Raw genomic sequence first — 72,089 nt, forward strand, 5'->3', positions numbered from 1 at the left:
GTAATAGAGATATCAGGTTGGTAACTGCTATTGGCTGGTGGAAATATAATTAATTCTGTTTTGGATATATTAAGTTTGAGGTGGCGAGATGACGTCCAAGATGAAATGGCAGAGAGACATTCAGTGACACGGACCAGCACAGATGGTGACAAATCTGGGGAGGATAGGTAAATTTGAGTATCTTCTGCGTACAGATGATACTGATTACCAAAAGAGCTGATTAGATTGCCAAGAGAGGTGGTATATATTGAGAAAAGCAGAGGACCTAATACTGAACCTTGTGGTACTCCAACTGATAGAGGTAGTGAAGTGGAGGTAGAATCAGAAAAGCGAACAATGAAGGAGTGATTAGATAGGTAGGTCTTGAAGACCTATGGATTGTAGTGTTTGTATGAGAAGAGAGTGGTCAACAGTGTCAGGGGCAGCAGAGAGATCTAGAAGAATTAGAAGTGAATAATGGCAGCAGAGAGATCTAGAAGAAGTAGAAGTGAATGGCCTTTAGCCTTGACAGTGACCAGATCATTTACTACCTTAGTCAGTGCTGTCTCAGTGGAGTGTTGGGAACAAAAGCCTGACTGAAGTGGATCCAATAAGTTGTGGGTGTTAAGAAAGTGTGTGAGGCGAGTGTAGGCATGTCTCTCCAGTAGCTTGGAGAGGCAAGGTAGCTGGGAGATAGGACGGTAATTTGAGAGTTAGAGTCAGAATTTTTTTTTTTCAAAATGGGAGTGATCACTGCATGCTTGAACAGTGATGGAAAGATACCAGTAGAGAAAGAGAGATTACAGATTTTAATTAAGTGTGGAATGGCACAGGAGACAGAGCTTTACTGATTTGTGAGGGTATTGGATCAAGAGGAGAGGTAGTAGAGTAGGAGGATGAGAAGAATGTAGCTACTTCATCTTCATTAGTGGGGTCAGATGATGAGAACGTGCCACTGGGTTCAGGTAGGGAATTGAACAAGACCCTGGCTGAGGAAGTGCATACCATTTCATTTCGGATATTATCAATCTTGTTCTTGAAATAGGAAGCAAGATCTCATGCACTGATAGCAAGTGGGTTGGGTGACGGAGGGGTAAGAAGTGATTTAAATGTATTAAAAAGTCGCTTGGGGTTAGAGGGTTGGGCAGAGATAACAGATTGGAAATATGTCTGTTTGGCATTATCCAGTGCATTACAATAAGAGTGGTAGATCGTCTTATATGTGAGGAAGTCACTTGGAGTATGAGACTTTCGCCACTGACGTTCTACTTTACGTGAGTTTTTGTGGTTGTCTTGTGAATTTGGAATGCCACGGTTGACGTCTAAGTCTACGCGGAGTGTGATGAGTAGCTGGAGCGACTTCCTCAAGGGCTAGTTCTAGGGTTTGGTTCAGGTGTGATACAGCAGTCTCAGGAGAAGTGAAATTAGAAATAGGTAAGAGTGATTTTTGCAGAGATGTGGATAGTTGTTCAAAATTAATAGTATTAATATCTCTGCGGGTATGAGGAGGTTTGGTTGATTTGCTTGGCATTGAGGTTGACATAACCAAGAACACGATGCCACTATTTGCAATTAATATATAAACAGATGTGTGCACTGAATAATTTATATGAAAGTAGCTGAAGTACCTGGCGTTGCCCGGGTTTAAATCTTTAAGTTAATGAGTTTCTTATGTGATGTCGTCCAAATTTATCCAGTGCAAGGCCCAGGACAGGCTCCTTGTGTCAAAGTTCTATACTGCTCCGCATAAAAAATGGTGGCGCCATATAAATAATAAAAATGAATAATAGTAATCAGGGCCGTAACTAGGGTAGTGCGACCTGTGCCATGGCACAGGGCAGTGGCGTATCTACGCATTGGCCGGGATAGCATTCGCCAGTGGCGCCAGCCAAGAAGGGGCGCTGCTCAGCGATGCCATCCATGACCAGGGAATAGTACTAGTAACAGATATAGAAACATACTAGTTTTTGTGCCGCACCTGGTGTCGGTGTGCGCCCCTGGGCAGTGCGTTGCCCGGAGACTCTCACAATAGCAGGCAGGAACCAGTGTTACCAGTGCCGACGTCCGGCATCACGCTACACAGAATGTTACTCAAATAAACTACAGCTCCCAGCAGCCCTTACTGTCAGGAGCTCCTGGCAGCAAGAGCTGTAGTTTCATTTGAGTTTGATATCTGTAGTGCTGTGCGGTGACGGACACTGGCGCCTGTAACAATGTATGCTCTGCACTGCAGCACCACCAATGCCCGGGGATGGCTTTCAGGAGGGTAATAATATATTTATGTTATACAAGAATGGTATATATATATATACACGTGTGTATATGTATATATATGTGTGTGTGTATATATATATACATGTGTATATATATATATATAAAATGTGTGGCCACACCCCTTCTCCACAAGACCACGTCCCTTTTTGCCATAAGCATCTTCCCTATTTCAAATATGAGGCAGGGGCACTCAAACGCATAGATACACCCCTGGCACAGGGCGCCGCAGGGCAGGGGCCGCTGTTTGGCCCTGTCAGTTTCCTGTTTATTATCATTCTCACTTGTAGCTTCCTCTTATTTCATCCCCAGCATCTCCTGGCCTCCCCTATCTCTTACCTAGTTCTTCCTCATGAGGCCATAGCCTTTTTTCGGGTGTGTTTCCCATGTCCATATTTGAAAAATAATGGGGGAGGGGGGCGCCAATGCTCTTTCTGGCACAGTGCTCCAAAAAGTCTATCTAGTTACGGCTCTAATAGTAATATATGGATTATTGACCACTATGCAAGCTACTAACTTATGACGTAAAGCACACAGAGAGTCAGTAACCCTGGCACTCCTAATAATAATGAGCAATAGTGCCCAGGTACCTTCCCCTGTAGTAGATAGTCGTAGACATGATGGGCGGCACTCCCCTCCCGGTCTTTGAAATAAAAAAGTGTACCATGTCACTTAATACACCATATTGCACACATATCATTATTACCCAATCCATCAGTCACGCTGGCAAATAAAAACAAGCGGTGACATCGTGTACCCCTCCCAGCTCTGCAGACCAATGACATGGTCCCCATAACACCAGCTCATGACGTCACTGCCATCTCTCTGACAGCTCCGTCACTCTCTCCAACAAGACAGCAACACTTATGGGACCAGACAGATCATGACGTCACCCTCAAGCCCCGCCTATAGCACAATAAGCCCCGCCCCAAATTACCGCAACCTCCCTTCTCCGCCCACTCTGCGGGATAACCAATCGATTGTGCAGAGAGGAGTGCGCAGCGAACCCCGGGGCCAATCGGCGTGGCGGCGGGCGTGTCTGAGAGCTGTGCGTGTGCCCTGCCGCTGCTGCTGCTGCGCGCTGTGAGTGCGGGGAGAGAGGAGCTGGAGCTGGGGGACCGGGCCGCTGGTGCCTGCCAGTCTGCGTCACACGAAAATGCACTCGGATGCCGTCAGTAAGTACAGGCCGCGGCCGGCACCCCTCCACCTGCCATTGCCGCCGCATGCCCTCGCAGCCCGGGGAGACCGCAATCCCCATACCCCGGGATCTGTGACTCTCTTGACAGTGTAGAGTGGCCCCTGAGTGTGGGCGCCGGGGTGCTACGGGGCATTGTGCAGGGGCTGCTGCGTCTCCGGCTGCTGCGTAATAAAAGCAGCCGCCATCATCATCATCGTCTGGCGCTCCCTTCTCCGAGACAGACCTCCCTCTGCCCCCCGTGGGATGCAGCCCGCCTGTCCCTGCAGCTCCGGCGCCAGTGTGCCAGGTTGAGGAGTGCCATCTGCCGGCAGGGCAGCCAAAGACAGGTGCAGGTTTGTCAGCTTTACTCCTTTTGTCCATCGCCTTTGTGCAGGTCACTGAAATTGGTGACACCCAGCTGCCCACATGCGGGTGCCAATATGTATCAGCAAGCATATAAATATTAATGTGCCCCCCAGAGTGGTCCCCAGGCTCAGGGAAAGGGGTGTCTGTCATTTTTTAAGTGTGGTACATTTTGTATGCATAGTTGCATATGCTCAAGTCTCCTGGCAGTGCTGTAGTAGGGCACCTGTGCGCCTTCGCCTGGTAGTGGCGCCCCCTGTGCTTGTGGCATCATGACATTACACAGCAAGCGCCTGGTAGCAGAAAGGGGGTTGTTGGGATACGCTCTGTGACTTTCCTTGCAGCTGTGACGAGGCTCCCAGCAAGGTAGAACAAAGTGGCGGGGTGCTTTAGGGCTAGCGGCCATGCCACTCCCTCTTTACGCCTGCGCACCCCTCATTATGGCCCCGTCCATAGGGTTAGGTCTAGAATGAGGTGCTGTACAAGAGCTCTGACATCACAACCATGTGACCCGCAAAAAAAGGGGTAGGGGCAAGGTTCAGAACTGGGGGGCCAAAAGTGTCACCTGGGCTCGCTTTGGTCGCCACAGGTTTATTACGTCTATTCCCACGTGGTTGTGACATCAAAGATCCTTTCTCCAACTTGGAACTAGCAACAACCCTGTCCATAGGGGTATCTACGTGTACAAGTTATATGACAAGTGACATCAGGGACATAAACATGGCAAATTCATATATAGAAGAAGTCGATTGTGGCTATGCATTAGAGTAGCCTCTATGGTGGGCTTTTTTGGGGTCACTAAGGGGAGTTCAGTTACCTGATGGCGCAAGTTTTCCCTCACGCAACACAGAGGGGCGAGGGAAAAACTTGCAATGTTGGCACTACTGTTATTCCAGCAACTGTGCGATGTAACAATAAATTGTGCACTCTGTACACACTGCACAATACAGTGTAAGATGGCACAATGTGTTACATGCTGCATGTAACAGCACCGCGTTGTTCATTGCATGATCCCAACTGCTTTGTATAACTGCAGATGGGACGATGTGATTAACAACCTTCGGGCGTACACATTATACGATGAGTACAATATATTGATCTGCGTCAGAACGATATAGTGTACGGTACAACGTATAGTGTGTACCCAGCTAAAGTGCCTAATATGTGTGGTGTTGTTCTGCGGCAATTCCCATTGAATTGATTCCCTCCTTAATACTGGTTACACACTGGCAGATATATATCGGGTTGGCCAGTGTGTACCAGGGATACGTCTGTGAATGACATCGTTCACAGACACATCGTGTCGGCTTTGCTGCACAGCCGATGGCAGATATCTGTACATCGGGCATTGTGTCCGTACACATGCAGCAGAGGCTGTGGGGAAGGGGGGTGGTACACGCCCCCCCGGCCAGCGGGACCTGCAGCCAAAAACAGATGATGGTTGTGTATGAACGACCATCATCTGCAGATATCTGTTTAGTGTGTAAACAGCTTATCTGTCAGGTGTGTACCCAGCATAAGTGAGAAATGTATCAATCGTTCTAAACAGTGTAGTAGTTGTTCATAGCAACCAATCGGCTTCGATCTATCATTTTATAGAATGTACTTGGTAAATGCTAGCTAGAAGCTGATTGGTTGCTATGGGAAACTTCTCCACATGTCCTCTTCTCCGCTCTTTAGAATGTTTGATACATTTCCCCCTAAGGGGCTTATTCAATTAGACGCGAAAATACGTTTTCCGCGAAAACGTATCGCTGATGACGTCATTTCGCCAGGCGGAAAGTTATTGCCGTCTCCAATTCCAAATAGTTTTTGCGTACGCGAAAACACAACGCAATGTAATAGGTGAAAAAGATTCGCTTATGAATAGGTGGTGAAAAAAAGTGCAGAATTGCGCTTTTGGGGTGTAAACCAAAGCATAAATGTGTCAAAAAATCCTGAAAAAAAATTAAGAACATTCCAAAAAACGACTTTGAAAAAGTCCAAAGTTTAGGTACAAACTTAAAAACTAGCGAAATAAGCTTTTGGAGGGTCTGCACCACTTCACCACTTCTGCAAAGACGCTAATTAGCAGCTATTGAGAGCATTTAAGTATCCCAAATGGCTTCAGTGGGGCTGATTTCCCCAAATCCGACAGCACTTTTCGCCTGATTGCGTTTTCGCCGGGTCCCATTTTTGCATCGTTTGGAATTGAAATGGGGCGAATAGCGGGAGCGCGCCCGATGAGTTTCTTCGTTCAAAACACGCAATGTAGGTGGAAACAAGATTCCGCCGGCTTGCTAGGGAATCCATAATGGGCGTACATATGGAATCTGTATGTTATATAGCTGGACAGCAGCCGGGGCGGGTGAAATACCAACGCCGGAAGGTCGACATATGGAGATTCCGCCAGGGTATCGACATAAAGGCTATCCCTAACCCTTTACCCCCCCCCCCTCCCCCCAAGCCTAACCTACCAGGGGTGCCTAAACCTAACCCCCCTCCCCGCACCCTAAGCCTCCTGGGGGGGGGGTGCCTAACCCTAACCTCCCCTCAGGGGGTGCCTGACACACTAACCCCCCTCCCCTAGCCATACCCCAGCCCTCCCGGGGGGATGCCTAACACCCTAAGTCCCCCGGGAGACCCTAAACCTACCCCCCCCCCCCTGGTATTTCGACCGCCGGCTTCCTGACTACAATACCGTACGTGTAGGCTTACCCATACTATCCCTTTAAACCAGGACACTCATGAATTATACAGGTTCTGTGACTGGCTGACTTCAAGCCTGGATTTCACCTGGTTTTTATGTGTCACAGAACCTGTATAATCCATGAGTGTCCCGGTTTAAAGGGTAAGCCTATGTATGTAAAATCTTCTATTTAGCTTAAATGGCATAAAAAAAATGAAAGAAAAATAAAAAAAGATGGTCATTGTTGCAAAACAAATTTAAACTGTACTTGTGATGGAACAGGACAAAACACAAAAACCTTCCAAGGTAACCTAACATTAAACTTCTATGAAATTAGACCGGGCTGGGCTCTGATTTTTTTTATGTGCAGGGTAAGCAGACCCAATGGTTTGAAATTATATTAATCTTAATATTTGTTCTATGTACAAAAAAAAAAAAAAACAGTTTTGGTGACTGAATGGGACAGTGAGATGGAAAAGGACATTTTCGTTGTCTAAAGTAGCATGAACGTAAGTCACACAGTTAATTATTTTATATATATATATATATATATATATATTTTAGTAGTAAATGTACTACAGTATGTCAAAAAATATTATATTATTGAGTCAAAACAAACCTTTCAAACTTCCTCTTGAAATACTGCTATTGATGCGCATTTTCTTTCCAGTAGTAGCTAGTTTCAGGATTAGCATTTACATAAATACTAGTATTGCCACATATATCTTCACCAGTAGAGGAGAAACTGATGTTTTCTAGACCAAATTTTCCTTGAAAAAGCAGTGGTATTGCAAAAAAAATAAAATGTAAGTTTGGTTTCACTTTCTATGGAATGGCCCCTATACAGTGTACTATTAGCACCCCCCCCTTTATAGTGTTCACTCTAGCTCCGGCGCGAGGCGGGGCCCTGGAGCTAGAGAGGGCATGTTTGTGCGCGCGGCCGAGAAAGGGGCGTGGTCATCGAAAAGGGGACATGTCTATAAGACGCGTCCCCTTTTCGTCACTCTTGGGGGCGTGCCCGGCACTTACGGACATGCCGGGCAGCCCCCAAGCCCTGCAGACAGGGAGAATAGATGCCGGGCGCATGCGCCCGGCGTCTATTCTCCGGCGGTGACCGGGTCACCGCACATTTCTTCACCTGCGGGACACTGCGACCCGCGGGTGAAGACAGTTCCCGCAGGCTGTTAGGGCAGGGCGCTTTTTGCCCTCCTTCTGGAGGGCAGGGCGCCGCGCCCCGCTAAAACAGCCTAGCGGGAGCGCTACCTTTATACAGTGCCCCCAGTAGTGACCACCCCTCATACAGTGCCTCCAGTAGCGGTGGTCCCCCCTATGCACTTCCCCAAGTAGTTGCCCCCCCTATACAGTACCCCCAGTAGTAGTCTTCCCCCCCCCCCATATGCAGTGACCCAGTAGTAGTCCCCACTATGTATTGCCCCTAGTAGCTGCCCCACCCTATACAGTGCCCCAGTAGCGGCCAACCCCCTATGCAGTGCCCCCTGTAGCAACCCCCCCCTATACACACACAAAAAAAACCACAACTTGCCTGATCCCCCGCTCCTGCCGACGACCGCTGCTGTCCTCTCCCCCCAGCCCGCTCTGCACTATGGGAGAGACGTAATGATGTCTCTCCCATCACCCATTGCGGTGGGAGCCAGAAGGCGGAGCTCATGAGTGAGCTCCTGCCGGCTCCCTCCGTGGACGACGCAGCAGCCAATGAGTCCGTCTGACTCTCATCTGCTGCTATAACAAACTCACAGCTGCAAGTGGTGGCTGTGTGTTTGTTACTCTGTAGTGCGGACTGCACTCGCGGTCAGCACTACACTAGTGGCGGCAGGGGGGGTTGCTGCAAATCTGGTCGCCAGGCTGCCAAATCTGGTCACCATGTCGACCTGGCCCCCCGGGTATTGTCGAGCTCTGATATATAATATATAGAAATCACTGGGCATTCCGACCACATATGAAAGTACAAACCCTTTTATCCACACTGACGCCAACACAGATCTGAAGTTGAAGGGTAAATAGAGTGGAGCTTCTCAGGGGCCGTATACTATCTAGTATAAAGCTTAAAGGAGTTTTCGTTGAGGTTAGTGTTGATAGATGTTTTAGCAACTTGCTGATGTATATCCAACCACTCCTCATCCTCTAGACTTCTACCTAAATCAATTTCCCATGCCAGCTCAAATGGTTCTTTCTGCTCTAAAGATGGTGTCAAACTTTTTTTTATTCATTGAATACCTATTTAAAATGATCCAGTCTGCTTACATACTAACAGTAAAAGACTGATGACCATTTTGGCGTGAGGTGTTCTCACAGTGCGGCTCAAGCATCTTGGAAATTAGGCTTCAGTGTGTAAATCAAACCTGGCACTGTAAGTTAGCTTTTCAGTCTTGTGCAATATGTTTCCTTTATCATATGGTTGGAGACATCTGTTCTTTGGGCAATTCTCCAGGCAATGAGGACTGAAAAAAAGTTCTTCTCTAAATTCAAGCAGGCAGTGATGAGGCCTGCTTTCGTTTCTTTAAGTATTGCAGATTTTAACTTGACCTAATCGAGTCTTAATAGACTTCTCCTGAATATACACTGAGTGGCACTTTGTTAGGTACACCTATCTATACTGGCTAGTGCAAGCTTAATCATTGACGCAGGGCAGGGTGGATCTATGGCAGAGGTTCCCAAACTCGATCCTCAAGACGCCCTAACGGTCCAGGTTTTAAGGATATCCATGATTGAGCACAGATGGTCAAATCAAAAGACTGAGGTACTAATTAAGTACCTCAGTCTTATTATTTAAGTCACCTGTGCCCAAGCATGATTCTCCTTTAAAACCTGGACCGTTGGGCTGCCTTGAGGACCGAGTTTGGGAACCTTTGATATATGGATTCATGTTGTTTACACCACGGTTTGACCCTACTACAGTGTATCTCCATATGTCAAAGATGCTCTTCTGCACACCACTAATGTTACACATGGTTATTGGCATTAGAGATGCCTTCTACAGCTTGAATCAGTCTGCTCACTGTGTGTGTGTGTGTGTGTTTTTTTTATTTTATTTTTTTACATTTTGCATATAGTTGTCTGCAACTCTAGGGACTGATATGTGTAGAAACCCCAAAGCAACAATCACTCCACAGTCACTTAGCTCACATTTTTTCACCATTCTGGTTTTTGGTCTGAACCTCAACTGAACCTCTCCGTGCCTGCATGCTTTTATGCGTAGAGTGCTACCACATGATTGGCTGATTAGGTACCGGTATTTGCATTAACCAGCAAATGTACCTGATAAAGTATATAGCTTTTCTAAATCCCCCGCTTCCTCCTCAGCCAGCTCACCTATCTGCCTCCTCCATTGTTTCACCCAATCATCGGTTTGCTATTGCGTCAGTATGAGTGCATTCTCATTGCATGCTTTGACTGACTGTGGATTGAGGAGACATTGCACATACACTGTTGTGAGCTCAAATTTTAGTTTTGCCAGCATCTATCCACCTCCGATGCAAAACTTGACTACAACTATAATCAAACCGTCTTTCAAATGAAAGGTACCCACACAAGTGATTCAGTCAGTATCCTGGCGGCTGCAATGCCGGCACTGTTATTACTGGTGCTGGAATTCCGACGCCGACATCCCGACCGCCTGGATACCGAAGGTTGAGGTTAGGCACTAAGGGGGGAGGGTTAGGTTTAGGGGAGGGGAAGGTTAGGTTCAAGCACTGGGGGGGGGGAGGTTAGGGTTAGGCACCAAAGAGGGAGGGTAGGGAGAGGGGGAGGGTTAGCATACTGACCAACAAGTGTCGCTTAGCTAGCCCAGGCGGGGTGTCTGGATTCTGTGTTGTTTAAACTTTTGATAATAATGCAATATATACAGTTATTTGAAGAAAATAATACTTGGTATAAAGGGGCAATGCTTGAATGCAAACAAATGTTTTGTTGATGTGGGTTAAAGAAGGAGGATGTAACTCCCAAAAAAATAAAAATAGTCATCTTAATGCACCGTTTTGTTGCTATGTTTTACTTCCTGTTTGTGGTTTACTTCATCACAGCTGCTAATGTTCTACGCACATGTGTATTGGAGAATTCTGAAGGCATTCATGTAGTGTCAGGGGAAAGATGTCTGCTGCGATAGTGGCTATAGGATAAAGAATGGAAATAGATTATCGTTTATACAGTGCCCACCGTATCATGTTGCTCTTTACAGAGAATATCTTGCAGTAATAGTAAGTGTTATAAGCTGCATTTTACCAGATTGTTCTTGTAATTTTCTTTACCCAGTAATGGAGATAAGGGTCTCCATTACTTGCCTTTACGTTAGATGCATGTATCTGTTCACCGGTGGTGATCGCTTCACTGCTATTTTTCCCACCTGTGGGACACTGTTGCAAGCGGGTGGGGAAGGCACCCGGCAGGTTGCTTTAGTGGGGTGCTGGCAAAATGGCAGGGCTAATTCTGCCCTTTTGAAATTGGGCAGGGCACAGCAACCCTCTAAAACAGCCTAGTGGGAACGCTAATGAATTGCACCCATCACAGAATTCCCTATTTTGTCATTGGAAGTTTACATTTCATCCCCAGTGCTGTGGAATATGATGGCAGTTTATAAAGGATAATAACTCAAGAATAAAGTTTTGGGCAAATTAGGACCAGTTTGCGCTTCCTAAAGTGTATAATAGGCCTATCATAAGGGAAGGAATAAAATAAATAAAGTGCTATTGATACATGAGTACCCAGCTCTGGATTAAAAACTATGCATACACACTGTACAATCTTCCAAATGACGGAACGATATATCTTGCATGGATTGGTGGTTAGATCGTTAACTATATATTGTTAACATATCACCTGGTCGTCTGGCAGTGCGTACACACTGCACGATTTGCGGGAAATCGTTAACGAGATTGCCAGATTGAGCTGCATGTAGGGGCGACGGACGATGCTGCGGGAGTGCGCTCAGTGTGCTCACACTTGACGATTTGAAAGACTTGTCATTCCGATCTATCTGGCAAATCTTCAAAAAACTGTGTAGTGTGTACCCAGCTTAACTTTTCTGATATATGCAATAACCAGAGCTAGACCAGATACACACGAGTAGTTTTCAAAATTGCTCCAAGTGGTCCTCCCCAGTCATGGTTTCCGAATTTTTGTCTGTGGAAACAGGTGGGATTTTTACTGACCCAGCAAAATAAATGATCTTACCTTTACAACATTACAATAAAATCCTGAAAACATGACCAGTTGAGGGTACTTGAGTATTGTGATTGAAACCACTGATCTAAGCAATTTGCTTGCAGTCTTCTATGTACTGTAAATGCCTTTTATTGATTGGTATGTTGTACAATAATATAAGAAGTGATTTCACATGAAGTTGAATGCTCAAACACAGTTGGTGTTCTAGTCTGCAAGTAGTGCAATGTGTATTTAATTTTGCCCCTTTTAAATTGGCGGCTGGAGCCGGGTTATTTTTCAGGGCCCAGCCGTTCACACCGGACCCGGGTCTTCCGGCTTTACAGTGGGCACTTGAAGATGACATCTCCAAGCGCTACTGAAGCCAGCCAATCTACTGGTTTGAGGCATGACCCGGGTTAACACCAGACCGTTACCTAGGTCCTTCTCGGGTTTAACCCTGGTCGGATTCCTGGGTCACTCGAACCGGGTTCTTTTTTAGAGACCCTTTTACACTGAGCCACAACCCGGGAATAACCATAGTTATTCTGGTGGTTAAATAAGTTATAAGTAAGTTTGAGTATTGTTTCTTTGAATGCTACATGTATAAGAATGTTCCTAATTCTGTTAGTTTTCAGACCTACAAGCAGCATGTATCAGCTGACCTTCACTTACATTATTTGTGATGCACATCCTAATTTAAACATAAGAGGTGCTACCATGCTGAGATCTTTAGTTGTAATATAGAAAAAGGGGATAATGCAGATGCACACTCTAAGCACTAAAACCATGTTAATTGTTACAGTTTATTATATATATATATTTTGATAGATATATATCAAAATATATATATATCAAAATATATATATATAATAAACTGTAACAATTAACATGGTTTTAGTGCTTAGAGTGTGCATCTGCATTTTCCCATTTTTTCTGTTATGTGTGATGTGCAGGGGAAACACAACTATACCATTAAATTGTTTCTTTTCAACAACATAAGATTGTACTTCTCAGCACATAAATCATGACTAATGGTTGAGAGGGACAAATCTGAAATATCTGGCCATCACACTCTAGGTGGTACTATATAGGTAGAAGGTTCTTTTGAGTGATGTGATTTCACAACTTATACCCCTTTTACACTGACCTAAAAATCCCGGGTTGATGTGCATCAACCTGGGATTTTTGTCTGTATAAATGGATCCACACTGGTCCTGGCTCCCGGGAATCCAACACTGGTACTTTGCAGGGTTGGTTAAGGGTCGTTACCATGGCACCCTGCAGTGTAAATGGCGCGATCCGAAGTGTGCCACATGCTGCCCGAGGTATCCGGTCATTAGTTCTACAGTAAAAAGGTAGACAATGTTTGGATACACAATGAAAGTTAGACAGGCAATAGGTCGACATGGTCTGAAGGTCGACAGGTACAGAAGGTCGACTCAAATCGTTGACATGATTTTTTTTTTTTTTGTTGGTTAGGCACTTACTGGATGGTTAGGGTTAGGCACTTACCGGAGGGTTAGGCACTAGAAGGGACAGTTAGGGTCAGGCACCTATTCCGACGGTTAGGATTAGGCGCCAGGCGGGACGGTTAGGGTGAAGATTAGGGCTAGAAAAAAAAGTCGACCATTTCAGTGTCGACCTCCTGACCCTGTTGACCTTCTGTCGATCTTCTTACTAGTCGACCTTTAGTGTGTTGTCTTTCAGACCCTGTCGACCAATTGCCTGTCTAACTTCCATTGTTTACCCAAACATTGTCTACCTTTTTACTGTAGACCTAATGATCCACACCCGCCGCCCGATTGGTCGGCTTCAGTGGCGCTTGGAGATTACATCATCTCCAGTCTTCCACTGCAGCGCCAGATGTGAACGGCGCTGACTCTGGAATATCCTTGGTCGGTGCTGCAGTATGAAAGGGGTAAGTTACGGGTCTGACTCTGTTCCAACCCTCGGGTCAGACCTGAAACTTTGGTATAAAAGAGGTATTATTTATTTTATTTTTTGGGATGGGAATGTCTTTTTTTTGCAGACTAGACATTAATAATGCTGCTGATCTTTCTATTTGCAAACCTGTGAAAGTGTCCATTTTGCAAATCTTTTGTATATGTCCAGGTTTTATGCACTTCACTTAGTTCCCTTCAAGACTTAACGGTCATAATTTAAGTGATTTGCAGTATTTCCTTTGTCCATCTAAAGTGATTTGACATCCTGAATACAAACATACTCTTGAATTATTGTTACATTAATACCCCTTTTACACCAAAGTCCTGGGTCTGAACACGCTCCCAACCCGGGACAGACCCCCTTTTACACTGCGGCGCCGTACCGTTCACAGCGGAGCCTGGTCAGAACTGACCTGGCTCCCCGGTGTAGGTGAGCAGCGCTTCTTACCCTCCCTCCCCCTCCGCAACCCCTTTACCTTACTCTGCAGCGGACTGGAGGCAGGGAGGGCGGGTGGGGTGTGCTGCTCCGTTCTGGTCGGCCCGGCAGTGGACACTTGGAGATGATGTCATCTCCAAGCACCACTGAAGCAGGCCAATTGGGCGGCATGCGGCACGATCCAAGTCATCGTGACCTGGGTTGCGCCGTTTACAACGCAGGGTGACACGGGAACAACCCGTGATCAACCCTGATCGGATCCTGGGCGTTCACGTGCATCAACCCAGGATTTTTAAGTCTGTTTAAAAGGGGTAGAAGTGATCCCCTGTAAATTGCCTGGTAGTAATAGAACTCTGCTAGTAGGGTAATGTGAACCTAGTGTATGAGATACCATTTGATAACAGTGGAAGCTCATTAAGAATCAGCCCTATTTGCAATGATTTATCATCTTTGAGGTTTTTTTGTTAGTTTGCTTGTTTATTTTTATCGTTATCCTAATTTGATTTTTATATAGATACATTTGTCCAGCTAGGGGCCTAGAAAAGCAACAGGATATCACAGCAAAGCATAAGCTATTAGATGTCGGTTTAACTATTTATTTAATGTTATTTCACAGATTTTCAACTGAACTCCCATCTATCAACACTGGCAAATATTCACAAGATATACCACACACTCAACAGGCTGGTAAGGCTCGACATTGGTCTAAGCATGTTTTGGGATAGTCATGTTCATTTTGAATTGGTTTATCTTTTAAGGGTAAACTTTAAACTCCAAGTGGTATCAACATCTCGAAAACTGACATGGTTTTGATAGATTTCAATTAACTTTATTGGCTCCCTGTAGTGAATGTATGCGATTGACAGACAGTGCAACTATTACAGGGAACCCAGTTGCAAGTAAGTTAGGCGATTCTTTAAGGAAGAGCTACATTTAATTATTTTATCTTTTGCCATTGTAATTCCCATGATCTGACTAGGAATTCTGCTAATAGAACCCCCAAAGTATCTCCTTCACTTCTCAGGAAACCATCATCTGTAATAGTCTATGGGCTATTCCTGCTTCCCTCTACCAGTGCTGTCTCTCCATGTAACGTCATACCAGACATCTGGGGTTAATCTGCTATTAGCGGTGCTGGTTAAGCCAGCCCTTCTCCATCATGTCATTATCGTGGTGTCGGGGAGTGCAAACTGCTGCAATAATTAGAGATTCTAGTTGACCGTTAAAGTTCTATGACATCTGGAATGGTAAAACGTTGGCTTATGACAGCCAGGAAGTATCATGAGGTGGATATAGATGGTTCCAAGTACTTGTGATATGTATAGTAGTAAAAAAGTTTTATTTAATGAATTGCTAGTTACATTATAAGTAATTACAAAGTTACAGTTGGGAAATTAGTAACATTAAGCTTTACCGTAGTATGTATAATTAGGCAACAATTAGGCAATTGGCAACATTCAGGATTTTTTAATTTCTTGTCTGCAGAATTTGGCAGAAGACGTGGGTCAAGACGATCACCAAACAGGTGAACTTTCATTCTGAGTTAGTGTTTTTAACTTTCATCACGTATCTGTTCCTACTACTACCACCACCATCATAGCAGCTATTAATGTAAAAATGGGAACTGATGTAGGACAACAAGCTGAAATCATAATGTAAAGTATGTTATGTTGCTGTGATATCACTAGATCTTGGATTTTTATGTAGTATCATGTTGCAAAATATGTACATAAATATGTAGCAATCTCTTGCTAAAGATGCACATAATGTAAAAATGTTATATTAGTTATCAAAAGCTTATGTTTAATATTTGCAATATATGTATTTACATAAAAATACCAGCTCTAGATGTCATGGTCCCCTTGGATGTATCCACTAGGCTGCAATAAGTACAGAATGGCCAAAAGTTTTGAGAATTACACAAGTATTGGTTTTCACAAAGTGCTGCTTCAGTTTTTATGATGAAAATTTGCATATACTCTAGAATGTCATGAAGAGTGATAGATGAATTGCAATAATTGCAAAGCCCCTCTTTGCCATGACAATGAACTTAATTCCAAAAACAACATTTCCACTGCATTTCAGCCCTGCCACAAAAGGACCAGCTGACATCATGTCAGTGATTTTCTCGTTAACACAGGTGACTTGTTGACCAGGACAAGTCTGGAGATCTGGAGGCTGTCATGCTGATTGAGTTAGAATTACAGACTGGAAGCTTTAAAAGGAGGGTGGAGCTTGAAATCATTGTTCTTCCTCTATTAACCATGGTTGCCTGCAAGGAAAAACGTGCAGTCATCATTGCTTTGCACAAAAAGGGCTTCACAGGCAAGGATATTGCTGCTAGTAAGATTGCACCTAAATCAACCATTTATCGGATCATCAAGAACTTCAAGGAGAGAGGTTCAATAGTTGTGAAGAAGACTTCAGTGCGCCCAAGAACATCCAGCAAGCAAGCGTCAGGACAGTCTCCTAAAGTTGATTCAGCTGTGGGATCGGGGCACCACCTGTGCAGAGCTTGCTTAGGAATGGCAGCAGGCAGGTGTAAGTGTATATTCACGCACGGTGAGCCGAAAACTTTTGGGGGATGGCCTGGTGCCAAGAAGGGCAGCAAAGAAGCCACGTCTCTCCAGGAAAAACATCAAGGGCAGACTGATTTTCTGTAAAAGGTACAGGGATTGGACTGCTGAGGACTGGGGTAAAGTTTTTTTTCTCTGAATCCCCTTTCAGATTGTTTGGGGCATCTGAAAAAACGCTTGTCCGGAGAAGGAAAGGTGAGCGCTACCATCAGTCTTGCGTCATGCCAACAGTAAAACATCCTGAGACCATTCATGTGTGGGGTTGCTTCTCAGCCAAGGGAGTGGGCTCACTCACAATTTTGCCTAAGAACACGGCCATGAATAAAGAATGGTGCCACAACAACTACCTTGAGCAACTTCTCCCAAACATGCAAGAAAATTGTTGAGGGACGAAGAATACCTTTTCCAGCATGATGGAGCACCTTGCCATAAGGCAAAAGTGATAACTAAGTGGCTCTGGGAACAAAACATCGAAATTTTGGGTCCATGGCCAGGAAACTCCACCAGACCTTGATCCCAATGAGAACTTGTGGTTAATCCTCAAGAGGCGGGTGGACAAACAAAAACCCACAAATTCTGACAAACTCCAAGCATTGATTAGGCAAGAATGGGCGGCCATCAGTCAGTATGTAGCCCGGAAGTTGATTGACAGCATGCCAGGGAGAATTGCAGAGGTCTTGAAAAAGAAGGGTCAACACTGCAAATATTGACTCTTTGCATAAACTTAATGTAATTGTCAATAAAAGCCTTTGACACTTATGAAATGCTAGTAAGTTTACTTCAGTATACCACAGTAACATCTGACAAAAAGGTCTAAAAACACAGAAGCAGCACACTTTGTGAAAACCAATACTTGTGTCATTCTCAAAACTTTTGGCCATGGCTGTACAGAACATTTATATTAAATTGGACAGTAGAAATAAGTATACTTTGTACGTAGTAGCGCAAATATTGGACTCCTTTAAGAGTACAGAGCAAATCCAACTAGATGGTGAAAATGTGCACTTGGACAAACCACTTTGCGAGCACGGGAAGCAAATATGGAGACTGTTTGGGGTTTTTTTTGTTTTGTTTACAGGAAAAATACTGCTTGTATTTGCATGCTCTGCATCAATACACAACCAAGGAATTTCATGTCCATATGAAGCGTTAGTCACAGTCCACTGAATTCTTTGTTTTTTTTATTATGTTAAAGTGGAAGTTACATGATTCCTTGTGATACAAAAGTCTATTTGAAATAAAGCAAGTTGCATGCATCCGGTGATTCTCATTACTGGGTGTGTCTTGCCCTCGCTGACAGTTATGCATTCCAAGCTACAAACATAAAAAAGGCTGATCTAACACAAAGATATAACCAGAACAAGACTTCAGATGCAGAAAGGCTAAGAAATAATAGATGTGTTAAAAGGATCACACAGCATAAGTAAATAAAGACTATAGAATAGAAAACAGGCATCAAGGGGTAAAAAGATAGCTACATGATACATGCACTGGGTAATTATTCGATTTCAAATGCTTAGAATATCTTATATGTTAAGTCCACTCGCACCTGAAAATTCCATTTGTGTGTCATAAGTGAAACAGTCATAAAAAGTTACTTAGGGTTCTGGTCTACTTCCCACCTGTGGTGTTCACATATGAGATGACCACGCTGAACAAGCAATTGCATTTGCAGTCTTTTCCTAGTCCAATGCGGTCTGTAGACAACCACTTGAAGAATACATAAGTAAGCCTTCAATAATAGACCTCCTGTAGGAACGCAAGTTAAAATATATGCTGTACCAACTGTGAAGTGACATCACCCAAGTACTGTACTAAGAGTGTTGAGGGGGGAGCTGGAGGATCAATAATAAGCTGCCATCTGTTTGTGGCTTCTTATTGGTCTACATGGTCACATCCCCACAGCTAGGGAGACCAATCCCGGATGTTTTTCTCCTTCATCCACTAGGGGACACTGGAGTTCAAGACAGTGGGGTATAGACGGTGGTAGAGTAGAGCCTGGCACTTTAAATAATCTAGAAGTGTGACTGGCTCCTCCCCCTCTATGCCCCATCAGCCCCAGTTTTTAGAATGTGCCCGAGAGAGCCGGTCGCACATCAGGCTGTCTCCAGCCTTTCTCATATAATCATATTTTAAGCTTTTATACAAGCAATGAGGACAGGCAGGCTGCTTACTGTGGCAGTCTGCCTGCTACGTGGGAGCCGCCGGGAGGGCACCACACGGCTACTGCAGTCTGTGTCCGGTGACCCTGAGGGGGGACTTTAAACAGAGTCATCGGACTCCATGAGGACCCGCCACAACTGAAACCGGTTCGTGTCCGGGTTTCCTCATTTGGCCCCCAGCCCAGCAACCCGGCCGCAGCAGTCCGTAAGTATATCCCACTACTCCTGACTAGCTGGAGTGGTGGGCCAAAACGCTGGGCTCAGGGACAGCGCACACTGCATGGCTGTCACACACTGCTCCTTCCCCCTGCCAGTGAAAGTGGTAGTGTCGGAGCTGCTGACTGACTTATTCCTAGCCATCCCCCTCCTATTAACGAGGGGATGGAGTCGGGCTCGTGCTCTAAGCCCTCATCTGAGAGCAGCGCGGTCTGCCGGTCCGTTAGCGCTGCTGCGCTGACATACTCTGCATTAGTCCCCCCGGGAAGGGACCTCAGAGGTACCTGGGAGGGCATCCTGCCGCGTCTAGAGCGGGCAGCAGCAGCCCCCCCATTATTAAAATGGCGGCCGCACTCGGGGAAAAGCCACGCCCCCCTTCGCGGCCCTAATTGCGGGGCAGCCCAACCAGCGGGGCAGCCAGGTGTGAGTAAGACAGACGCCGCACCGCTGCTCACTAAATAGTGCAGCACAGGCGAGGTCCTGCCATCTGGTGTAATGGCCGGCTTCAGGAGGCCAGACGCGTCCCTCTACAGAGGCAGTTGCAGCGCTGACAAGCAGCGCGATCCTTGGTAAGGAGTACCCGCGTAAAGAGGCTTCCCTTATTGAGCGGCCCAGCCTTATAAATGTATCTGCTGGTCCCGCACCCCGTTCTGCAGGGCCGGGAGGAAGGTTGTGTTCCCTACATTACGCCCAGCCCACTCTTTCCTAGTAAGTGGGCAGAGGCGAGCATAACAGTGCACGCGCGCGCGCACACACTGATAGCCGGGATTTTAGGGAAGGGCGCGTCATGCATAATAGCCGCGCCATCTGTACCACTGCCTGCCGCTGGTTAAAGGTGCAGTGCAGACCAGCGCCTGAAGAGCGCGGCTGCCTCCTAACTCCTGCAACAGGGTTAATTAGCGTGGGTATCCTACGCGACTCCCTCCTTCTCCCACGCTGGGAGTGCTGCTAGCACAAAAGTAGAGATAGGAGTATAGGGCTGGCTACAAATAAGTATCAGCGCAGGGCTCGGATCTCTCCACGGCTCTTGCTGTGTGGAGTTTGTATGTTCTCCCGGTGCAGGCAGCACTGTCTTTGCTTAGGCTGGTTTTAAAAAATTAGCAACGCTCCTCATCTAGATCTCAGGAGGAGATGCCGCGTCCCGCAGCTCCTGGCTGGGCTGAGCAGGCTTCCCTGTTAGCTATAACATAGGGCTAATAGCCTTACGTTATACCAGCACAATGCGGCTCCCCGATGCAGTGCTGTATGACCTTCACACTCCTGTCACAGCAGGACAGCATCACCGCTTTATACTATTAAGGGGGCTAGCAGCGCTGTGCTAACTGGAGTGTAGCAGTTTGCACACGTACAGCGCGGTATTCATGTACAAACAGCGCCCCCTGTTTCCCTTTTAAGGACTGTAGTTACTACTGCACACAAGCATGATAGCTCAGTGCACTACCTGCAGCAGGGAGTGCTTTAGCGTGGGTCTCTTACGCCTTCCACACTGGGAGTGCTTCAGCGCAAAGGGTAGGGGAGGCCCTGTCCTTGTATGACAGGAGTTTAGTGCTAGCTACAGTGCATAGCTGGTTGCTAGCTGTATGGGAACTAGCCCAATTCCCTTTTGCACCATAACACCACGTTAGGCGGTTCTGAAAGAGGCCAGTTCAGTCGATGCATCACAGCTAGAAGCGAGGGATTGACGAGACAGTCCCGCCAATGCAGCGCCGCTTGGCAGGCTTCCCTTCGTTCTATAACAAAGGGCGCCTAGCTTAATCTAATGGCTTGGTATCTTAGCTTGTGAAGTATCATAGCCTCATGGTGTACTAGCTCTACTGTTCTGGTGCTGCTGCCAGAACTTATGGTTATAGCATACCCTTCACCCAGGGTTAGCACATTTTGGCGTCCCATCCCCAGGCTTATGCCTCACATGGGCTCGCCTTAAAGAGGGGCAGTATCTTCCCATGCATATATGTGGCAGCACATATACTACATTACTACATATACTACATTATAGGCTGGTCTTAAAACCTTTCACCAGTTTTCTGTGCTTACTTTAGAAGGTATGCATATGTGCATCTATTTATTTCTCATGTGTTCCCTTCGGCAGCACATACAGGAAGAGGTTAGTAACGTGGCATTGCTGCCTCACAGCACTGAGGTGGTCTTTTTGATTCCCACTTCGAAAAATGGGTTAATCTGGCGCTAAAATGGCTCACCTGCTAAGGCGAGTACACCTGTAACAGAAGGGTCCCAGGATTGAAACCAGTCTGGGACAGCACGCAGCTAACATACCCTGCCCCTGCGCAGTAGCAGAGTGACGGCCACACGCGGTACATGAGCAGTTCCCCTGCGTGGGGGTAAGCCACGTGTATGGTATGTATATGTGTGTGTGTGTATATATATATATATATGTAATATGTATATTGTATTTTATACTAGCCCTGCAGTAGAACATATACATGCTGGAGTGAATTTTGTCCTTGGGCTCAGTTCCTTCCATGGCTTTAATTTTTGCTCATGTTCTAATTTTACAATATTATTGTCACCTACTAAATTTGTATGTAGGTATGCATATGCATATGTGGATATCGCTTCTTATCCTTACCATAAGAGCAGGGGTAGGATCTGTTGTTATCAGTTTTATGTCTGATACCTTGCATATTGATAGAAGGCTGCGATTGGAGGCTGGACTCCTGATGCGGTAGATGGTACAATAACTCCGCTTAACACGATCTCTCCCGGGGGATTGGGTTGTGTGTATATACATGTATATGTGTAGGAGGCCTATACTTCTACAAGCATTAGGTTACCTATAATACCACGCATGGGAAGCCGCCAGGGATTACCAGAAGCTGTAGGCTATATCCATACATATTATATGGTGGCTCTATAATCTAAAGTCATGTGCTGCAGCTTACATAGTGATAGTCACAATTCCCTAAGGCATTGCTTCTAGTATGGACCCTAGCCATGTCACATGTATATAAGGATATATACTTATATAGCTCGGTTCATGTTAGTCTATATCTATGGCGCCCCGTTTCGGGGGACCTATTATCATTACAGTGATGCACTTGGTAGCAAACTGGTAAGACGCTCATTCCTTGTATGTATATTTCCTAATAATTGGGAAACAAAAACCTGTTTTCTGTTTAACCCTACTGGGGTTATCACTACTGCTATCTCCCTTCTTTGCTTGGGATAACTAACGAGTTCTATGTCTAAGTACAGGTACCCTTCTCAGTATCGATTCCGATACTCCATATTATTGTCGTATATCTCAATAGAATGAGTCTAAAGGGCCCTTAGGTACAATTCATATCTTGAAGGCCTAGGGCCACCTACCGATTTAGGCAGGGACAGACCTGGGTTATATTAGATTGGTGGGCATAATACACATTGTAAATATTTATGTAAGGATACTTAAACTAGCAGACCGTTTTTGGGGTATAAGTATAATCTTCAGATACACGTCTCTAATGGAACAGGCTCAGGTATAGAGTCCTGTTTTACGACCTTCTTGTCTCCACTAACATTCTGCTAGTTTCCACAGTATTTTCTACTGCACATCTCCAGACTGAAGTACGTGCTGTAGGGCATTGGTCTTAGCCCACTGAAGCTACTCTCTATTCCTAATGTGGCGGGTTGCTTTGCGATACAACAGGTCAGTGACATTCTACATTTCGGGCCAGAGGGCTTCTGGTCGCTCACAGGTGAGAGCTTACCCACTAATGCCTCGGTAGAGGCTCCTATTTCATGTAAACTGACATACATAGAGTTCTTCTCCCTTACTGCCTCCTAGCAGCCATCCGCTCTTTTAATCAGTTGGCTCTACACTTTAGAATTTTCCTGGAGTGTGGGTGCATAGTTACAACATTGAGAACCAATTCTACTAGAATCTGTTGGCATTATGGACCAAAGCACATCTCTGGGCTACTGCACATCTTTACATAGAAGTGTGACAGTCACTATGTTCCACTCAGGGGGCCTGGTGGGTTTCCTGTTCAGTAGCTGTTGATATTTTTATCATACTGACAGGTACCTGACTGGTATCTTCCTGGTTGTTTTCATGCTATGTTCAGGCCAGCAGTTACTACTACCTATGCACTTCCATCATGTTGGAAGTTGTCCGTTGTTTTCTCTTTAGCGTCAGGGTTTCAGTTGCTGGTTTATTCCTGTTCTCAGAAGGGGTTGTACTGCGGTCTGACCCTCTGGAAGGTATTGTAATCTCAATCTTCTCGAAGCCGCCTCGGCCTCATGCCCAGGGTGATCTCCACTCGTTGGAGATTTCTATGGTCTCATCCTTCCGCTGGTTCACAACTTTGTAGTAGTTGGACTTTCGGAAGGGTTCAGGGCGACTGTGCGGCCTTGACTTTTACCTTATACTTTTTGTGAGGAGTCTGTGGACTCTCTGTTTTTGTAGATTGGTATCGTTATACTTCTATCTATATGAGTTATGTCCAGCAGTGCTGGTATTCTGCTATCTGCAAAATGTGGCAGCTTCCTGTTTCCGAATCTGGTACGGTTTCCTCGAGGTTTCTTCTCGGGTTACTGCCCTTCTCCTATGGATTCGGGTAGGAGTTCTCTGCTCCCAACAGTCTGGCTTGGTCTGTTTTCAGCTGAGTTTACAGTGTTCTGATGCTTCTCATCTGAGGGTGTTTTCTCGCTAGCCGCTTATTCCATTCGATTACTGTACGTTGTGGTATTCTGTGTCTGTTCCGCACGGAGTTCTGGTTGTCTCCTGGCTCACGACACTTGATTCTCAGCTCTTGCCTTCCGTTGAACCTCCGGTTCTATGCGGTCCCTGTTCGGTTGCCTGAAGGGTCGGCATGTTCTCCGCGCTTCCCACCCGGGAGGTTGGCTTTGGGACGTCCCCACTGTCTTGAACTCCAGTGTCCCCTAGTGGATGAAGGAGAAAACAGGATTTTGGTACTTACCGATAAATCCCTTTCTCCGATTCCACAGGGGACACTGGACGCCCGCCCGGCGCGGCGTAACTGCCTGTTGTGGGTCTTTATATAGTTGTGTGGCTGCATGTGTTCCCTGCAGTGGTTTCCTCTGTTCTCCTTCAGTCGGTATTGTTCCGTTCTGTGGTCTTCTCCTTCTCCTCGTTTTCCTGTTGTCCTCCGTCTCCTCTCGGGCTCAGTTCTTAAACTGGGGCTGATGGGGCATAGAGGGGGAGGAGCCAGTCACACTTCTAGATTATTTAAAGTGCCAGGCTCTACTCTACCACCGTCTATACCCCACTGTCTTGAACTCCAGTGTCCCCTGTGGAATCGGAGAAAGGGATTTATCGGTAAGTACCAAAATCCTGTTTTTTCCTATGCTGTTATTGAGTTGATCAATGAAAATACAGGGGGGGGGAGCCGGAGGGAAATAAAGACAAAGTGACTCGTTTGTTGTATCCTTATGTGCGGGGAGAGCTGCTGGCTGGCAATCAAGCACACCACCAAGTAACCTCGTGTGACTGTGAACACCCGGTATGTTCTCCGGCTGTGGGCCAGACTACTGTGCATCCCGATGCCACAGTCCAACGGCCCGGGTGTTAACATGTATACCTTTTGCTGCCCGGCTGATTGATTCAACGTGCACGCCGTGATCCTGGAAATCCCGGGATTGGACGCACCAATCCCTGGATTTTGGGCCAGAATGCCACAATCCCGGGATTGGCCTCCTTACCCATTACTGTGCACCAGGAAAAATGTCCGCTTAGAGCAGACACTGTGGCGAGGGTAAGAGGAGATGGATAGGATGATGTTGCCCTCCCTAATCAGTAGTATAGTTTCAATTAGCTGTGCTCTTTAAATGACAGTGATAACAATCATGAGTGGCCTGTTATGGGTGGGGGTGTTTTTGTACAGTACTTTCAGACCTGGTTCTGTTTCATGGATGATTCAAAGTGTTACCACCTACCATTCTCTCATCTTCCCTCCATTCCCAGTGCAGTATGCTCCCTGCAGTTTAGAATAAATATCTGATAGGTGATGGGGGGACAGAGGAAAATTATATATATTTCAGATCTGAATAACTTGTGCTGATCCTCTCCAGGGAGTCTGCGTTCGTGCAGTACTTCAGACTGTTTCTCTAAAACTATGCCGCCACGGAAAAAGAGGAGACCTGCAGCCGGTGACGACCTGTTGGCTAAGAAAAGTAGACATGATGGGTAAGTGAAATGTATCTTTTGTAATTCTGCTTATATTGTTTTGCCATTTATAGTTATTTTTTGTTGGTTCACAGTAATTGCATACACTGCCTTTTAAAGGGCGATAAATCCTAAAATATAAGTTGCTGTATGTTAAAGAGCTCAAATAAATCTGTATTGTGCAAAACCATGGTCAGGAGCAGAATATCCTAAAGAAGAACACTGAAAATGTAATTTGCTCCCTATGGGAGTGATCATAATGATTAGACTTGAGTGTACGCTATTCTGCTAGCTGTGGGAACTGGGGTCTAAAGTTACAATAATTGCCAATTCTAGTTCTAATCAGACTAGATAGGGCTGGGCAATATTGAACTACAAATTCAAATTCAGCTGTTATTGAACTACAAATCCCAGAATGCATTGCAACATTTTTAGCATGGCCAAATAGCAAGACTGTGGCAGGACATGCCGGAATGTGTAGATGTGTAGATTTACAACATCTGGGGGGCTGCTTATTGCCCATCCCTATATTAGAGAGTACTCTTAGTCATTGTGTTGAATGCAGAAGATATGGGCAGGCATACAGACCTGAGTGACTTTGATAAGGGACAAATATTATGGCCAGACAACCGGGTCAGAGTATTTTCGAAATGGCCCGGCTTGTGGGGTGTTCAAGGTCCGCTGTGAGGTGTATCTATTGACAGTGTTTTGAGGAGGGATAAACTATGAACCACCACTAAGGTGTTGCGTGGCCAAGACTCATTGACGGGAGAGGTCTACGAAGTCTATCCTGTCTGGTATGATGGCAACTGGAGTAATGTCTCATGGCACACAGTCATTGAACCATACTGCATAGGGGGTTTCTTTCAGAGTGCCCATACTAAGCCCTTGTCCAACGTCAAAAGTACCTACAATGGGCAGGTGAGCGTTGGAACTGGAATTTGGATCTGTGGAAGAAGGTTGCTGGTCTGATGAGTCACTTTGGATGGCCGGGCACATGCGTGTTATTTACCTAGGGAGAAGATGGCACCTGCATGCATTTTGGGAAGAAACCAAGCGCCTGGATGGAGATTGATGCTTTGGGAAATGTTCTGCTGGAAAACCCTGGGTCCATTCACTCATACGGATGTTAATTTGAAGCGTAACACCTCCCTAAACATTGTTGCATCTCATAGCAAATGTACTCACAGATCTTAGTCCAATTGAGCATTTGTGGTATGTGTTGGAACTGTAATTTCAATTAACAGTCTTCAGAGGTCTTGTAGAGTCTCTGTCTCACCTTGTTAGCGCTGTTTTGGTGGCGTTTAGGGGAGCAATAGCATATTTGGCAGGTGGTCATGTTTTGGCTCATCAGTGTAAGTCCATTGTCTGGGTCTCGTGCTGTCTGAGATACCTTTTCCCCATCCCAGCCTAGAATGAATACAATTTGTGGCCTGATATTAAAATGGTACAGGAGGCTTAACAGTCCCTGGTCCTTAACTAAGGGAAATGTGTATGTTGTAGTGGGCAAAGGTCTAGGCTGGTATTCTAGTAGCTACATTCTCTCTGGTCTAAGTAAATTAGTGGGACCTATACTGGACTGGTGCTTCTTACTTTTACTGCACCTACATATTGCTGTTCATCTGGCATCACTTGTCATTTTGTGAGTGCTTTGGGCTGTTACTGATTTTTTAAAACTGTATGATAGGCTAACTCCAAGTTATATGCAAGTGTACCTTCTTCTTGGCCAAAGAGCAGGATGAACAAAGTATAAAAGATATTTGTACATACTTTTTTTTTTTTTTTTAGAATGTACAAGAAATATGACTCTTCTAGAATAAGGGCGGAGGATGAAGCCTTCTCCAACAAGAGGTGCTTAGAATGGTTCTATGAATATGCAGGTATGTCCGCTTGTTTATTGTCACCGTTTGTCACCTATATTCGTGGTACATTATTATCCTTGATCGCTCTCCCTGTATGGACGCGTGCTCCTCATTAACTAAATAGATGAATGATTCCTAACTGTCTGGATGATGACTACGCATTGCAAAGCATCTTGCCTATCACATTATGGGAGCCTGTCAAATGCTCACATGTTTAAATCCTTAAAGCTCTACATAGCTTTATCCATTCACTTTACACAACATCATGGTGTACCACTGAGCTTCTGTTTAGTGGATGTCCGTTTCATACATTTAACCTTCGCTTCTATCAGATAATTGTATACACTGTCCCATCCTATCCCTTTCCCCCCACACACACCCTCTCACACTCTCGGGAGTTCTTAGTGCTCCTACGCCAGTGAATTTTAATAGTTACTTTTATTGAACAAATACTCAAAGTAAAAAATGTAAATTGTCCTTGATCATTAAAAGAACAGAGCATCACAATCTTTCTTACAAGTAACATAAACTTGTGAGCTTTTCTTTTCTTTAAATGGTTACTCAACTGTATGCTAGATGTTACCCTGGAGAACAACTAAACAGAAATACTTAAAGGTACAGATGTGTCCTCATACATCTAGCCTCAATGCGCCATGTGGCGTCTTTTTTTTTTTTTGCATCTTTTTCACCTGAAAATGTGTCTTTGTGGTCAATTAGGTGTGAGTTGCTATTTTCACTTTGAATTCACATAGCGAATTCATTTTGCAATCCAATTAGCAGCTCTCACTGAATCAGTCAGACTGAATTCACAACTTTCCACTCGCACCTCCCTGAGGGTGAGAGATGGGAATCTTTATTTTCTACTTCAGGGTCCATAGGGTATCCACAGGATACCTTGGGGGTATAGGAGATGATGTCAGGTATCGGGCCCCATAGAGTTAAGTTTTCAACCTCCCAGGATGCACTAGGGTCCCCCTCCTATACCCCGCCCCCGAGCCAAGGCATCTCACTTTCGTTTGGTGCCCGGCCAGAGTCCAATGCACCTGTTTAGAGGGGGGCTAGACTTGGCCCCTGAAGTTTTCTACAAGCAGCTGTGGCAGCTCATCTGGATGTACAGCATGGACAGTCAGTACTGACGTCCATGCTGTCTTCCCTACACCCCGCCGGTACTGATCCGGGGATGCTGGTAGGCATCTGGGGTCACAGCTAGCAGTGACCCCAGATGTTTGGGAACATGGCCGGATTCAAGGGGGCAGCAGGTAAGCAGCGGGGTCCCGCGGTGGGTCCCTGCTGAACACATGGTCCAGAGTCCCCAGGCTGGGGGCTCCCTGGGGACTGGCTGCAGCGTGGAGCCAGGTTTCGGACCTGCGCTTCCACTACCACCCTGGGACAGTGGACCGCATCTGAGCGATAGCGCTGCGGCGTCCCAGGGGTTAATTGCATGCCAGGGGAGCGCGCCTTCCCTGTAACACAGCCGGCGCCTCCCCCGCTCCACAAAGGCCTCTCCGCTCTGCTGACTGGCCCTGTGACAGCGCTCCTCCCCCAGGCCGGCCTTCTCTCTGCTCCTCGGTGGCCATCTTTTGCTGGAAGCATGGTGAGCGCTGCTGGATGCTGAAGATAGGTGGCATCGCGGTGTGGGTCCCCCAGCATACCTCTCCTCCGTTGGTTCAGGTCTGTGTATGCAGCGCTGTGTCCTACCAGGCTCTGTGTCTGCGTAGTTGAGAATCAGCGCTGATAGTGCAGGAATTGATTTCTTTGCATTGTATGTGACTGCTGCTAGCGTCTGCTGCCTGTACTTTCACTTTCTACTGTCAGCTTTTTCACTGTCCCTGCTCTTCTTCGGCTAAAGCCCTTGCGATGCGGTGCTTGCAGGGTGGTTCTCCCACTATACTAACAAGTATCAGTGAGAGGGGTCACATACTTACCATCATGTCTGAGAGTGACTTTCCTCTCCAGCTTTTGTGTACTAAATGTAAGGTACCAATAGCGGAGGGGGAGGGTAACGCGGATGGGCTATGTCGGCAGTGTTTTTTATTGGCGCGGCTAATTACTGTCACAGCTCCAGTACAGGAGCCGCCCTGGGCTTGTTTCGCCAAAGCGCTTACAACCCTAGTGGGCCAGTTAGCTCTGCAGCCTACCTTCCCACAGATGGGATTGTCCCAGCAGTCAGTGGTATCGTCGCCCATGCAGGGTTTCCCGAGACAATTGATGGTACCTCACAGTTTGCCTATTTCCCCTCCTCAGGTCTCTCAGGAGCCTGCGTGGGTTAATTAACTGACAAGCTCTGTACAGCATTTGTTGGACGTGTTACAAGGGGAGTCTGTGTTGCGGCCTCACAAGCGGCCGGTGGCGTCTCTGTCTGCTCCTTATGAGGATGACGACGGGACGTCCGATGATGGGCAGATTCTGCATCTTTCTGACCAAGAACCTCCCCGTACTAAAGAGTCAGACGCTAAGTCTAAGGTTTATATTTCTGGCCTTATTCGTGCAGTCCGCACTGCTTTAGTTATTGAGGAAGATGAGCCTTCGGTGTCAAAATCCAAATATGCCTTTTTCAAGGATGTTAAGGGTGACGCCACAGTGTTTCCTCTTTCGGGTCAGTTAGTGGACCACTTAGAGGAGGCGTGGAAACATCCAGGCAAACGGTATCAGCCTCAAAGGCGTTTAGCAGTGGCGTATCCGTTTGCGGACAATTATTTTGCTAAGTGGGAATCCCCGCCACAGGTGGATTCACATGTGACACGCCTGGTCCGAAGTGCCACGTTGCCCATGCCCCCCATGTCCTCCTTAAAGGATGCCACGGACCGTAAGGTGGAAATCTGCCTAAAGTCCGTTTATTCCCTTGCGGGGGGGCAGCCAGGCCGGCTATGGCCATTTGTTGGGTAGCCAGAGCTATGGAGCGCTGGGCAGATACTTTAGAGGCGTCTTTCAATTCCGACTGTTCGGCTGAACAGACCGAGTTGATAGGCAATCTCAGGATTCGGTCACTTACATTAACGAAGCAGCTTTAGATATCCGTATCCTGACCTCACGGATTTCTTCGGCTGCAGTGGCGGCTCGTCGCACCTTATGGTTGCGATCTTGGAAGGCGGACGCTGATTCCAAAAAGGGCCTGGAAGCCTTGCCTTTTAATGGAGAAGTCTTATTTGGTCCGGATCTGGACAAAATTGTAGCCACGCTGGCGGCAGCCAAATCGGCATGTCTCCCGTCTGCTGCAGTTCCTTCCAGTTCAGGTACGTCGTCCTTTCGGCCTTACAGGGCCCAGGGTAGGCCTAAAGCACAGTCCTTTCCCCGACACGCTGGCCCCAAGAAGTCGGTCAAGCCCCGGAAGCAGGCCTGGAGTACCAGACGTCCGGGCCCTAAGTCCGATGACAAACCTGCGGCCTGACGGTCCGGGCCTCCCTTTGGGGGATCCCAAAGTGGGAGGCCGCCTGCTACGGTTCGCCCAGTGTTGGTCGGTAACCACGACAGACAGTTGGGTTCACGAGGTGGTTTCTCACGGGTATGCCCTCTCCTTCCGGCACAGGCCCCGTCCCGATTCTTCACCACGGGTCTTCCATCAGACCGGAACAAAGCCACGGAACTGCGGAAGGTTTTGCACACTATGCTCCAGGCTGGAGTTATAGTGCCTGTTCATTTTACCCAGAGGGGCCTGGGTTTCTATTCCAATCTGTTTTTGGTGCAGAAACCCAATGGGTCGTACCGTCCGATACTCAACCTCAAAGCACTCAACAAGTCATTGCGGGTGCCGAGGTTTCGGATGGAGGGGGTCATTCAGACCCACTCGCGTGCGGCAGTACGCTCGCAAGTGGGTCGATGTTCCCCACTGCGCATGCGCACGACGGAGGGAGCTCCGTCGTGCGCATGCGCGAGACCCGGCGAGCGAAGGACTTTCCTTCGCTCGGAGTCTCGCATCAAAGGGGGCGTGCTGTCGATGTTGATTGACAGCACGCCCCCTTTGGTGGGCGTGCCGGGGGCGTGGCTGCCAGACGTAGGCGTTCCTATGGGAACGCCTACCGTCTGAAGCCGGCCCCACTGACATCACTAGGGATGCCAGTGGGAGTGATTTTGGCTCTGATAGAGCCAAAATCACTCCTGGCCTTGCGGTTGAGAAACCCGACCACAGGGTTTCACTCGCAAGTCCGATGGTCAAGACCATCGCGACCATCTTGTTGGACGCTCGTATATGCTGTGGGTGGTGACCCACAGCTATACGAGCGTCCAGGAGGACGCTCCATTTTAATGGAGGTGGGCCCTGATTCAGAGTGAGCGCTCTGGTCAGAGCGTCCGGCTCTGAATCAGGGCCGGAGACCCTACGGTCCATCATTCTGGCGCTGGAACCTGGGGATTACATGGTGTCATTGGACATACAGGACGCTTATCTGCATGTCCCTATTCTTTCGCGCCATCAACAGTTCCTCAGGTTTGCAATCCGCAACGATCACTTCCATTTCCGGGCGTTACCTTTTGGCTTGGCGACAGCACCACGTGTGTTCACCAAGGTGATGGCGGTCATGGCGGCTTCCCTGCGGCTGCAGGGAGTCCGCATGTTGCCGTACTTGGACGACCTACTGTTGGTAGCAGGATCTCCGGAGCTCCTTCTGCGTCATTTGGATCTGACGATTGCAGTACTGCAACGGCATGGCTGGTTGATAAACTGGCAAAAGTCCACCCTGATCCCGTCTGAGGATTCTGCACCTCGGAGCCTTGTTGGACTCCAGTCAGCAGCGGATCTTTGTGACGGGGGAAAAGATCTCTGCCTTGCAGTTGAGGGTGCGCAGTTGTCTGCAGAGTCACCGGGTGTCTCTTCACTCGGCAATTAGGTTACTGGGCTCCATGGTATTCGACATGGTGGAATATGCCCAGTTTCACTCCAGACCTCTACAGCAATTGATCCTGTCCAAGTGGAATGGACTGCCTCAGAGTCTCAAATCCCAGACGATGCTGCTCACTCCGGAGGTTCGCCTGTCCCTTGACTGGTGGTTGCAGACGACCAATCTCAACAAGGATCGTCCGTTTTGGGTGCCGAACTGGGTCTTATTGACAACGGACGCCAGTCTTCGGGGCTGGGGAGCGGTCATGGGTCCACACTTGTTCCAGGGCAGATCGGAAAAGGAGCTTCCGATAAACATCTTGGAACTCCGCGCCGTTTTCAATGCTATCCAGCAGGCCCATCGGGTTCTACAGGGTCATCCCGTGCAGGTCCAGTCGGACAACGCCACCACCGGGGCTTACATAAATCGGCAAGGAGGAACCAGAAGTCGGGCGGCACTCGTAGAGGTGTCCCGCATCCTGATCTGGGTTGAGCGCAATCTCCCGGCCATATCAGCGGTATTCATCTCGGGAGTCCTCAATTGGGAGGCCGACTTTCTCAGTCGCCAGGACGTTCATCCGGGGAATGGTCTCTGCACCAGTACGTCTTTCAACTTCTGGTGGACAGGTAGGGTCTTCCAGAGATCGACCTCATGGCGTCACGGCACAACAACAAGTTGCCGGTGTACGGGTCTCGCACAAGAGACGAAAAGGCGTCTCTGGTGGATGCTCTGTCGGTCCGGTGGATGTTCTGGTTTGCTTATCTCTTTCCTCCGTTTTCCCTTCCACGGGTAATCCGGAAATTCAAACAGGAAGGAGGGATGCTCCTGTTGATAGCTCCCGCGTGGCCCAGACGGCACTGGTTCTCAGACCTTCCGTGGACAGTCCTCCTGCTGTTGCCGCTACGACCGGACCTACTGTCACAAGGTCCTTGTCTTCACCCGGACCTGACTCGGCTGTCTTTGACGGCGTGGCTGTTGAGACGGCCATGTTAAGGTCCAGGGGGTTTTCCAGCTCTGTAGTACGAACTATGCTAAGAGCTCGGAAGCCTTCTTCTGCAAGAATATACCATCGTGTGTGGCATACGTTCTTCCAATGGTGTCGACCAAGAGGTTATGCACCTCGGGAGTTCCGTCTGTCTAGAGTGCTAGCCTTCCTACAGGCGGGACTAGACCATGGGCTTCGCCTTGCTTCTTTGAAGGTGCAGGTTTCTGCCCTGTCTGTCTGGTTCCATCGTAGGATTGCTACGATCCCTGATGTGCGCACCTTTATGCAAGGTGTTCTTTGAATCCAGCCGCCATTTGTTCCACCGGTGGCTACTTGGGATTTGGCGGTGGTCCTGAGGGCTCTCCAGGGACCACCGTTTGAACCACTGGGCTCAGTGAATCTTAAATGGCTGACAGCCAAAACAGTTTTCCTTCTGGCCATCGCTTCGGCCAGACGTGTTTCTGATTTAGGGGCTCTATCTTGTAGACCCCCTTTCTTGATTTTTTCATGGGAACAGGGCGGTGCTGCGCACTCGTCCTGATTTTCTTCCCAAAGTTGTTTCCCGGTTTCATATCAACGAGGAAATCGTTGTGCCGGCTTTTAACTCACCTGACCTTTCAGTGGGTGAGGCCACTTTGGACGTTGTGCGGGCCTTAAAGATTTATGTTGACCGCACTTCTTCGTTTCGGAAGTCGGACGCCTTGTTTGTCCTCTATGGCTTCCGTAAAAAGGGTTGGCCTGCTTCAAAGCAGACTTTGGCAGGTTGGATCCGTATGGCAATTTCAGAAGCTTATCTTCATGTAGGCCTGCCGGTTCCTTCCTCTGTGAGGGCTCATTCCACTAGGTCTGTGGGTCCTTCGTGGGCAGCTCAACGTGGTGCCTCTGCAGTCCAGATCTGCAAGGCTGCCACGTGGTCCTCTGTCCATAACATTGTGAGGTATTACGCGTTTGACACCTTTGCCTTTCAGGATGCTTCCTTCGAGCGGCGGATTCTCCTTTCAGCACAGGAGCGTCCCCACCCTTGAAGGATACTGCTTTGGGACATCCCCAAGGTATCCTGTGGATACCCTATGGACCCTGAAGTAGAAAATATGAGATATGGTAAGAACTTAACTTTGTTATCTCTATTTCTACGAAGTCCATAGGGTTCCACAGGACTCCCGTCCCCGTCGCAGATGGGCTTTGCTCTGGTCACTGGTTTTTCTGTCTCCCTCTGGTGAGAATGTGATTCTTGTGTGTGTCCAGATCTTTTTTTCTCTCTCTTCCTTCTCCTCCTCCGGCCTATGGCTTGGTACGGGGGCGGGGTATAGGAGGGGGACCCTAGTGCATCCTGGGAGGCTGAAAACTTAACTCTATGGTGCCCCATGCTTGACGTCATTACCTATACCCCCAAGGTATCCTGTGGAACCCTATGGACTTCGTAGAAATAGAGATAACAAAGGTAAGTTCTTACCATATCTCATATTTTAAGGTTAAAATGTCAGGACACTGTGCTGAATTCCTTGGACACCTACCCCCCCTAATGACTAATTAGGCATTTGGAAGTTTCCAAGTAGCTTAATTAGTCTAATAATTACATATCATCTTTTGGGGTAAAAAAAAAAAATTCCTCAAATTACCCCAAAATAAACTTTCTCGTTAGTTTAGGCACTCCAAATGTAATTACAGTAATTTTTAAGTTGAAAAGTAATTGTTTTTAGAATTTTTTTAACATTTTTTTTTTCAAGGTGCCGTCAAAGTACCCCAAAATCACCCCCTTTCCTATTTTTTTTTTTTATTTTATTTGCATTTTTCATTTAATTAGTTTGAAATTTAAACGGAAAAGGTTTTTTCTTTTTTATTTTCTTGCATTTAAAAAAAAACACATCAGCCATTTGACACCATTAAAAACCTACAGTACCTTTCTAATGCCCACAAACGGCCTTCTATACGGTCCTGCTAGCTAAATTATCCATTTTGGGTTGTCCAGGATGGTCTCCCCACATTTTCATGCATTTCTCGCAAATCTCATTTAGCAGTCAATTCGCACCCCTCCGCTGAGAGTAGTGCGAATAGGCATTTTTAATTGGATTGGAGAATTCTCGGGAGCTCGCTTCGCTGCCAAGTGTGCGAGTTTCAAGAAACAAACTCGCCAATCACACCTAATTGGATTTAGCCCTTTGTCTCAGTGTGATGCACCAGGAGACTGCTGATTAATTTTGCCATGCGACACTTGTATATCTGTGTGCACCTGAGTCTGTATACAAAGCAAAACGGAATTTGGCATGTACAAAAGCTGCGGCATCGTAGCAGTTCGTATACAGATTCAAACTCGCTCACAGATATAAAAGTGTCTCCTATCAGTTGATTCAGCATGCATTTTTGCCCTAAAAAGACGCTCTGCGCCAGCAGAGTCGCACAGGACCTGACTTGCGGAGAGGGGCTGTTTGCCGCGACTGTAGTAAGAATCTATGAGGATGCATCTGTGTGACACTGCTTTTCTGTCACTTGGCTGTGTAATAAAATGTCCGGTACCTCCTCTTTGCAGGAACTGATGACATAGTAGGTCCAGATGGAATGGAGAAATTCTGTGAAGATATTGGCGTGGAACCAGAAAATGTAAGTTTTTGGCCTTTTAAAGCGAACTTGCAATCAAGTAGTTGGTCCCTTCATGGTGTTTACTATAAATACATAATTTCTGTTGATGGTTTTCAATATTTTCTGTGATCTTTTACATTCTTTTTGCATTATTTTGTATGTCTGTGATTTTTATTTTTATGTGTTCTGGAATTAATCCAGCTCTTGGCCCATGCTTAGAAAAGCCATATCTTGTTCAGTGTCTCCTCCTCCTTGGAATTACAACAAATTAGATGTATTTTGGTATCATTTTCTCTCCTCTACTGGGTGAGTGGTCATGACGACTCTCCCACTCTAAAGACTAGTTTCCTGGATGAAGTCTGAAATTCAGGATTCCTTTATATCTTTATCTCATCCAGTCACTCTTGAGTCCATCCCTTCTCACCTCTAGGTTCAAAAGACATGGGGAAGTGGCAGATGCTTCCTTAGGAGCTACATTAGAGGAATTGCCGCTGCTGCTTAGTTTGCAAACGAGCCTGTTTCACCCTATTAAGGACACAATTGTATCGCACATCTAGAAGCTGTGGGTACATTTGCTTGTTTTTCTCTGGGGACTGTTTATTTGTCTGTATTACACAAGTGAGCTGTGCCTCTAGTCTTTCAAAAGTAAGTTTGTTTCCTGGTGCAACTTCGCCATCTAGTGATGAAATTGGGAACCTTTGTGTGCTTAGAAGTGATATATGCCACTATATTCTTTTTTTCATATTAAGCTGCTAGTTCTCTGAACATGCCGACGTAAATGCAATTATCCCCATCAAGGAGCCTACGTTTTTGAATTGGGTGTTGCTGCACTTATATTCACCTGTCTATTTTCGCTGAGCCTAAGTTTACTTCTATTATACTGTGAACCGCTCTACAATACGAAATATGTAGGTTCTCAAGAAATTACTCAACATTTCCTTCACCAAGGTAAATCAACTCCCATCGCCATCTCTCCCCACCCCCCCATCCTCACACACACACACCTGTTCCTCATGGATCAAGTCTATACTCCAGATACTTAGAGGAAGATTCACAATCTCCAGGCCCTCATTGTGGATCTCCAAGGATTCCTTCACTAAAGCCTTTCAAAAGGCTATTGGCGATCTTAAAGTTGAGATGGCAGACTTGACTTCTTGCACCACTTCACTAGAATCTCATGTGGAGAAGGTGCAAGAGGTTCACGAGAGCTTGATTAACAGTTTCTCATATAGCGCAACATGTTCTGTTGCGCTTTACAATTGGAAACCTTAATAGAGCAAAACCTGGTAGGTTAGAGGGCCCTGCTCGCAAGCTTACATTCTATAGGGAAATTGGCATTGATACACAAGGATAGGTGCTACATATTGCATATTGGTCCAGCCAGATTGCAGAGGTTCTTGGTGAGCTGTATGATGCAGTCACACAGGAGTGTTGGCCAAAGGTTAGGAGGATGTGAAAGTGAAGAAAGAAAATGTGTGAGGTGATGTGTGGACTGTGAGATGATGTAATTTAATATGAAAGATATGAAGGTTATGTGGGTGGTTCTGGAATCTGACAAGCTTGTCTGAAGTGGTGAGTTTTCAGGGAACACTTGAAGGTTTGGAGATTAGAGAAAAGTCTTATTGTGCGCGGGATGGCATTCCACAGAGTCGGTGCAGCCCGAAAAAAAGTCCTGTAACCGTGAATGGGAGCTTATAATGCGTGTGGATGAAACACACAGATCTTGTGCACGTGATATGGACAACTTTTACAGCGAGTTGGATTTCCTGAGGGACAAGAATGAAGACTTAAAAAACCGTGAGAGACTCAACAACTTCCGCATCCGTAGTCCCAGAGTCCGTTACTCCTAGTGAACTGGAACCTTATTGCCTCCGACTATTTGCTCATCTACTACCTGCAGTGCAGGCTTCAACTTTTCTTATTGGAAGGGCCCACAGAGCTCTACTCCCTAAGCCGAAGGATACTGAGCCCCCTCGGGCTCCTGTCCTCTGCATATAATACAAAGCCGCTGATGTCATCCTTTCGGTCCTTTCGCCCTCAAGGCAAAGCCAAAGGTCAGTCCTTTCCACGGCAACAGATATCAGCCTCCAAGCCTAGGGCCAAACAAACCAGGACTACTATACTATACTATACTATTATCCTAGCTATGGAGTCTGGAGATTTTATGGTATCCCTAGACATTCAGGATACTTACATACATGTACCTATAGCGCCTTCTCATCAACAATATCTCCGGTTTGCTACACTGCAGCAACATTACCAATTCCAAGCTCTGCCGTTTGGCCTCTCAATGGCCCCTTGGGTCTTTACTAAGATCATGGCAATTATGGCGTTCTCTCCATCATCAAGGGACGACTGCTGCCGTACTTGGACGATCTCTTGCTGTTGGCAAGCTCCCCAGAAACTCTTCAGTCATCTTAAGGTAACCATTGCCATCTACAAATGCACCATTGGCTGATCAACTGAAAAAAGTCTTTCTTGACACCCTCTCAAAGGATGGTACATTTGGGAGCCCTCCTGGACTCTTGAGTTCAGAGAATCTTCCTAACGGTGGACAAGATTTCAGTACTACAGCACAGATTTCGCAGACTGCTTCACAGTCTGTCGATTCACTCTGCAATGCAGACCTTGGGATCAATGGTGGAGTTTGCCCTGTTTCCCTCCAGGTCCCTCCAACACCTGATCCTCTCCAGGTGGAACAGGCTACCCCATCTGCTCAAATCCCAGACCATTAGTCTCCCCCCAGATGTTCGCCTGTCCCTAGCCTGGTGGCTCCAGACTTCCCATTTGAACCAGGGTCGTCCCTTTTGGATCCTGGACTGGGCTCTCCTCACCACGGACGCAAGTCTCCGAGGGTGGGGCGCAATAATCGGCCAGCATTCCTTCCAGGGCTGATGGTCCCCAGTCAAGGCAGTGTTGCCAATCAACATCCTGGAAAATCGAGCCATCTACAGACCTCTCACTCTGGCTCAGAATATTCTGAGAAACAGGCCAGTACAAGTACAGTCCGACAATGCCACGGCTGTGGCCTACCTCAATCGCCAAGGGGGCACTTGAAGTCCGTCAGTAATGACAGAAGTGTTCTGCATTCTCACCTGGGCTGAACGCAATCTCCCAGCCATCTCCGCAGTGTTCATCCCGGGGACTCTTAATTGGGAGGCGGATTTCCTCAGCCGTCACGACGTGCATGCAGGAGAATGGTCTCTACATCCAGAAGTCTTCAGGCTTCTAGTGGACAAATGGAGTCTTCCAGATGTGGATCTCATGGCCTCCAGACACAACAACAAACTTCCAATTTATGGAGCCAGAACAAAGGACCCCACGCAGCCTTCATAGACTCATTGTTGGTGAAATGGAACTTCCATTTTGCATATCTCTTCCCTCCAATATCCCTGCTTCCTTGAGTGCTTTGAAAGTTCAGACAGGAGGGAGGCACAGTCATGTAAACCGCTCCGGCCTGGCCCACACAGCACTGGTACTCCGATCTTCAAAGGCTCTCCATAGACGTTCCTCTTCAGCTTCCTCTACGAATAGACCTGTTGTCTCAGGGTACATGTCTACATCGGGACCTAGCCCATCTGTCTTTAACGGCTTGGCTCTTGAGACATCCCTCCTAGCAGCTAATGGTTTTTCCAGCTCTGTGGTCCAGACCACGCTAAAAGCACGTAAACCAGCCTCAGCCAAGATTTACCACAGAATATGGCATACATATTTCCAATGGTGTGCTCCAAGAAACTATGATCTCAGGTATTTAAGGTTTCTAGAATTCTTGACTTTCCTCAAGCTGGATTGGATCCAGACCTCCGCCTAGCATCTCTGAAAGTGCAGGTCTCTGCTTTGTCTATCTGGTTTCAGCGCAGAATTGCTCCTATACCAGATGTTCACACCTTCATGCAGGGTGTTCTACGAATACAACCTTCCTTTGTCCTTCCTGTGGATCTATGGGATTTGTCAGCGGTGCTCCAAGCACTTCAGAAACCTGTTTTCGAACCCCTAAAATCAATAGATGTCAAATGGCTCACTGCGCAGACTGTTTATTCTGGCTATAGCAACTGCCCGAAGGGTATCTAATTTAGGGGCGCTTTCATGTCGCTCCCCTTTTTTGATATTTCATCAGGACAGGGCTGTTCTTCAAACACGCCCAGGCTTCCTTCCCAAGGTGGCTTATTGCTTCCATCTGAATGAGGAAATTGTGGTTCCGGCCTTTAATTCACCAGACCTCTCGGCAGGTGAGGCCTCTTTGGATGTGGTCCGTGCTCTAAAGATCAACGTGGACCGTACTACTTCCATCCATAAATCGGACTCCTTCTTTGTCCTATATGGATTCCACAAGTCAAGGCAGCTAACAAAGACTCTGGCCAGATGGATTTGCATGACTATCAAACAGGCTTACACGCAGACGGGCCTTCCTGTGCCGACTACAGTCTCTGATCATTCTATTTGCTCTGTGGATCCCTCGTGGGTAGCCCGGCGTGGTGCCTCAACTGAACAACTATGCAAGGCAGCCACCTGGTCTTCTGTCCACCTCTTTCTTAGGTTTTATGCATTTAATACATTTGCCTCTCAGGATGCTTCCTTCGGGCGTAGGGTTCTCCTATCGGCTCAGGACCGTTCCTGCCCTTGAACAACTGCTTTTCGACATAACCAATATCTCCCTGTGGAGCCCTATGGACCCTGAAGAAGAAAAGGAGAGTTAGCGTTAACCAAGGTAAGTTTTACCATTTCTTTGAATTCCATAGGGTCCTCCCTTTGGACCCTATGGACTTCGAAGAAAGAGAGTTAACCAAGGTAAGTGTTTTTTTTTTTTCTACCACAACACTCCTTTTTTCCCTTCCTCACCTTATTGACACCCCCCACCCTTACCACTATGTATTTCTTCTTTCATTAGGAGAATCTGTTTCCCACCTACCCACTGGAGGTTTAACTCTACCTACAACTCCACTATGCCTTTTAAACTGCTTTTCTATTCATGGTACGGGGCTTAGAAACGTACTCCTCTCTTTCACTCACTGAAACGCCTATGTGGCAACTGTATTTCTGCACTAGACCCATTTTAAACCATATAGGCTCTACCTTAATGTTGTATTATTCTAATAATGTGTCTAAAGGAAATAGTGTAGCCATACACCCAGTTTGTATACCCCCTTCCACTCACTTTACATAGTACTTCTGAGTACTTTATGGGTAATGATTGTGCAGAGATCTAATTATTTCCACGGTATTCATGGATGGCTAGAATGGAAAATGATTAATTGGATTTTCAGGTTCTGGTAGATTGACCATGACACAATCACTAGTGCTAGTAAAACTTTAGTCACTCAAGTTAGATCCCTGGCAAAAATTACTTTTTAACTAAATTGCTTTGATAACTACCAAATGAGATACAAAAAAAACACCAAAACTGGAGTTCATTTGTACTTTTGTGTATTAAGCAGGTGAACCTGTTGTAACCAATCGTATGCAAGGTAATGTGTATCAAACTTTCATGTAGCTTGTTTGTATAAACTGCAATACAGTATATAACAATTAATTGTTTAAAGGGCCTGTTAGGCTTCTTTCCGTAATCATTGTTCCCTTGTTCCCCCACAGGTGGTTATGCTTGTTCTAGCCTGGAAATTGGATGCACAGAATATGGGTTACTTTACATTACAAGAGTGGCTAAAAGGAATGACCTCCCTACAGTAAGTGTTTATTATACATGATATGTTGGCATGCTATACTTTTATATATTGTCTGCTAAGTGCCTTGCAAAGTGACCGTCCTGCCTTCAATACCTTTACTTCTATCATGAAGTGTGAAGCAGTTTCAGAACTAGTCTCTTGCGGTAATGCCAAATGATCGAAAACATTGGGTGGTAGTACATAATGTCTCTATTAATGATGTGTCCATATACCCCTATCCTCAAATCGCGCCAAATACCTGTTTTTTTTGCGCCATAGACTTGGCTCCTTAGCCATGGCAAACACTAATCCCAAGTACTTGCTCTATAAGCAAACTATGATGCAAAATTGAGGAAAAAAGTAGCAAGAAAAATGACACAATCCAGGTTAAACAGGCAAAAGACAGGTCTGATACGAGTCATGGATCATTATGTTTAATCTGCAACTTTATATCAAAACATTTGTGACAAAAAAAACTAACACTAAGTACCTAGTACACTATTTGCGAATTAGGCTGCAAAGGTCGGGAAAAGGAATGCACCACAGGAAGTGCGCCAAGCGTCTCGCGCAACATGGCACAAAAGTGTTAGAGTACACATCTCCCCTCATTTGTAATATTGTAGCGGTGGTTCATATGCTGTCTGTTCATTACTGCTGAGCCAAGCCTGTAATACATAACAGTTCCGTTATGTCTGTCCGTATATTGAGCTATAGATAAAGGTCTGTACACAAAAAAATTACCATTTACTTTAACCTTTAGGTGACAAAATTGCATTCACCGTTCCTCAGGTATACCGGACATATGAAAAGTAAATATCCTCCTTGCTGAATCTGTTCCCCTTACAGGTTATGAGACTTGTGCGCATACTACAGGAAAAGCCTTCTCATGGTGTAAAGCAGCAACTAGGGGGTACATTTACTAAAGTGAGAGTTTTTAGAAGTGAGTTTTAAAAGTGATGTTGCCCACAGCAACCAATCAGATTCTACTTAACATTTAACTAGCACCTTCTAGAAGATAATAGCTAGAATCTGGTTGCTATGGGCAACATCACTTTTAAAACTCACTTCTAAAAACTCACTTTAGTAAATTTACCCCTAGGTCTTTACACGTATAGTCAACACACGCTAGCATAATAAATAAAATAGAAGTATGGGATCTGTTATCCCCATTAGTTTTTAAAAGCAGAAATATAAAATAATAGAATTTTTTGCTGGTTTGTGGTAGTAATATCATACTCTGACATGGTCACCCAGAATTCCCTCCTACCGTCAGTGTGAGGAAAGCTGCTTAAACCTTTAATGTCGGGAGCCATCTGGAATAATATAGGGGAAATGTTTATACGAGAATATTTTAAGCATGGTGTCTCAAATTATGGAAAACAAATAACATCCTTAGAGCCCCAGGCATTCTGGGTGATGTATACCATTCACGAGGTACTTAGTAATGTTAGTTTCCAGGCTTCCGCTTGTGGAGAGAACCCTGCAGATGGCAGGTAGGTGTGATGCTGCAGCCAGATCATTTGGTTATGGCCGAGTTTAGTATAGTTTTCTTTTTGTTTTGCTATGGACAGCAAGTGATCCACTATCCTGGGTGCATTTTAATTTTATCTTTAATTAAGGAGTTGGTAGTTCAGTTTCAGCAGTTTTTCTGGTGATTTCTTGGTCAGCTTTGTTAAACCAACCCTATGTGTACTTTGTTAGGCTGGGCTAAGTAGCTGAGTATAGAACCTATTGCATATCCATTTTGTTTTCCATTTATACCATTTGATGCAGCAATTCCGATTTCACACCTTATGCGTTCTTTTTCAGATGTGATGCCACTGAGAAAGTTAGAAACACTTTGGACTATTTGAGGTCTTTATTAAATGAGCCAACCAATTTTAAACTTATATATAGATACGCTTTTGATTTTGCACGGGTAAGTAAAATTGGTATAATAACTAAATATATTATATTTATTTATCCATGAGTAGCATTACTTTATAATGTCCCGGAGTTGTGGCCCTTTAAATCACTAGTAGTTTTATTCCCCCTAGGCTGTTGATTGATTACAGTTTTCCAATTGGTGTGCATTACTGACACATGATGTAATGAGCTGTATGGACCACCCCTATTCTTAGTATGCACCGTCATAGCACAATCCCCCACACCCTCCTTCCTCTGTCCACCGAGGAGATTTCCGACTGACTGGCTCTGATTCAGTGATCACCATGAAAATACTTAAGAGGGATTAAACCAAATGCTTCAATTTGAGAGACCCTACTTTGCAGTGGCAGCCAATTAGTATCTCATACTAATTCTAAAAGGAAGACTAAAGGCATTCCTGGTAAAAGTACTCTGCTTAATATTATAAAGCTACAAAATTTGCTGTCTAAAAGTCTGTGAGAGTGCAGCTTAGGGGCAGAGGCAGTTTCTTTAGCACTTGCATTCTGTTCTTCTGGGTAAAGTGCCCAGAACTATTCAATTAGAGACCAGTGCGCAGCCCCAGGGCAGCAGTTAATGTTTATTTCTGCTCACATCAGAGAGTACGAGCAGTAATAAGTGAGAGCATCTGCCTTGGGGCTGCTCATAGGTTAATCATAGGTCTCTAATTGAATCGCTCCGGGCACTTAACCCGGGAGAAGAGACTGCACAACACAACTCGTGTAATGCTGGCCATACACGCTACAATTATCGGGGCGATCCGCCTGATATCGGCGGATCGCCCCGATAATTGTAGCGTGTGTGCGGGCGACCGAGGATTAAATATTCCTCGGTCGGGCATGCTGGATTGTCCAGCATGCTCGTCCGATGCGATATTTACCCGGTAACCGTCGGCCGCATCGGGCAGTGTATGCCCAGCGCGGCCGACAGACAGACATTTCCTGTGTTCCTTCCTACGGAAGGAACAGGGAAATGTCTTCTCCCCCGGGGGCGGAGCGCGGATGTTGGGCTATACACTGAGATTTCTCTCAGTGTATGCCGCGGACATCTGCAGCTGGCAGCCGGCCAGATAAAATGTCTGTCGGTCTGACAGACATTTTATCTTGCCGTGTATGCCCAGCATAAGTAATTGAATTTGCCCTACAGTCTTAAATGGGTTACATTTTTTATTTATTTATTTTGAAATCCGTTAGTTTAGATTCCGTCTGTGTTAGAGGTCACCCACAGCCAGATTTTGGCCTCTCAGGCTGCCATCCCAGTCTATTCTGGTGTTCAACATTTTACATCTGTCGTTTTCTGGCAAAATCTTTCTACTGTTAGGGCTGATGTTTTTACATGAGATTCTGGTCATAGACTCGTTGTTCAATACTGGGCTTTCTATTCACACCTCAAATTTGATGGTAGTATTGTATACACTTTTTTTTTTTTTAAGGAAAATATGCCTAGTTCTAGGAGCCTTATTAACACACTGCTCTTAAGTTAAACATAAAACTTATTTATGGGGAGATCATTGCAATATTTCCTTCCACTCGTCACACAGTTTTTTTTTTTTTTTTTATTGTCAACAATCTGTTTAGGATTATGGGGCTGATTCTGTGTTGGGAGTAAAGCAAAAATAACAAGAAACTTTGCACCTGGACAAACCATGTTGCACTGGAAGAGGGTACGAATACTTTTATTTTTATTGTGCATGGTAAATGCTGGGCAGCTTGGTTTTTACACCATACATAGCTACTCTGAGAAACATATCATTTTGGCCCCACTCCCTCTTGATTGACCTGCGATTTGCGGAATTAGATCTAAACTGGGCGTAGCCTAATGACACGAAGCACCACACCACCAGTTATCTGCATCTCTCCTCTGGACATCTCCTGGAGGAGAGAATGCAGAAGTTGAATGTTGTACACTGCAATCACTCACTGGTTTTATCAAGGTACAAAGTTACTTGCTCTTTTTTTTTTGCTTTGCTCCCATCTCAGAATCCGCTTTATAATGTGTCACATCCACAGTACATTTTGGCATTAGTTGAGATCCGTAGCAATAGCTGCAAAATGTTTCCTCCTTGCTTTTATTGTAAGTTTTCTGTGGCTTTTTAATGTTGCTTTGTGCTTTACACTCCACTAGGAAAAAGATCAGCGGAGCCTAGATATGAATACAGCTAAGTGCATGTTAGGACTCTTATTAGGAAAAGCATGGCCCTTATTTCCAGTTTTCCATCAGTTTCTAGAGGTACAGTATGACGATATGCTATTTTGTTTTCTTTTTTTTTTTTTTTCTCCCCATAGTGGTTATGTACTGGTAAATTATTGGCAATTAGCTAAGTACATTTTATATTATATGACTTTTTGAGGTGAGACAATAGATATAGGGCCTGATTCAGACCCACTCGCGAGCGGCTGTATGCTCGCAAGTGGGTCGATGGTGTGCACTGCGCATGCGCACGACGGAGGGAGCTCCGTCGTGCGCATGCGCGAGACGCGACGAGCGAAGGACTTTCCTTCGCTCGTTGTGTCTGATCAAAGGGGGCGTGCTGTCGATGTTGATTGACAGCACGCCCACTTTGGTGGGCGTGCCGGGGGCGTGCCTGCCAGACGGAGGCGTTCCCTAGGGAACGCCTACCGTCAGAAGCCGGCCCCACTGACATCACTAGTGATGTCAGTGGGAGTGATTTTGGCTCTGATAAGAGCCAAAATCACTCCTGGCCTTGCGGTTGAGAAACTCAACCGCAGGCTTCTGCTCGCACTGGCGATGGTCAAGACCATCGCGACCATCATCCTGCACGCTCGTATAGGCTGTGGGTGGTGACCCACAGCTATACGAGCGTCCAGGAGGACGCTCCATATTTATGGAGGTGGGCCCTGATTCAGAGCGAGCGCTCTGGTCAGAGAGTCCGGCTCTGAATCAGGGCCATAGTCTTTGGACAAATGAAAGCTTAAAAAATGTCTTTCAGAAAATGAAAGGCTAAAAATGAGGTGTATAGCTGTGGCAATATAGCATTACACTCACATAGCCTTGTGCATTTAGTATTTGCAGAACTACTGCCCATGTAGCTGAGCCTTCTATTAGACTAATGTAGACTACACTCTGCAGCGACTGTGCATACACACTTACCGGAATGGCCGGCCGATATGTCTGACCAGAGGAAGTCGTGTTTTTGTCATTTTCACTGCTTCTTTTGGCCAGCTTAACGGTCGGTCGTGTGTACACACCGGCGGAAGCGCATGATATGTCTGCAAGATATGTCACATTTGCTGCGCTGCACGGCGGATGCAATATATTTGTGAACGGAGTCTTTCACAGCTATATCGTGTGTACACACCCACCGATGCACTGAATGATATATGATTTGTTTGCTGTATGAACAATATATCTTACAGCCTGTACCCAGCATAAGGGATCTCTCTAGAATCCAGATGTTGGCTAAATGAACAAGTGCTCTCACCAATTCTGTACCTTGGATAGCATTCAGATTGTGAAGTGCGCGCTCAGTGTAGCAGAGGATGCTTAGGTACTTGAGTAGTCAAATTCTGCTGAGAAGGTAAAAAGAGGGTGTGGTTATGCAAACATGAATGTGATGTTACATAACATTATTACAATTAGTACATGTGTGCTGTCCTTATTAGGCTGGACCTGTCACATACATATAAGGGTTATCTATTTTGTGACTTAAACTAATTTTCTTCAGAGCATAGCCTGTTCATTCTCTAGGAACCAGCCCCTTTATAGATGTCTGGTGTGGCTTACTTCATGAAATGCCTGTTAAGTTACGGGTTATTAGCAAATATTGTCCAACTGCAGAGTGGATACCTCCACAGTATATAGATTATGAATTCACTTTGACCACCGACTTCCTGGTAATCTTCCTGTATAACCAGTGTCCAGATATAGGGAACTCAAGTAATGCAAACATTTTCAGCTAGTGTAGTAGTAGTATGGGTGCCTATTACACTTGTCCTGACCCCAATATTATTCTTGTATAAGTCCCTGTACTATAGAAAGCTTTTGGGACACCTTGACTGAAAAGTTCTGATTCTATCACCATAAATGGATAGTCTTCTATGCTAATGTATCAAGGACTTTGGCTATCATTGGTCTTGGCTTGGACCTGCCTTCATCTATCTCCTTCTCAATGTGCCCTTTCATTTTGCTGATCAAATGCCTTAATTAAAGTGGTACATAGACAATGCAATAGGGGTCGTTAACACTTTTCGGTATTCCTATAAAACAAATTAGCTTTGATTTATGTCTGTTCCAAGGGCCTGATTCAGAGATGTCCCCTCTCCCGATGGTTATCACACATCTCCGATTGTTGGAGGACTGCGCATGCGCAGGATGTGTACTGTACATGTGCATCCCTCTATCTGCGAGTCTGCTCTTGGTGTCTACCAGCCAAGCCTGATTGATGGGTTGCAGCGTTTGGGAAGCAAAGCGGGGACGTTCCTGACCACCGTTCCCGGAAACGGGCATGTCGACCCACCGTTTTCCAGTAGGGACTAGGCCAGGGTCTGCGGAATTGACTAGGCACCTGCCAGGCTGAGGTATGCTTCAGTTTACGCAGCCTGGTGAAAGGGGCACCCGGTCACGATGGTGGTCCAGGACAGCGTCTACTCTACAGATTCTGATCTCTCAGATGCAGCATGGAGGTGTCTATTTCCTCCAGACACCACCTGCTGCATATTTACAGTACATTTTGTTGGATGGCGGCTGTGCAATACTGTCCATCTCTGAATCGGGCCCCAAGTCCACTTTATCAGTCAACACCTGTTAAAGCTTTATCTAGGCTTTCATTGTGTTCTTTAATAACCAGGCAAAATCGCTGATTTGTTCCATCAAAATAATTATTGAAACTTTTTATTTAATCTTGGTCAATAAACTGAATTTGCTCTTTTTCTAAGTAATGAATTTAAGATTTACCTAATTAATTATTTAAATTCTAATAGAGCGTTTCTGTACCTTCTACAGTATAGGTAAGAAAAATGCAAGCACTTGTATTGTAGTTTTGTCGACGTTCAAAATGGTCTGAATGTCGACAGGCACAATATTGAAGGTCCATATGGGATGTAGTCAGGAAGCCAGTGGTCGAAATGCCGACCGACGGCTTCCCGACAGTGAAATCCCGGTATGGGACTAATGATAGGCGTCTAAATACAGACGCCTATCATTAGCCCCACTACTTTCCTCTGTCGGGATCTTCATGTGCCAGCCTTCCAGCTTCGGTATTTCATCCGCCGGGCTTAGGTCCGGTGGTAATTCATACCGATTTCGTCCATATTAGTGTAATATTTTAGTGCTCAAGTACACTAACCACGTTTTGCTGACTGTCAACATTTCACATGTCAACTTAACGACCATATTAACATTTTGTGCCACATCTGTATTGCAAGAAAAATTGTACACAGCAAGATATTAGAAACAGTGTAATAATGTCAGTAGTAATGCACTTAATAAATCCATTAGGTCAGTGAGTGTGTTGTTATCCTATGTGTTATGCATTGAAACGTGCAGTAAGTAGTGCATATTAGCCCTGAGGAGGAGATGGACCCACACAAATAATGCTAGGGCAGGGCATAAGGAGTGGGGGTGCTCTTAGAACAGATGTTTGTAGAAAGATTTGGGGGTCTATGTGCTAAGCCTTGGAGAGCGATAAGGTGGATAAAGATAATGTACCAACCAATCAGTTCCTAACTTTTACTTTACAGGCTGTGTTTAAAATAAAAAAAATGACAGGAGCTGATTGGTTGGTACTTTGCCCATCCATTTTATCTCTCTCCTAGGCTTAGTACATAGACCCCCTTGGTTTGTTGAGAATGCTGCTGGCTGTATAAAGAGGAGCTGAAGCCACATGAATGATGCTAGCTTCGTCTGCTTTCATGCATGTCTTTTAGTGTGTAATTTGCTGAATTTATATGTCCACTGTTGTATATGAATGCAGGAATCCAGATATATTTGCTGAAATCACATTGATTTATTTATTAATAGATTAATATTGAATATGAATGAACTTCTAAAATTACGTCCTGCCAGTAGTAGAAGTGACATATTTCCCCCATTATGCAACTACTGACTAATTGATAAATGTTTATTTTCAGCAATCAAAATACAAAGTTATTAACAAGGACCAATGGTGCAATGTTCTTGAATTCAGTCGCACAATTAACCTTGACCTCAGCAATTATGACGAGGACGGCGCCTGTGAGTACATGAATCCTTACAAATAATAATAGATGTACTTCATCCTCCATGATAGCTGAATATTCTGTTCTTTGTCTTCCACAGGGCCAGTATTGTTGGATGAGTTTGTTGAATGGTATAAAGAAAAGCAGATGCCATAGCACATTCACTATGCATTGCAGCTGAAGAGTCATTGTTATCACACTCGCGTCAGCCATTAGCCATAAATTGCTGTCTGTATCAAAATGCATGTTGCTTTTTTTTGCACAGTAGACCCCTCCGGCCGGGTCCCCAGCGTGCTAGCTGTCCGACAGGCCCGCCCTTATGTGTAGCATTGTCCTCTTTACAGGCTGCTTTGCATTGCATATTTACACTACAGATTGGTGAATTTGCCAATGTTCTCACTGTGATACTGTGTATATTGCTGTTATTATTATTTTTGTATATGCTTGTACATAAATGCTTCTCTTATAGATCTTATGCTGAAATGTAATGTAAAAATGACCCTCTGCCATATTTCTAGTCCCCTAGTCTTTTTGAGGAACAAAACTGAAACATAACCTCTGACCTTAGTTAGGAGAAATTCATGTTAGTATTTTTTAACATCTCGAAGTCACAAAAGTACCTAATCAGAAGTAAATTCATGATGACACTATGTATACTTTTTCTTGTGGCACAAAGTGACACTCAATCTGTAGACCTTTAGTCAGTGATTGTTGTGTTTTGAAAGGATCTTGTTAAAGTGCACGTTACTTACAAACAATGGAGGCAGATATGTTATGGGCTGACCAAATCTTTCAGCCTATCAAACCATTAGGAACTGAGGCATGAGCCATAAACTGAATCTTTATGGAAAAAATCCACAAGAATACAGTGGTAAGCAACCATAATATTATTATTAAATTCCTAAATTGGTTAATGCAGAATACAAAATGGCTGCCTGCACTGTTGAGGCAACAGGTGCTCGTTAGAATACTGCTCTGCCAGGTAGGCCAATACATAACATTTTTCCCCATTTAGCGAGCCTCTCAGGTTGTACAATGGTTTAATAAAAGTGCATTTTAAGGTGATCTTGATAATATGTGAGTGAAATGAGTGTCTGGGGTTTTTTGCTGCCTAGTTATGTGGATGCATGTAAACTAGTTCATTTTAATGTTCTCGTACAGTTATTGATGTGCATGGATTGGCATTAAAACATACTTGTCTCTTACACATATTGGAGGCAGCCATTTTGTTGGCTGAACCAATATATACTAACATGAATTACAGTAATATCACTAAAGCATGGTTCAGCCTACAAACTAGTGACTTCCATTACATGTAGATAATACATGCAGTTTAGGTGCCATTTTGAAATGTTACTGTGCAGACTGGCTCCATTCTGTTGAATTGTATGTTGTGTAGTACAGTAAATGTATTACAAAGGCAACCAGAGCTGCACCAGACACTTTAATAGATAATAACTCTCTTGTTTGCACAACCTTCAAACATGCTCAGCATAACTACCAGATAAGGTAACTTCTCCTGTCTTCCATGCTTTTGCTCAGTAATTTTGTGATCTCTATTGTGTATCTAGCTGTACATTTGTAGCCTTAAACCTGAGTTCCTGTTACAATGATTGTAAGTACTGGTCTGTAAATGTCTGATCTGTTGAGTTCTTGTTAGTTTATTTTAAGAAGTGCTATGTATTTTGCATAGTTTAACACTTCACGTTAAGCACATTCAGCCCTCTTGTTGTGGCTGAGCTACCATCCCTGTTGCTTCCCAAGCTAAAGCAATAATAATTATTATTGGATGAAGTAGTGTAAAATAAGAGCAATGGTTATTAAAATAAGATTTAATATTATTGTTCTTCTTTGTTCTGTACCTAATTAAGAAAAAATTAGGTACCCTGTCCCCTAAAATATATTGGTCTCCTACAAAGGAAGACAGCCATTCTGTGTGCTAGATGCCTTAGGGATGTCACTGAATTTTAGTGAATTAATGGGCTGTAATCTCACGAATGTTGCATTAGGCCACAAAATGGCTGCCTGCACTGTTAGTAGGTGACAGGTACACTTTATACACTACATTTGATACATACTAGGTTGATGTGTTTTCCTAGTGTATGTATATGGATTTCACGCGTACATTAACAATGTTTAGCGATATTCCTAGTTTTTAGCCTTACTGTCTGTTTAAAAAAAAGCTGAGCTAATTGAAATGTGATAATACATTGATGAATTGCTTTGGGTCTGTGGTTCCTCTCCCACCAGCATTTTGGTTCATTTTGACAATTAAGTCTGTAAATATCAGGTCTTCTGTATTTTTGCATTGTGTTCCAGCAATGCAGTATTAAAATGTTATCAGCCTAGATAAATGTAATGATATCAACATTAGCAACTTTTTGAATCCAGAGCAGTTTTCTTCCTGCATTATAACAGAACGAACCCCAGCCTGTTCTATTTGTTCATTAGAAGACAGTCTCATTTTCTCCCACAAAGTAGTTGAGCCAGTGGAATAAATCTCACTATTGCGCAGGTTTACCAAGGGGAGGGGAGAGGGGGGTGGGTGCTCTGGTGGACTGGAATAAGATAGGGGGCACTATTGAATTTGTAGATAATGGTGTGGACTGTGTCTTGAGCTGGCATATAATATGGGCAATCTCTGGTCTTGTATAAACACTACAAACCAGAGAATGCCCATGACAGTATAGTGGAGGTACTCTAAAAAATGTGTATATAATGCTAAGGGCTGGCATATAATGGGCACTCTGGGCATGTATATAGTTGTACAATTGCTGGCATGTGGGAAATTTTCTATTGGTTGGTTTAGTCCAGCGGTTACCTCTGCCTTCTCAGAAAAAGGGTAACATTTAGCAGTGGAATTGTAGGCTTTATGAACACAATTTGTTTTTATAGCTGAAAAAAAGTCTTGCTCTCCAGATCTTTTATACTGACGCCATGTCGTTACACTAGATCTCCATATAGTTGTTATTTTCAGCGAACTTACAAACCAATTGTAAGAACGTGTGTATACCTTTATAAGCTGTAATATGGTATGACTGAATCCATTTCTGAAGATTTGTCAGAACCTTAGAAGAGCGGAATCTATACTTCCCATTGAAGTGATCTTATTGTGCCTGCGCTAGAACTTCTCTATTGCCTGAACTTGTGACTATTACAGAAGCACCGCTTTGTTCATAATGTTATAGGGACACTTCATGGAAATGTTTTCAATGAACGCTACACTTGGCTGAGAAATGTGTTTTATCACTGTTATTGAAATCCCCTAACTAGGTGGAGCACTGAGGGGAGTTTGGCATATTGGCACCTTCATGCTGGAGAGGGGGGATGTACAGTACTGTGACACAAAGGCATGCTTCTAGGAAGCTATGCATAAATATCTTTTCCTTCCAGAGCAATGTTAGTGGATGATACTAAAGCTGGAGATAATTTTTTTAAATGTGCTTGGCTTCTGTGCCTAGTAGAGGCAACTAATTAATCTATCTTTAAATGCCAAAATGTCCAGCTACTTGCCTTCCACACATATCAATGTCCATGACTAGATAAGGGTTTTTTTTGTTTTTGAGGCGGTGTAGAAGAGGTGCCTTGGTTTTGGATGCATAAAAGACCTGGCATCGTTTAAATTTAAAAGTTGAACATCAAAAAATCCTGTATTCAGCCAGTTACCTGCGCCATGTGGCGGAAAACCTTCTATCAGCTGAGCCAACACTTTTAGAATTTTGTTAGCAGCTGCATCTATAGTTGTAAACCGTCCCTAATTTCCACAAATGATCCAGGTAGTTGTTTAACACCAACAATTTTCTTCATGGCAGATGCAATTCTTTCCCCTTGTTTCGTATTTCTAGTCCTTTATAAGTTCATATTTATTAAAAAGGTGTTTGTCGAATTCAATACAAATATTTCTATTTTAAGCAAAGCACCGGACCAAAGACGAGATGCCACAAATTGCAGGGAAATCTAGATGACCTGAACACTGATTTCTGCTTGTGGCCACAGATATACAGTCAATGGAAAGTAGTGGGGGTCTATTCTCCCAGTGTCTCCAGGCAGCCATTATTGCAATCTCCTGGCTGCAGTATTATATGGAGGAGGTGGACACTGGTCTTCTAGCCAAAGAGAAGCTCAGGAAAATAAATCTAGTTTGATCCATCTTTGCTAACACTGTATGGAGGGAAAGTTATAGCAAATAGCGGTTTTTATTAATTTTTAAAAGTGATGAATCACTGTGATCTGTCTGCTTCTGTAAACTAGGAAACATTCTCCCACTCCCAGACATGCTATGCCTTTTATTTTTATATAAAGGGAAGGGACCTATTACTTTTTGCATAGATTTTGGAGGAAAGGAGGTCAGAGTCCAGGTTCATACAATTACGGGGGGATGAGTCGGTGTATCATGCAATGTTGGATTAGTTGTGGGCAGCCATTGAAGCCTTTTTTTTTTTTTTTTTTTTTAACTGCTTCATGCGAGTATCTGTTACACTAATGCGAAGGATTGTGCATGTACAAACAGATGCCTGTGCCAGCCATTAATATTATGCAATTGTCATAATTTGCGTGGGCACGTGTCCTGGCCCATGATAAGTCAAAAGAGATCTGTCTGAAAAATGCTGTCCGTATGCACGACTCACACTGAGCGTTCGATTTACACCCACAACACTCCCTCGAGTCAGGGTGTTTTTTTTTGTGCAATGTCTTTGCCATCGCCCTGTAACGCCCTATTTCATGGATACACAGATGTGTCCAAGTTACGTCTGACTTGGAATAAGCCGGACATGCACAAAAATGTGTAATATCTCCTCTGCGCATGCTCTATGCAAGAGCTTGGAGAGGTCCATGTGATAGAATCAGCCCCAATATATCATACATCTTTCTTGTTCATTTGCATGGTGTTAAAATTGTTAGATGTCATGAGAGAGCATAAATGGCATCTTCATGTATCTTGAGGGCCCAACATCCCACAGCACATCAGTAGATCATGTTTAGCTGCACAGAAAAGGTCCCCATGTTGTAAACACAGTAGACATGGAAAGGGTGTGCTAGAACACATTGGGCAATTACTTCTATAAGTCTAGTTCGCTCTAGACTTATGCTTATATCTGATTGGCTGTAATGGATTACAGTGCTTGTGTACTTTTTGCACCATTACACAACACAGCTACATGTAGGTGAGTGAATATACATGATATCTGCTCTAGGACAGTCTGATGTAAATGTGCAACTTTGTGAAGAGAAAATCCTTAAAACTCACCTAAGCGTTCTGTAATTCTTCCTTAATGGCTGCTGTGGATGGGTTTTCTAAATTAGACATTTTGTGTAAGCTGTGTAGGTATTGCCAGTTACAATGTAAAGTTGCTAGAGGTTTTAATTTCTGCTATAAATTAGATCTCTGCTGCTTCATTACTATATAGAGCCGTATTCAATTTGAGCGGACCCGCAATACTTTTCTGCCTCCCGGACTTTTCGCCTATATCGCATATTTTGCAGGCGGAAAAGTATTGCGCGTATTCAATTTGAAAGTACACGAAAACGGGACACGGCGAAACTTAAACAAGCGGAAAGTCCTCAGATTTGGGGAAATCAGCCTGACACCCCCCAAAAGATGCTCTGACATGGGGGTTAGCTATGGTTACCCCCGATTTGGCATGCTGAAGGTATTTGGTGTTTTTAAACTGCCTCAATAGTTGCTAAATAGCGTTTTTGTATAAGTGTTGAGAATAGTATTCAGGTGTTTGTTTGGTTTTTTTGCAGAAAATAACTTATTTTTTTGATGCAGTTTACCTTTGGGGGACTGTCTGAAGGCTGCACAGTGGTTCCCCTAACGGTACACCCCAAAACCCCAATTCTGCACACTTTTATAGACGCAAAGTCTTTCAAATTGAATACGGCGATACTTTTCCGCCTGGCGAAATTACGTCATCGGCATAACTTTTTCGCCAATTCCGGCTTTTCGCCTCAAATTGAATACGGGCCATAGAAGGTATTAAATAAGGTGAAAGTGATAAAGGTTTGCTATATCGTCCAATATTTCTCTTGCAGCAAGACTGGGGAACACTGGACCATGGGATTGTAGGCTGGAGCTGACATTTAATGAAATGTAGCTTTAAAACATAAGCTCCTCCCCCCTGCAATCCAACAATTCCAGTCTTCGTTAAGTACCTGAGGAGTAGGGCCCATTTTTGAGGGACTGCTGCGCAGCCCTTGTTAGGTAGCTTGTACTTTGTTTTTATTTGTAATATCTTTCTAAATTTCTAAGTTAGGAGCTGTGCCGAGAGGGCATTCCGGTCTCGGAGAGAACGCCTGGGCCCATGGACCATCACACGCGGTGGCCCTTTTATAGGGCACTAGCAGAGGGTGCGGTCCTGAAAGGCCGCCACCATCTTGGTGGGTTTTCTGCGGCGGCTCCTCTTCCATATGAGCAGGGGGTGCGCCAGGCTTGTCTGGCGTTTTCTTGACTATGAGGAAGTACTCCTCCTGGTCTGGGGAGCGTGAAGACTGAGGGGGTGGAGCTTCCAGAGCTGCACTCCCCCCTCCGACAGCAGCAAGGTCTACAAACCCTGCTTTCAGTACTGACGTCATTCCTTTGCAGGGGCTGATGGTTCGGCTGCACTTAACAGAAATGCTCAGATCTGCAGCTTTGGCTGTGTCTCCTGGAAGGCTAAGTACTGCACACTTTCATTTGTATTTACTGCCTCTGTGACAGCTCCTGTTTATAGCTTCCTAGGGATTAGCTGCTTTTAATTTCTGCCTGCTAATTTGCCTTCAGTGAATCGCACCTGGTGGTTATGATTACTATGGACAGCACTTGGGTTAGTGTTACTGCCTTGCCACACTGCAGTCAGGGGTTCGGTTTCTGCCACAACACTAGCTGTAGAGTCTGTATGCTTGGATTCCCGCTACAGCCCTATCTTTGTGGAGTTTGTATGCACTGGATTTTGGGCGAAGTTGCCTCTCATGCACCGGATAACATGCAGTTGCCCATGGAGAGGCCCTGGGTGGCTAGGGCCCGCTGAAGAGCAGGCATCTGGTGTGTTGCGTCCACCAGGGTGGGGTCTGCGTGGGCTCCAGCTGTCCACAGGTCCTTGTCCGCCCTGGTGAAGACTGGTTGCGCTTCACAGGGGTATCAAGTTCTTTGGTCTACCTCATCTGTCGCAGGTTTCTTTCCCTTTTGTAGGATTAGGTACCTAGCTATGATATGTCCCATTCTGGCTTGCTGCTTTTGGGCACCAGGATTTAAGACCAGTTCTTCCCATTTGACACACTTTGTCAGGAGTCCTCTGCTGTGTAAGGCACTGGTGGAAGGATGTCTTGGAGGCGTCTCCATTAGAAGTTTGGCATGCAAAGGGGCTTATCACCTGAAGAATTGGCTATAATTTGCCTGTTAATGGCTTGTGGCTCCCCCATCTATATCAGTGGTGTAGCTTATTAGTCCCTAAAACTCCCATTATTATGTAAGCATTCTTAGAGGAGTCAATCAGAAAATAATCATTGCCCGCACAGGCAATGATTTATTGAAAGTCTGTTTGTCAACACAGTAAAATCATGACACTCATCGATTTAATTTATTAGTAATATTGTGGTATTGTCTCAGGATTCAAATATCCACATAGATGTTATCCCAGAGTGTGTTAAAGATTAATAATAGCAGCACCGTGATTTAAATCCACTTCTAAGTACTGGCAATCAGTTCGGAGATGTTACTGATATATTAGTAAGAGATATATTAGGGACTAAAAAGCTACACAGTTGATATAGATGGGGTCACAAGCCAATAATAGGCAGATTATAGCAAATTCTTCAGGTGATAAGTGTCCTGTCTATACTGTGGTGTCCAAGTATATATTTATAAAATACCATCTATACTGCCGTTTTGTCTAGTTACAAGACCGTATCCTATATAGTTTACAACTGAGGACCTCACTTTTTAATAAGATCTATTCACCTTATTTCTAACTTTTTTGCACACCTTATATGTTTTGTCAATTCATAGTTTTTAACCTCTATATTTCACTGTACAGTTCCCTTAGATAGGGATCATTTTAGTCAAAGAGAAATAAGTTATTTTATTTAATAATCTCCCTGTGCGCCTACCAGATACAACCCTTTTCTCTTCCTTTACATTCTAGTTCAGTTTGGTTGAATTAGGGATGCACCCCCACTACCAAGCATTATTGAATTAAATATGTATGGGGCTTAACAATTATAATTGAAAGTGTGCAGATACTTTTTCTTATCTTTCATGAATGGTTTTTTGTGTGGCAAGGATGTTCTTTTTAACCAGTACAGGTTCCCCACAGTTTGAGATACCGCTTTTCTTCTTGTTACGATCTCTACTAGCAGGGTCCGCGTTATCATCTTTGGGATGGTTCGTCTTGGCAGGTCAGTCTGCCACAAACTGATTCTACCTCGGCAGGAATTCAGTTTCCAGAGGCAGTTTTTTTTTCTAGTACCACTCACCATTCGGGAGACACAGCTCCAAGGATGCCTAGGGCCTTGCGGGGTATCTCATACCCAGTTCTCGTGCAAAGGGTCGGATGGTAGCTCCAGTTCGGTGACCTCTTCAGTTACCTGGGTGCTAGGCATCATTTGCTATGCTTCCATCTGGGATCTCGTCAGTCCGCCGCCAGGGCGTTGCTTTTTTTTTCAACGTTGGTCTTTCCCTGGAAGCGGCAACCACGCTGACATTGGACAGTATCATTCCATCCCCCTCAACCATCTGGTTCGAATGCTACAAATTAAGGTTGGTGATGCCGTGCATGGTGCACATGCAAGGTATCACAACTATGCCCTCTTCGTATTTCCTGCTGGTGCAGGATAATTCAGCTTCACAGTTATAGACCTTCCTAGGTTGTTTTGTTAAGTGCTTTTGGATCAATGCTGTATCCTGACTTTGCAGGTCTTCCCTGCTTCCTTGTTGTGCCCTCAGCTCTGGGAGTGGCCTTCGACAGGAGGGGGGGGTTCTCTTGTGGCGGACAGTGCAGGGACCCTCCTGAACTTGGTCTCAACGGTTCTGTCGGTGCCTGGTCCATCGATCTTGCGGAGCATTAGGTTGTAGGGCATGATGGTCTCCACTCAGTGGACCAGGGCCACTCGCAGGAGTTCCAGTGGGTACTACTACAGACCCTGAAGGGTTTGCTAGGCATCCCTCTCATCTTGGGTTCATGTTCAGTCCTACAGCACTCATCACTCTCCATCGGTGGATGGTTTCCTTTCTTCAGGTTAAATCCTTGATCTCTCCGGGATGTGGACATAGGTATATCATCCGGGAGAGCAGCGGTGCTGGTGGAGGCAGCCCAAATCCTGTCCTGGGTGGATACCTTTTGTTCCAACTCTCTCAGCGCTGGTTATACTGGTGGTAAGAAACGGGACAGCAGGCTTCCTCAGCAGAACCACGTTTCTCCCAGAGCAGCGGTCTGTTCCTTCCTGTGGTCTTCCTACCATTTGTTCGGAAGTGAGGCCTTTTCACGTGGGGATCTCAGCCTCGAGATACGTTTCGAGGTTTCACAGATTGGTATGTGATGTGGGTATCCGTTGGCTTCCGCAGTGAATGGCTTGACTGTTCCGGGGAAATGTTCATCTAGAACATCTGTTTCCGCCAACCCGGCTGTTCCCTTTTATTCCCAAATGCATCAGGGCTTCCTGAGTAAGGGTAATCCTAGTGGCTTCAGGTTGGCTACGCTGGTCATGGACGCTGGACGATCGGTAGGTCAGGGGTGGCATCTTCCGCTTCGTCCACATCTGCTGCAACTAGGCCCTGTTTTCCTTGGTAGGTTTTCACGAGCGGATTTCTGTGACCGTGAGTGAGAACGCTGCAGGTTTTTCTCTCTCGGTGGTCCGTACTTGGCTGCAAGCCCTGACACAGTTTCCGTCTCGTGCTTATCTCCGGGGTTGGAAACTCTGCCTAAGGTGGTGTAACAGATACAAGTTCTCGCCTCGCGTTTCTTGGCCTTCCTTCTGATGGGTTTGGAGGCCGGTTGACTACTTCGTTTGTGACTATACAGGTTATGGCACTGTCAATTTCTTTCCAGGTGGCGTTTGGCTTTTCTTCCGTGGCTCCAAGCTGCTTTTACAAGGTATGCTGCGTCTTCAGTCACCGATTCACCCGCAGGTGGAGCTATGGAATCTTATTCTAGCCTTATCTGCTCTCGCGCAGACTCAATTGCCGCTGTTGCGTTCAGTGAATCTTCAGTTAGTGGCTTGAAAGCTGGTCTTCCTTACAGCTATTGCCTTCCTTTGGCATAGTTCTGTGTTTAGGATTTGCAAGTTGCCTTTTCTTGTCTTGTATGAAGATTGTGCGGTTCTCCGTAACAGGTTTTAGGTTCCAGCCGACACTTGTTCGGCCTTGTACTGTATTTTTCTTGCGGTTCTTCAGGTGACTTTCCGGGACTGGGATGATCTGGCTCTGCTAGTTGGGCCGAGCTCTACAGATTTCCTTGGACACATCTTCTTGCTATGCTGCTCTGTTCTTTGCGGGTCCTTTTTTTGGCGCGCATGAACATGTTTGGCCGGCTACTCAGCAGACGCTTACGCTTTGGTTTATCACTTAAGCATATTCTGGTGCAGGGCAACCTCCACCAGACCCGGGTGTAAGCGCCTTCTGCTAGGGCGGCAGCAATCTTATGGGCAGCACGACACGGGACTTCAGCACAGGTCCGTCGTGCAGCTATCTTGTCTCCTGTCCAACGTTTGCTCATTTTTATGTTTCAGGTGTTTTGCCTCCGGTGGCACTCACTATGGCGTACAGTGGGGTGGCTTTTGAACGTCCCATGGTCCAGTGTTCCCCAGCCCTGCTGCAATAGAAAATAGGATTTTTGGTCATCTTACTGTTGAATCCTTTTCTCTTAAGCAGTCTGGGAAACACTACGATCCCTCCCTCACGCTGAGTCGTGCAAGATTTTGGTTCTTGACCAGTTTTGGTTTTTTTCCCCTACTGGTTTGTTTGGTTGTTCGAACAGTTTCACAGGGTTCCTGCTACTCCTCTCTGGAGAAGTACTGGAATTGTGGGATTGCATGGGGGAGGAGTTTAGGATTTAAAGCTACATTTCATCAAGTTCCAACCCCAGCCTACAATCCCATGGTCCAGTCTTCCCCAGCCTGCTTGAGAGAGGATTTTAGGTCAATTTACCGTTGAATCCTTATTATCGCCTTATGTGTACCCCACCTAAGAGAGAATGCTCTGTCCCAGCTGCAAGTAGTTGTGAGTTATCATCCCCGCCAATATCCTGTAGCAAGTTCAGATTTCTTCCAATATTTAGAACTGTGGTCTGTGCGTGTCTGTTCTGGAATTCCTCATGTTTGTAGAATAGAAATAAAGTGGTCAGTACCTGTATTGTGCAGGAACTAATCAGTGAGTAGTGCAGACAGTCGCAGTTTAAACTTCTATTTCCTCCTGCATTTCATTGCCATGTGCAATTTAGTCAGCGGGATGATGTAGAGCAGGGGTATTTAACATGTGGCCTTCCAGCTGCTGTGGAACTACACAAGCCCGCCACATCCTACCAGCACCGAGTGTCAGCAGAGGTAGAGACACCACTGTATGAAACCAGATTTCTGAAAGTAAAAAAAAAAAATTATTAATTATGGGTAACAGTGTTTGTTCCCCACTGACATCTGTTAGGAGAGACTGTGGTGACTGTGCTGGTAGTAAATCTGCAATACGTTCTAAACCAGCACCGTGCTGATGGTAACATTGCAGCCTGCTATAAACCAGCACAGTGCTGATGGTAACATTGCAGCCTGCTATAAACCAGCACAGTGCTGATGGTAACATTGCAGCCTGCTATAAACCAGCACCGTGCTGATAGTAACATTGCAACCAGATATAAGCAAGCACAGTACTGATAGTAACTCTACAGCCAGTTATAAATCAGCACCGTACTGATAGTAACATTGCAACCAGCCCCGTGCTGATGGTAACTCTACAACCAGCACCGTGGTGATAGTAACGTACAGCCAGTTATAAGCCAGCACAGTGCTGATAGTAACTCTGCAGCCAGCTATAAGCAGTCAGCAATTAATAAGCACTGTGCTGCAGTCAATAATAGTAACTCTCCATGCTATTAGTAACTCTGCAGTCAGTAAGTAATATATCAGCATTGTGCTGTTAGTAACTGCAGTCAGTAATAAATCAGCACTGTGCTGTTAGTAACTGCAGTCAGTAATAAATCAGCACTGTGCTGTTAGTAACTGCAGTCAGTAATAAATCAGCGCTGTGCTGTTAGTAACTGCAGTCAGTAATAAATCAGCACTGTGCTGTTAGTAACTGCAGTCAGTAATAAATCAGCGCTGTGCAGTTAGTAACTTTGCAGTCAGTAATAAATCAGTGCTGTGCTGTTAGTAACTGCAGTCAGTAATAAATCAGCGCTGTGCTGTTAGTAACTGCAGTCAGTAATAAATCAGCGCTGTACTGTTAGTAACTGCAGTCAGTAATAAATCAGCGCTGTGCTGTTAGTAACTGTGCAGTCAGTAATAAATCAGCACTGTGCTGTTAGTAACTGCAGTCAGGAATAAATCAGCGCTGTGCTGTTAGTAACTGTGCAGTCAGTAATAAATCAGTGCTGTGCTGTTAGTAACTGTGCAGTCAGTAATAAATCAGTGCTGTGCTGTTAGTAACTGTGCAGTCAGTAATAAATCAACGCTGTGCTGTTAGTAACTGTGCAGTCAGTAATAAATCAGCGCTGTACTGTTTAACTGTGCAGTCAGTAATAAATCAGTGCTGTGCTGTTAGTAACTGTGCAGTCAGTAATAAATCAGCACTGTGCTGTTAGTAACTGCAGTCAGTAATAAATCAGCGCTGTGCTGTTAGTAACTGCAGTCAGTAATAAATCAGTGCTGTGCTGTTAGTAACTGCAGTCAGTAATAAATCAGCGCTGTACTGTTAGTAACTGTGCAGTCAGTAATAAATCAGCGCTGTACTGTTAGTAACTGTGCAGTCAGTAATAAATCAGCGCTGTGCTGTTAGTAACTGCAGTCAGTAATAAATCAGCACTGTGCTGTTAGTAACTGTGCAGTCAGTAATAAATCAGTGCTGTGCTGTTAGTAACTGCAGTCAGTAATAAATCAGCACTGTGCTGTTAGTAACTGTGCAGTCAGTAATAAAGCAGCGCTGTGCAGTTAGTAACTGTGCAGTCAGTAATAAATCAGCGCTGTGCTGTTAGTAACTGCAGTCAATAAATCAGCGCTGTGCAGTTAGTAACTGTGCAGTCAGTAATAAATCAGCGCTGTGCTGTTAGTAACTGCAGTCAGTAATAAATCAGCGCTGTGCTGTTAGTAACTGTGCAGTCAGTAATAAATCAGCGCTGTGCTGTTAGTAACTGCAGTCAGTAATAAATCAGCGCTGTGCTGTTAGTAACTGTGCAGTCAGTAATAAATCAGCGCTGTGCTGTTAGTAACTGCAGTCAGTAATAAATCAGCGCTGTGCTGTTAGTAACTGTGCAGTCAGTAATAAATCAGCGCTGTGCTGTTAGTAACTGCAATCGGTAATAAATCAGCGCTGTGCTGTTAGTAACTGTGCAGTCAGTAATAAATCAGTGCTGTGCTGTTAGTAACTGCAGTCAGTAATAAATCAGCACTGTGCTGTTAGTAACTGTGCAGTCAGTAATAAAGCAGCGCTGTGCAGTTAGTAACTGTGCAGTCAGTAATAAATCAGCGCTGTGCTGTTAGTAACTGCAGTCAATAAATCAGCGCTGTGCAGTTAGTAACTGTGCAGTCAGTAATAAATCAGCGCTGTGCTGTTAGTAACTGTGCAGTCAGTAATAAATCAACGCTGTACTGTTAGTAACTGCAGTCAGTAATAAATCAGCGCTGTGCTGTTAGTAACTGTGCAGTCAGTAATAAATCAGCGCTGTGCTGTTAGTAACTGCAGTCAGTAATAAATCAGCGCTGTGCTGTTAGTAACTGCAGTCAGTAATAAATCAGCGCTGTGCTGTTAGTAACTGTGCAGTCAGTAATAAATCAGCGCTGTGCTGTTAGTAACTGCAATCGGTAATAAATCAGCGCTGTGCTGTTAGTAACTGCAGTCAGTAATAAATCAGCGCTGTGCTGTTAGTAACTGCAGTCAGTAATAAATCAGCGCTTTGCTGTTTGTAACTGCAGTTGGTTATAAATAAGTGTTGTGCTGTTAGTAACTGCAGCCAACTATAAATCGGCGCTGTGCTGTTAGTAACTCTGCAGCCAGCTGTAAACCAGACCTGTTCTCTTGGTAATACTGCAGTTCATTGAATCTGCGCTGTGCTGTTAGTAACTGAAGTCCGTTATAAGCTAACAGTACTTTTTGTGTTTGAATGTTATTGGATTGTCAACACCAGATGAAGCAGTGTTAGATTATCTGTAGGTCTTTCTAAACCTTATATTCTATGTTGCTGCCATTGCACAAAACTTTGCTGCAAAAATTATTTTAGGGTGACATTATTTAATTAATGTAGGGGAGTACAAATGTCCTTTACAGTTTTAAAGTACAGGCTTTGGAGTGGCTTATTATATAAACTTGAGGAACTACTTACAAAACACCCACAAGACCTAAATACCATTATAGAAATGCAATCATACAATTTCTACTTCAGGGTCCATAGGGTATCCACAGGATACCTTGGGGTATAGGTGTGACGTCAGTCGCAGGGCACCAAAGAGTTAAGCTTTCAGCCTCCCAGGATGCACTAGGTCCCCCTCCTATACCCCGCCCCCGAGCCAAGGCACCTCAGTTTAGTTTGGTGCCCGGCCGGAGTCGGGTGCACCTGTTGGAGTGGGGGCTAGAAGAGCCCCTGAAGCTTATTCTTCATGCAGCTGTGGCTGCACAACTGGATGAACAGCATGGACAGTCAGTCCTGACGTCCATGCTGTCTTCCCTACACCCCGCCGGTACCAGAACGCCGGTACTGATCCGGGGATGCTGGTGGGCGTCTGGGGTCACAGCTAGCGGTGACCCCAGATGCTCCGGACCATGGCCGGATTCAAGGGGGACAGAGGTAAGCAGCGGGGTCCCGCGGTGGGTCCCCGCTGATCACATGGTCCTAAGTCCCCAGGCAGGGGGCTCCCTGGGGACTGGCTGCAGCGTGGAGCCAGGCGACCAACCTGCGCTTCCACTACCCCCTGGGACAGCGGACCGCAGCAGAGCGGTAGCGCTGCGGCGTCCCAGGGGTTAAATGCATGCCAGGGGAGCGCGCCTTCCCTGTCTCACAGCCGGCGCCTCCCCCGCTGCACACAGCCCTCTCTGCATGCTGCCGACTGGTCCTGTGGCAGCGCTCCTCCCCCAGGCCAGCCTCCTCTGCTCCTCGGCGGCCATCTTCTCCAGAACGCATTGGTGAACGCTGCTGGAAGCGCTGGAAGGAAGCATCGTGGTCTGGGTCCCCCCGCATACCTCTCCTCCGCTGTGGTCAGGTCTGTGTATGCAGCGCTGTGTCCTACCAGGCCCTGTGTCTGTGTAGTTGAGTGATCAGCGCTGTTAGTGCAGGAATTGTTATTTTTCTGCATTGTATGTGACTGTGCTAGCGCTGCTGCCTGTAATCTTTTCTCTCTAAACTGTCAGCTTTATTACTGTCCCTGTTCTTTCTGCTAAAGCCCTTGCGGTGCGGTGCTGCAGGGTGGTCTCTCGCCTATTTAATACTTAATTGGTGAGAGAGGTCACATACGTGGTGCCATCATGTCTGAAAGTGATTTTCCCCTCCGGCTACAGTGTACCACGTGCAAAGTACCGTTAGCGGAGGGGGAGGGTAGCGCGGAGGGCCTTTGCCGGCAGTGTTTGTCCATGGCGCGGCCTATTACGGTTACAGCATCGGTACAGGAGCCGCCCTGGGCTTGTTTCGCTCAGGCGTTAACAGCTTTAGTGGGCCAGTTAGCTCCGCAGCCCGCGTTTACTCCGATGGGTTTGTCCCAGCAGTCTGTGGTGTCGTCACCCATGCAGGGGTTCCCACGACAATTGGTGGTACCCCACAGTCTCCCTATTTCCCCGCTCCCGGGTTCTCAGGAGCCAGCGTGGGTTAACTCCCTGACGAGTTCTGTACAGCACTTGTCGGATGTGTTGCAAGGGGAGTCTGTGATGCGGTCTCATAAAAGGCCGGTGGCGTCTCTGTCCGCTCCTTATGAGGATGACGAAGGGACGTCTGATGATGGGGAGATTCTAGATCCTTACGATCAGGAACCTCTCCATACTAAGGACGCTGATGCTAAGTCCAAAGTATATATTCCTGGACTTATTCGGGCGGTCCGCACAGCCTTGGTGATTGAGGACGAAGTTCCCCCAGCGGCTAAATCTAAGTATGCCTTTTTCAAAGATGTGAAGGGCGATGCCACAGTCTTTCCTCTTTCGGGTCAGTTGGTGGACCATTTAGAGGAGGCGTGGAAACAACCTGGCAAAAGATACCAGCCGCAGAGACGCCTGGCGGTGGCTTATCCGTTCGCGGATAATTATTTTGCGAAGTGGGAATCCCCTCCACAGGTGGATTCTCACGTGACCCGTCTTGTCCGTAGTGCCACATTGCCGATGCCATCCATGTCCTCCCTTAAGGATGCTACGGACCGCAAGGTAGAAATCTGCCTGAAGTCCGCTTATTCCCTTGCAGGGGGGGCAGCACGGCCGGCTATGGCCATTTGCTGGGTTGCCAGAGCGATGGAGCGCTGGGCGGATTCATTAGAGGCTTCTTTTGAATCCGACTGTCCGGCCGATCAGGCGGAGTTGATTGGCAATCTCCGTGATTCGGCCACCTACATCAACGAGGCGGCTCTAGACATTAGTACTCTGGTGTCTAGAATTTCTTCAGCAGCGGTAGCTGCTCGTCGCACCTTGTGGCTGCGATCCTGGAAGGCGGACGCAGATTCCAAGAAAGGTCTGGAAGCGTTGCCGTTTACCGGAGAAGTTCTCTTCGGTCCGGATCTGGATAAGATTGTGGCCACGCTGGCGGCAGCCAAATCTGCCTGTCTCCCGTCGGCCGCTGCTCCTTCTGGTTCGGGACCATCGTCCTTTCGGTCATCTAGGGCCCAGGGCAGGCCCAAACCACAGTCGTTTCCTCGACAGGCTGGCCCTAAGAAATCGGTCAAGCCCCGGAAGCAGGCATGGAGTACCAGACGTCCGGCCCCCAAGCCAGATGGCAAGCCTGCGGCCTGACGGTCCGGGCCTCCCTTTGGGGGATCCCAGGGTGGGAGGCCGCCTGCTACAGTTTGCCCAGTGTTGGTCGACTACTACGACAGACACTTGGGTTCTGGAGGTGGTTTCCCACGGATACGCCCTCTCCTTCCGGCACAGACCCCCGGCTCGCTTCTTCACCACGGGTCTCCCATCAGACCGGAACAAGGCTACGGAGCTGCGGAAGGTATTGCACACTATGCTCCAGGCTGGAGTTATAGTGGCGGTTCCATTCTCCCAGAGGGGCCAGGGTTTCTATTCAAATCTATTTTTGGTACAGAAACCCAATGGGTCATATCGTCCGATTCTCAACCTCAAAGCACTCAACAAGTCTTTGCGGGTCCCGAAGTTTCGGATGGAGACCCTACGGTCCATCATTCTGGCGCTGGAACCTGGGGACTACTTGGTGTCATTGGACATACAGGACGCTTACCTGCATGTCCCTATTCTTTGGCGCCATCAACAGTTCCTCAGGTTTGCAATCAGCAGCGACCACTTCCAGTTTCGGGCGTTACCTTTTGGCCTGGCAACAGCACCACGTGTTTTCACCAAGGTGATGGCGGTCATGGCGGCTTCTCTGCGGCTGCAGGGAGTCCGCATGTTGCCGTATTTGGACGACCTGTTATTGGTGGCAGGATCTCCAGAGCTCCTGTTACGCCACTTGGACCTGACCATTGCACTGCTGCAACGGCACGGCTGGCTAATCAACTGGCAGAAGTCCACTCTAATCCCGTCTCGGAGGATTCTGCATCTTGGAGCCTTATTGGACTCGGGACAGCAAAGGATCTTCGTGACGGAGGACAAGATCTCTGCTTTACAGTCAAGGGTGCGCAGTTGTCTGCACAGCCGCCGGGTGTCCTTACACTCGGCGATGAGGTTACTGGGCTCCATGGTGTCGGTGTTCGACATGGTGGAATACGCCCAGTTTCACTCCAGACCTCTGCAGCACCTGATCCTGTCCAAGTGGAACGGGCTGACTCAGTCTCTGAAGTCCCAGACGATTGTGCTCACCCAGGAGGTTCGCCTGTCCCTTACGTGGTGGTTACAGACGACCCACCTCAACAAGGGACGTCCGTTCTGGGTTCCAAATTGGGTCCTGTTGACAACGGACGCCAGTCTTCGGGGCTGGGGAGCAGTTTCGGGTCCACACTTGTTCCAGGGCAGGTGGACGCCGACAGAAGCGGAGCTTCCAATAAATATCTTGGAACTCCGTGCGGTCTTCAATGCTCTCCAGCAGGCACAGAGGTTTCTCCAGGGTCGCCCGGTGCAGGTCCAGTCGGACAACGCTACCACCGTGGCCTACATAAACAGGCAAGGAGGAACTCGCAGTCGGGCGGCTCTCGTAGAGGTCTCTCGGATCCTGGTTTGGGCGGAGCGCAATCTTCCGGCCATATCAGCGGTTTTCATCCCGGGAGTGCTCAATTGGGAGGCGGACTTTCTAAGTCACCAGGACGTTCATCCGGGGGAATGGTCCCTGCACCCGGACGTTTTTCAACTACTGGTGGACAGGTGGGGTCTTCCAGAAATCGACCTCATGGCGTCCCGGCACAACAACAAGTTGCCGGTGTACGGGTCTCGCACAAGAGACGAAGGGGCGTCTCTGGTGGATGCTCTGTCCGTCCGGTGGACGTTCCGGTTCGCATACCTGTTCCCTCCGGTCTCCCTTCCACGGGTAATCCGGAAATTCAAACAGGAAGGAGGGACGCTCCTGTTGATAGCTCCCGCGTGGCCCAGACGGCACTGGTTCTCAGACCTTCAGGGTCTGTCCGTGGACATTCCTCTGCGGTTGCCGCTACGACCGGACCTTCTGTCTCAGGGTCCTTGCCTTCACCCGGACCTAACTCGGCTGTCTTTGACGGCGTGGCTGTTGAGACGGCCATGCTGAGGTCCCGGGGGTTTTCCAGCTCTGTGGTGCGTACCATGTTACGAGCTCGGAAACCGTCTTCCGCGAGGATATACCATCGCGTGTGGCATACGTTCTTCCAGTGGTGTCGACCGAGAGGTTATGCACCGCGGGAGTTTCGTCTGTCTCGGATTCTCGCCTTCCTGCAAGCGGGACTAGATCATGGGCTTCGCCTTGCTTCTTTGAAGGTACAGGTTTCGGCCCTATCTGTCTGGTTTCACCGTAGGATTGCTACAATCCCGGATGTGCGCACCTTTATGCAGGGTGTTCTCCGCATTCAGCCGCCCTTTGTTCCACCTGTGGCGCCTTGGGATTTGGCTGTGGTCCTGAGGGCTCTCCAAGGACCGCCGTTTGAACCACTGGGCTCAGTGGATCTTAAATGGCTAACAGCTAAGACTGTTTTCCTTCTGGCCATTGCTTCGGCCAGACGTGTTTCTGAGTTAGGGGCTCTTTCTTGTAGACCCCCTTTCTTGGTTTTTTATGGGAACAGGGCAGTGCTCCGCACTCGGCCCGAGTTTTTTCCCAAAGTTGTTTCCCAGTTTCATATTAACGAGGAAATAGTTGTTCCGGCCTTTAACTCACCGGGTCTTTCCGTGGGTGAGGCCTCTTTGGATGTTGTGCGGGCCTTAAGGACTTATGTTGACCGCACTTCTTCGTTTAGGAAGTCGGACGCTTTGTTTGTCCTCTTTGGCTTCCGTAAAAAGGGTTGGCCTGCTTCAAAGCAAACTTTGGCAGCCTGGATCCGTATGGCTATTTCTGAAGCTTATCTTCATGAAGGCCTACCGGTCCCTCCTTCTCTGAAGGCTCATTCCACTAGGTCTGTGGGTCCTTCGTGGGCGGCTCGACGTGGTGCCTCGGCAGTTCAGATCTGCAAGGCTGCTACGTGGTCTTCTGTCCATACCTTCGTGAGGTATTACAGGTTTGACACCTTCGCCTCTCAGGATGCTTCCTTCGGGCGGCGGATTCTCCTTTCTGCACAGGAGCGTCCCCACCCTTAAAGGATACTGCTTTGGGACATCCCCAAGGTATCCTGTGGATACCCTATGGACCCTGAAGTAGAAAATATGAGATATGGTAAGAACTTACCCTTGTTATCTCTATTTCTACGAAGTCCATAGGGTTCCACAGGACTCCCGCCCTGTCGCACCTGTGCTGCAGATGGGCTTTGCTCTGGTCACCGGTTTTCCGTCTCCCTCTGGTGAGAATGTGATTCTTGTATGTGTCCAGATCTTTGTTCTCTCTCTTCCTTCTCCTCCTCCGGCCTATGGCTTGGTAACTAACTGAGGTGCCTTGGCTCGGGGGCGGGGTATAGGAGGGGGACCTAGTGCATCCTGGGAGGCTGAAAGCTTAACTCTTTGGTGCCCTGCGACTGACGTCACACCTATACCCCAAGGTATCCTGTGGAACCCTATGGACTTCGTAGAAATAGAGATAACAAGGGTAAGTTCTTACCATATCTCATATTTTTCTGTAGATAGGGTCTGATTTAGACTATCATGGTGAAGGCACATCCTCTGAATCTATGTACGCAGCAGCTGTGCTAAAATATGTAAATGCCGCAGGTGGTGTCTAGAGTTAAGACGCCCACTGCCAAATCCAAGTGCTGCATCCGAAGACGCAGCATCGGCCAGCTGAGTCAGCCTAAATGTGCGTACACACAGCGATTTTACTGAGCGACATCGTAATCGTGCAATTGTTCAGTATTCGTGCACCATAATGTCGGAAACGACCAGCGATGCGTGCTCTCGCTGGTCGTTTCCGACATTGTCCATCTCCTGAACATGCAGGCCAATCTGCTGATAACGACAGATTGGCCATGTTCAGGAATGTTGGAGGGTGCCTACACTGAACACCACATCGTTCAGTGTAGGCACTACAAGGGATCAACGACAGTACGATTATGATGTCGTAATGGTACGGTCTTTCCTGATCGCCCAGTGTGTACGCACCTTTAGGCTACTCAGAATGGCTGCCTCAGTCTCGCAACCATTGTGCGCTGGTATCCGAATCGGGACTGTGTGATAGTCTGAATCGGGCCCATGGTGAAAATAAAACCATGTATAAATGTGTGTATTTCCATTGTATTTTTGCCCTTTGACATGCTATTTCAGCTAAAATAGTAAAGGAAACATACGTTTTCCAGACCTTGTCAGAACCGAAGATAACTTTTATTTATTTATTTTTAATCATTTTTTTGTGCCTCTTAATATATGTTAATTTTTTTTTTTTTAATTCTTTATTTTGAAAGCTCATAAAAAAAGATAACATAAAAAAAACCACAAATATAATAAAACAGTATACATGAGCCATTTTTCAATAAAGTAAATAGCAATATATGTTGATTTTTAAGTCTCCTACTCACTAAGAAGTGACATAAGTTGACTGTATCTTATTTTGCTGGATGTATGTTTAAGCGGATGAAACCATTTTAAAAGTTTGATGCTGACGGAATGAATCGCTTCTTAAACTTTTTGCTTATAAATGTTACAGCTTGTTTTTGTCGTTTTTTTTTTTTTATTTAAATCACTTAAGCATACAAAGCAGGGCACTCATGTAACCGCCTTTAAACTAGGTACATTTTAAGTAAGACATTATGGGCCATATTCAATTAGCGTCAAAGTTGAGATCTGTGAAAAAGTATCGCCGATTGCGACTTTTCGCCAGTGTTGACAGTTTCCTCCGTGTTCATTTCCAGAGAGTTTTCTCCGGCGCGAAAACGCAGCAATGCAATGTAATAGGCGAAAAAGATTTGCCTATGAATAGGTGTTGAAAAAAAGTGCAGAATTGCGGTTTTTGGGGTACAAAGGTGGGGAAACCACCCAGCACCCTTGGGACATCCCCCCAAAGGTAAACTGCATAAAAAAAAATCCCACCCAAAAAATGACTTTGAAAAAGGGGGCAAAAAAGTACAAAGTTGGGGTACACACTTAAAAACTAGCGAAATAAACTTTTGGGGGGTCCGCAAGTATGAGGGAGGTGTTTTTTTTTTATTGCAGGTGCTTGCTGAAGGTGCGTATTTTATGTTTTTTCAAACTTCACTTTAGCGATTTTTAACCATGCTTGCACCCATTTTCATGTACCCCAAATTTGCTGGGACTAGTTATTTCCTCCCCAAAAAAATGCTAAATGCTATTATTCACCACTTGTGCAAAGACGCTATATAGAGGCAATTGAAAGCACTTTAGCCCCCTGGAGCTATTTGGGGTACTTATCGGGGACATCTATGCTGATCCCCAATGTTAGTACATCTTTTGGGGGGTGTCAGGCTGATTTCTCCAAAACTGACAGCATTTTTCGCATGTTTGTTTTGCAGGGCGCGTTTTCACGTCCTATGGAATTGAATACAGCGAATAGCAGGGGCGCGCATGTTAAGTTTCTGTGGCTAAAATATGTGAAGTCGGCAAAGTGCGGCATGCGAAAAGTACGGGACTTTTTGCGGCTATCTGAATATGCCTCTCTTGTCTAGTTTAGCACGGTTGTAACAAATGTATTTTTATCTAGCCCTCATCTCACCAGTGCTGTATAATATGTTGGTACTGCAGGCATCAGGGCTGCTCAAACTTCAGGACTTATTATACATACTCAGTAACTCAGATGTGGGAACACAGATGCTCCAGTAATCGACATGAGTCACTCATTGGGCTGCAATCAAGGAATAAACTTTATTGACCTAGTCTTGCGTTATGTAGCCACAACCTAGACCATACATACAATATTATATAGAGTGGAGTTGATTGATGGATGTTGATATAATGTGGCTACCTCAGCATTTTCCATCTGCAGAATACAACAAAGTGACAGGTTATATTCCTTTCCTCATATAAAGGACCAAAGTTGCATCAGCTATGTATATGCAGAGGTCTGCTTGGAAAATTTCATAATTTCTATGGCAAAAAGTACTCCTGCAGGTTTCTGTCCACTTCCCCCTCTGTAATTGTATCAGAGAAACGCCTTGCAAAAAATCAGAGATGAGTTTTCATTTTGCTCTATAATCTTTCCCTATG

At 45.9% G+C, this 72,089-nt stretch overlaps 1 protein-coding gene across 3 annotated transcripts; it reads left to right on the top strand.

The window, feature by feature from the left end:
- The first annotated feature begins 3,215 nt into the window (after positions 1-3,215).
- On the top strand, positions 3,216-51,539 carry DCUN1D4 (defective in cullin neddylation 1 domain containing 4). Of its 3 annotated transcripts, none has more exons than XM_088475255.1 (11): positions 3,219-3,425; positions 14,611-14,681; positions 15,480-15,519; positions 24,979-25,093; positions 26,861-26,952; positions 35,261-35,331; positions 40,900-40,991; positions 42,780-42,888; positions 45,018-45,122; positions 48,983-49,085; positions 49,170-51,534. In XM_088475255.1, exons 1-11 carry the CDS (start codon positions 3,407-3,409, stop codon positions 49,223-49,225), a joined length of 873 nt encoding a protein of 290 aa, XP_088331381.1. In that variant the 5' UTR covers positions 3,219-3,406; the 3' UTR covers positions 49,226-51,534. The 3 variants fall into 3 exon arrangements, with proteins under 3 accessions (XP_088331382.1, XP_088331381.1, XP_088331383.1); XM_088475257.1 differs by lacking the exon at positions 3,219-3,425 and adding an exon at positions 3,654-3,780; XM_088475256.1 differs by lacking the exon at positions 45,018-45,122 and having other exon boundaries at positions 3,216-3,425; positions 49,170-51,539.
- Positions 51,540-72,089: the final 20,550 nt, after the last annotated feature.

The sequence above is a fragment of the Taudactylus pleione genome, unplaced genomic scaffold (genome assembly GCF_031769625.1).
Source record: "Taudactylus pleione unplaced genomic scaffold, aTauple2 ptg000169l, whole genome shotgun sequence".
NCBI lineage: Eukaryota > Metazoa > Chordata > Amphibia > Anura > Myobatrachidae > Taudactylus > Taudactylus pleione.

Coding starts and splice junctions, on each gene's coding strand:
- DCUN1D4 (XM_088475255.1), top strand. Junction 14,682..15,479: donor ACCACACACTCAACAGGCTG/GTAAGGCTCGAC, acceptor TCTTGTCTGCAG/AATTTGGCAGAAGACGTGGG. Junction 45,123..48,982: donor TTTTCCATCAGTTTCTAGAG/GTACAGTATGAC, acceptor GTTTATTTTCAG/CAATCAAAATACAAAGTTAT.